This window comes from Stegostoma tigrinum, chromosome 19, assembly GCF_030684315.1.
Source record: "Stegostoma tigrinum isolate sSteTig4 chromosome 19, sSteTig4.hap1, whole genome shotgun sequence".
NCBI classification, from domain to species: Eukaryota; Metazoa; Chordata; class Chondrichthyes; order Orectolobiformes; family Stegostomatidae; genus Stegostoma; species Stegostoma tigrinum.
Window position 1 is genome coordinate 4,936,733 of NC_081372.1, and position 61,953 is coordinate 4,998,685.

General features: G+C 46.0%; 1 protein-coding gene across 1 annotated transcript; it reads left to right on the plus strand.

Moving 5' to 3' along the window:
- Positions 1 to 25,526: 25,526 nt before the first annotated feature.
- On the plus strand, positions 25,527 to 59,726 carry LOC125461454 (neurocalcin-delta-like). The gene is made up of 4 exons (XM_048550255.2): positions 25,527 to 25,698; positions 47,671 to 48,075; positions 49,462 to 49,567; positions 52,894 to 59,726. The coding sequence occupies exons 2-4, from the start codon at positions 47,698 to 47,700 to the stop codon at positions 52,989 to 52,991; spliced, it is 582 nt and encodes a 193-aa protein (XP_048406212.1). The 5' UTR covers positions 25,527 to 25,698; positions 47,671 to 47,697; the 3' UTR covers positions 52,992 to 59,726.
- Positions 59,727 to 61,953: the final 2,227 nt, after the last annotated feature.

Below are 61,953 nucleotides of genomic sequence, written 5' to 3' on the forward strand. Positions count from 1 at the left end.
CTTCAAATTTTGCCTGGTAACACTGTTAAAGGATCTTGGAAGGATTTACTGTATCGAAGATATTGCGTAAAGAATTTAGACTTTAAGATCTGGGCATTTTTCTTCACTTTTGGCTTTTTATTTTTTTTTCTGACTTTTTTTATTCTGGTTTTGTAACCAATTGGCACTGGAGAATGCTGATTTTGTACACTTTTCACTGTGCCCATGTATTCCTACACTTGAGTACATGTGACGCTAAAATCTACTTCTTAATTCTAATATTGTTACGTGTGCCCAATATTTTTCAGTTTTACGATGTGGAGGTGCCATTATTGGACCGGGCTGGACAAAGTCAGAAGTCACACAACACCAGGCTATAGTCCAGTGCTGTAGGTGAGCGACTTCTCCTGACAAAGGGCCTGCACTCTGAAAGCTTATGTTTTCAAATAAACCTATCGGACTATATCTGGTGTCGTATGACTTCTGCCTTTTTCAGTTTTATGACAGGACTTTTCTCCCCTTCTTTATCTCTTTCTGCCTTCAATTCTGATCCTTTGCCCACACACTCAAACAAATCGATAAGCTGTTAAGTGTTTTAATCAGCTATTGGTTAAAGATATGAAGTTTTCGAAGCTAACACTTTAAAGACCACCCCAACAGTGTCTGCCTCTCAGCAATGAGCCTGGTACTGGAAGTGAGCAGTCTGAGAGGCACATGCAAGGCTAAGGGTCAAGTGCTGGAAAATGGGACTGTAGTAGTTAGGTAGTTGTTTTTGACTGGTGAGTGCATGGTGGGCTGAATGGCCTTTTTCTATACTGTAGACCTCTATGACAGACTTACACAGCAGTGCAAGTGAAAAATTTAAGCTAGTGCTCATTCCAATTAGTCACCTGGGTCCTATTTACTCCAGCAAATTTCTGCGAGAATTCTTCCATTCCCATTGGGCCCCACCAATCTGTTTTAATCGGATTGCGGCCGATCGATACGCACCTTGGTGCTAGAACTCTTAAAACTCCCACATACCTAATAAAAATCCATCCACCTCGTTTTGTCATTTGCAATCAACTCCAGCAGTTCACCAATCTTTTGGAAAAGAGAGCTCCATTTTGTGAGGAAGTTCTGAATGATCTCTCTGCAAAGTATCTGTCAGTTCTGTACCCTACCCACTGGAGGAAACATTTATTTCATATCCACTAATTAACTCCAATAACCATTTTCAACACCTCAATGAGTTCATCCCTTCATCTGCTACTTTCAAGGGAATAGCAGGAGGAGACTGTAATGTTACTGGGGAAAGAGAGGAGGGAGGAAGTCTAGGTTTTGTAGTGACAAGTGAGGTTTAAGTTGATACAATTACTGAAGCATTTTGGAATGTGACATTGCTGTCCTCCTCTGGATGGTTCCAAAATTGCAGCAGACATTCTAGTCAGGAGATTTCTAATGCCATTTGTCAGTCACCATATTCTGTTCTAGGTCATTTATAGTTAAATTGTATTACATTTTCTAAATTGTGTTCTTTTGGGATGTGAGTGTCACCGCCCAGGCAGTGTTCATTACTTTTCCTAAACTTTCCTTGGGAAGGTGGTGGTGAACTGCCTTTTTGAAACCTATTAGTCTGTAAGATATGTTCTCGGTTAGTTCCATTCACTGGACCTGTAAGACCGTCAGAACTAAGAGCAGAAGCAGGCCATTTGCTCTGATATTGATTAGGCTTATGGCTGACCTGATATTCCTCGCGTCCATTCCCTGCTCTTTCCACAAAACCCTCTTATAAAACAGTCGCTTCATACCAAGGATCATCCTTCTATGAACTGCCTCCAATGAAACATCTTACCTTAAATAAAACTGCTCACAGTCCTCCATATCTGGTCTCAGATCTCGCACATTGCAAAATTGCAGTGAGATTCCCTACTCTTATACTCCAAACTCCTTGAATTAAGGGCCAAGCACGGAAACAGACCCTTCGGCCCAACTCACCCATGTTGACATTAGTTTCCCAAACTAAGTTAGTCGCACTAGCATGCATTTGGCCCATATCCCTCCAAATCTTTCCTATTCATGTATATGTCCAAATGCCTTTTGAATGTTATAATTGTACCAGCATTTACCACTTCCTCAGGCCAATTCCACACACAGACCGCTTTTTGTATGAAAAATTACCCTTCGGGTCATTTTTTATTTTCTTTGATCTCTCACCTTAAAAATATGCCCCCTAGTTTTAAACTCCCTTACCCCAGGGGAAAACACATTTGCTATTCAGCTTATGTGTACGCCTCATGATTTTATGAACCTCTACAAGATCACTTACAATCCAACTGAAAACATCCCAGCCTATCCCTATAACTCAAAGTCTCCAGTCCCAGCAAAATCCTTGTATATCTTTTCTGCACCTTCTCCAATTTAATAATATGCCTCCGTTAGCAGGACGACCAGAACTGGAAATAGTACTCCAAAAGTGGCCTCACCAACATCCTGTACAACTGTAGCATGACATCCCAACTCCTGTACTCAATAGTCTCAGCGATGAAGGCAAGCATGCTTCACCACACTGTCTACCTGAGACGCAACTTTTAAAGAACTATGTACCTGAACCTGGGGCGGCACAGTGACTCAGTGGTTAGCACTGCAGCCTCACAGCGCCAGGGACCAGGGGTTGATCCCAGCCTCGGGTGACTGTCTGTGTGGACATTCTCCCAGTGTCTTCATGGGTTTCCTCCCACTGTCCAAAAATGTGCAGGTTAGGGTAGATTGGCCATGCTTAATTTCTAGGCTGCAAAAAGCAGAGATAGGGTAGGGGGTGGGTGGGATGCTCTTTGGAAGGTCAAAGTGAACATGATGGGCTGAATGGCCTGTTTCCATACTTTAGGGATTCGATGATGAGCCCCTAGGCTTCTCTGTTCAAGCATACTCCCTGGGGCTCTACTATTCACTGTATAAGTCCTGCCCCATTTCACTTACCCTTCTGCTACTAATCAAGAATCTATCTATCTATAGATATAAATATACTCATGGACTCTTCCCCCAACAGCTGTCTGTGGCAAGGAGTTCCAAAGTCTCATGGTCCTCTGAGAGGAGAAATTTCCCCTCGTCTCAGTTTTAGATTGGCACCCTTTTATTGTGAAACTGCGCCCTCTAGTCCTAAACCCTCACATGAGGGGAAATATCCTGTCTGATTTACCCTGCCAAACCTCTTCAGAATCCTCTCTGTGTCAGTGAGATAAACTCTCATTCTTCTAAGCTCCAGTGAGTAGAGTCCCAAACTGTTCAACCTTCACTTATAAAACAGTCGCTTCATACCAAGGACCATCCTTCTATGAACTGCCTCCAATGAAACATCTTACCTTAAATAAAACTGCTCACAGTCCTCCATATCTGGTCTCAGATCTCGTACATTGCAAAATTGCAGTGAGATTCCCTACTCTCATACTCCAAACTCCTTGAATTAAGGGCCAACATTCCATTACCCTTCCTGATTACCTGCTGTACCTGTGTGCTAGCTTTCAGTGTTTTTTGCACAAGTTCCCCCCAAGTCCCTTTGTGTTACAGCTTTCTGCTGGTTCTCTCCATTTATATAATATTCTGTACTTTACTTGTCCGTCCAACATGAAGAACTTTGCATTTTTGCACATTATATGCCATTTACTAACATTATGCCAATTTACTGAATCTATTGATATGTCTCTGTTAACGAATTGTATCCCTCTCAATATCTGCCTTTCCACTTATTTTTGTGTCATCTGCAAATTTGACTCCACTACATTCACTTCCTTCCTGCAAGTCATTAATATATATATATATAAATAATATAATATATATAATAATATATATTGTAAACAGTTGTAGCCCCAGAATGGATCCCTGTGGAACCCACTGGTCACAGGTCACCAACCTGAGAAAGACCCCCTTATCTCCACTCGCTGTTTCCTGCCCATGAGCCTATTCCCAATCTGTGCCAATACACTGCCTCCAACAATGCTGTCTCCTATTTTATGATTTAACCTTTTGTGAGATACTCTGTTGAATGCCTTCTGTAATTCCAAATACAACATATAATACCTTCTGGATGGCTGGTTTGTCATGCTGTGTAACACCAGTAACATGGGTTCAATTCCTGCATTGACTGACAAAGGGCTCTCCTTCTCAACCTCTTCCTCTCACCTGAGGTGTGAAGACCTCAGGTCAAACCGCCAGCAGTTGGCTCTCTCCAATGAGAGAGTGGCCCTGTTGTTTGGTAGGGCTTTGGTAGCTTTACCTTGTATGTGCACAGTGGTGTTCTAAAGGGAATGTCACATAATCCACATCCTCAGTTGTCTGTGACAACTTTTAGAACAACTCCATGGAGCACAGGTAAACACACAGTGGTGTTAGGGAGGGAATTCCAGGACTTTGACCAAGGGGCAGTGAAGGAACTATATATTTTTTTGTCCCAAGTCAACAGGGTGCGTGATTTGGACAGGATGTGTGGGTGGTATTTTCCACGCAATTACCAAGGCCCATTTTGAACTCATGTCCCCAGAAAATCAACCTGGCTGTCTGGAATAGTAACCTAGTGACAGTACCCAATGGAGCAGTCAACTCTAGTCCCCGCACCCCACCAACGGTGCAGTAATACATAAATAATTCAGTCTCTGACTATGGACCTCATACGAAGCAGGTTTTATATTGATGCAGGTTTGGCTGCCATCCCATGTTACTGCACCACAGGATGCACCACAGGTGGTGGTTTGGCCTGTCGTCCCTGTACTGGCTCTTTGAAAGAATTGTTTTCAGTTAGTATGACCCATTTGGCCTTTCCCAATAGCACTGAAACATTTTACAGTTAAATATTAATCCAGCTCCCAGACAGTATGTTCCAGATCGCAACACTCGGGTGAAGTGGAAAATAAAGTGCTCACTGTGTAATATGTTAATGAGAATATGCCATCACAAGAAGTGATGTGATCTCCTGTGGAAAGGTCAGTTGGCTGGACAGTTGGTATGTGATGCAGAGAGACACCAACAATATGGGTTCAATTCTCACTCTGTTTGAGGTTGCCATGAAAAAAATCTCCTTCCACAATTTCTCCCTTATCTGAGGGACAGTTACCCTCAGGTTGAACCATTACTGTCTAATGACAGATTGAGACCACGGCAACTTTACCTTTCACTTTAATTACTGACAATTACTAGGTCTCTACCCCCGGAAACAGTTTCTCTACATTAGTCAGCCCCTTCATATCGAACAGTTCAATTAAATTGTCTCTTAACCTGCTCTGCCCTAAGGTGAACTATCCCAGCCACCTACACCAGGCTGTCCACTCTAACTGGAGTATTTCACCCCTAGCACATTTCTAGTTAACAGACACAGGAACCGTTGGAGAAACTCAGCAGGTCAGCATCTGTGGAGAGAGAAGCAGGGTTAACATTTCGAGTGCAGTATGACTCTTCTTCTGATCCTCTCTAGTCAAACTTCTCTGCACCGTCTCCAAAGCCCTGACATCCTTCCTGAAGAGAGGTGTCTGGATTCGGACACAATGTTCCAGCTGGGGCCTGCCCAGGACGTTATAACATTTTATCAGAACTTATATTCTATGAATAAGGCCAGGTATCCCATAGGCTCTTTCCTCAGCTTATCCTGTCATCTTCAAAGACTAGGACATGTATAGCGCCATGTCTGTGTTGCTCCATTTAGTTTATATTGCCTCTCCCCATTCATCCTAACAAAATGAATCATTTCTCAGTTTTCTACTTTAAAATTCATGTCCAGTTCCCCGGCCATCTGTCTCCTCCTGACATCTGTGAGAGACCTCATTACAGTTAATGACATAGCTGTTTCGTGTCTTCAGCAGGTGTTGAAATGATGCACTCCATCCTCACGTCCAGGTTATTAAAATTCAACAAAAGGAACATGGAAACTAGAAGTAAGAGTGGGCCAATTGGCCCCTCGAGCCTGCTTCACCATTCAATATAACCGCGGCTTATCTCATCGCCTCAATCCACATTATTCTTCAATCTGTTACTAATTAAAAATCTGTGTATTGCATCCTCAAATCTGTTCAGTGTCCCAATGCCCACCTCACTTTGGGCTAGTGAATTCCACACCATCACAACCCTCTGAGAGAATTAATTTCTTCCTATCTCTGTTGCCAATCTGCGTCCGCTTATCCTAAAACTATTGCAATGACCCCGATACTAACCACTACAATTACAGTAGTGATGAGGTGGGATAGATATTCCATTTTGGCTCATTTTGAATTATCCAGAAATTTTAAGTCTTTTCAAATTGACAAACGTCTCCATATTGTTATTGTAATTATTCATCTTTAGTGTGTATACAATAACATTAACATTTCTTTAGGGAATAAAGTCCTTTATCGCCGCCCAGTCCAGCTCGATGTGTGACACCTACCCCATCACCAAAGCACCTGATACTTAACTACTCTCTGAGGTCAAAAATCATGCAACATCAGGTTGTAGCCCAACAGGTTTATTTGAAGATACGAGCTTTCGGAGTGTCAGTCCTTCTTCGGGTGTTCTGAGCAACACACGATAGAGAACTTGTGAATGTATTGGAGAGTACAGAAGAGGTTAGAATCAACAGATACACAGCCAGTTTCTAAACAAAGGTTCACACCTAAAGTGCATTATGTTACCTGAGATATCAACTCTGCTATACTGAGGGAATTGATAGCTATCTCTGTACAGTGACTTGAAAGAAATTCAGGAATTTGCATGTTAATCGTTCCTAACTTTTTTAAGATTTAACAGCCATTTTAGGTTTGTTCAACACATTTGCATCAGTTCTATGACCCTTTGATCTTTTGCTTATAAATTCTGTGTTCGGCGTCACCTCTCCCACTGACACGGGAAGAAGGACTGAGACTCCGAACCTGGTGTCATATGATTTTTGACCTCATCCGGCCCAGTGCACCGCCACATCATGACTCTCTGAAGTGACCAAGCACGCCAGGTTCTCAGGGACGCTAAGCCAGGCAATGATTCACCGGAAACCATTCAGCCCATTGTGCCCAGTGGGCCTCAGAGAAGCTTACCTTTGTGCCTTAGCCTCCTGCTTTCTCATATTCCTACACAGTTTCTGTTTAAATAATCATCCAATGCCTCTATTGAACCTGCCTCCACCACTAAAACGATTTTTCACTTTGTGCTCCCTTGTTTTACAAAACACTTTAAACACTGCACCCTGAATCTAGTTACAAGTGGCAACCCTTTCTCACTTCCTACTCTGTCCAGATGTGAAAACATTTATTAAATCTCCCCTCAACCTATTCATCTCCAAGGAAACACTTGTAACCTCCCCAGTCTTTTCTCAAAACCAAAGTGTCTCATCCATAAAATATTGTTGTCAATCTCTTCTGTACTCTCTCCAATTCATTCACAAGCTCTCTATTGTGTGTTGGCCAGAACTGTATACAGTACTCCTGCTGAAGTCTAACCAGCGTCTTATTTAAGTTCATCATAAGTTCCTGGCTTTTGTACTCTGTGCCCCTATTTTGAATGCTAAAATACTGAATCCTTTGTCAACCTCTCCCTCTACCTGCCCTGCCATATTTAATGACTTGGGTAGTTAGACACCCTGGACTGTTTGCTCCTGTGACCCTTGCATTTTATTCTGCATCTCCATGGTTCATGTATCAAAGTGTATCATCTCACTCTTCTCTGCATTGAACTTCACCTGTTCCCTCTCTGCCCATTCTATTAGTGTCCTTTTAAAGTTTTACACTACCTTCCTCACTGTTAACAATTCTACCAAGTTTGGAGTCATCAGCAAACCTCGAAATTGTGCCTTGTACGCCAAGATGAAGATAATTTAGGTATGTACAGACCTATCCGTAAAAGCAAACAAGGGTCCTTGAAAACAGCCCCTGAGGAACTCTGCTAGAAACTTCATCCAGCCAAATAACATACACAGACTATAGGAGACAACATGGTGTGAAGCTGGATGAACACAGCAGACCAGGCAGCATCAGAGGAGCAGGAAAGTTTGACGTTTCGGGTCGAGATCCTTCTTCTGAAATGTACTCCTGAAGAAGGGTCTCAACCCAAAATGTCAAGCTTTCCTGCTCCTCTGATGCTGCTTGGCCTGCTGTGTTCATCCAGCCTCACACCACGTTATTCTCAGACTCTCCAGCATCGGCAGTTCCTACTATCTCTGTGACAATTTTAACCCCACTGTGAAATCTCTTCTAAGGATGCCCACCTTAAAGAGGTTATCCTGCTCCCTCCGAAAAAACCTCAGTTAGTCCCTCTCCCACTGCAACCCCCTTGTACTTTCTTCAGGCCTAAAACTGCTCGACCACATCCTAAAGCAAACCAGGTACTACAGCCACATTTCCTTTCTGAGTACCTACCTATGGAACCGGATAATCCCCAACGGACTAAAGTCTACATCTAAACCTTCCAAATTTGTGCCCAAGCACAACGACCACTAGAATTTGTCTTCCTACAGAAGCGTTTCTCACTGCGACTCCTGAAACACACACTCGCTGCAACGCGCCGGCATCTCCAAGTACTGCAATCAAGCCTACCCCAACTTAGAGCCTCCCTCTCCCAGAAATTTTCTTTAGCATTTCTGAAGAAGGGTCTCGGCCCAAAGCATCAAACTTTCCTGCTCCTCTGATGCCTCTTGACCTGCTGTGTTCATCCAGCTTCACAGCGTGTTATCTCAGATTCTCCAGCATCGGCAGTTCCCACTATCTCTCTCGCAGATTGTAGGTCTGTGTTTCCTATCACAGCCAATTTTGTATCCACATAGCTGCAGCCCCTCTTATAAGTAGCTGCAACTAAGCTATAGCATTCCTCATAAGCCTGTTGTGTGACTTCCTTTTGGAAATCCATCAATAGCCTTTCTCTCATCAGCCTGCTCAGTCACCTCTTGAAGAAACTCCAGCAAGTTAGACATGATTTTCCCTAAATGCATCCATGCTAATTCTTCTGAACCAATCACATTTTTCCATGTGTGTAATAATTCTATCCTGAATAATTGTTTGCAGATGTTTCCCACCATTGAGTTATATTGTAATTGCCAGGAGATCTTTACAATCATTTTTTCCGAACAAGAGCAGAATGTTTGTACATTTCCAACCTTCCAGCATCATCCTGAGTCCAGGGAAGACCGAAAGCTTATTACCAGTGCCTCTGTAATTTCCACTCTCTCTTCCTTCAATATACTTGAATGCATCTCATCCAGTCCCAAAGTCATGTCAACAGCATATCCAATAGGTCCACCTCATCAATTTTAAACCCTTCTAGTGACTGGGTTTCTGCTCCCTATCACCATGGCCTGGGAAAGACAGATGCAAAGTTTGCATTTGGAGCGTCGGTCTCTTGTCTCCACACATTAACAATTCGGGGTCACCTGACCGCAAACCTCCAGGGCCAATCAGCCCAGTGCTGAGCATGCTCTATTCAGCCCAGTTGTGGATCCAAGGACTCCACTCAGTTGTGGTGGGGGGGAGAGAGAGAGAGAGGAAGCAGGAAACCTACTGAGGGCTCTTTGGCAGCACGGGTGACAGTGCACTGTGTGTGAAGCTTCCTGTTTGTATAAATGTGATTGTTTTCAGCTGTACGTCTGTTTGTTTGAGTCTCTGCGTGGCCCCCGAATGTAACAGGGCCAGCATGATGCTTCACCACCTGTCCACACAGGAAGTAACAGGAATGAGAGTGTGCAATTGGAAGCAAACGTGCAGTATGGTAGCTCAGTGGTTAGCATTGCTGCCTTATGATGCCAGGGATCCAGGTTCAATTCTGCTCCCAGGCAACTGTCTCTGTGGAGCTTGCACACCCTCCCTGTGACTGCATAGCTTTCCTCTGATAATAAAATGTGAGGCTGGATGAACACAGCAGGCCAAGCAGCATCTCAGAAGCACAAAAGCTGACGTTTCGGGCCTAGACCCTTCATCAGAGAGGGGGATGGGGGGAGGGAACTGGAATAAATAGGGAGAGAGGGGGAGGCGGACCGAAGATGGAGAGTAAAGAAGATAGGTGGAGAGAGTGTAGGTGGGGAGGTAGGGAGGGGATAGGTCAGTCCAGGGAAGACGGACAGGTCAAGGAGGTGGGATGAGGTTAGTAGGTAGCTGGGGGTGCGGCTTGGGGTGGGAGGAAGGGATGGGTGAGAGGAAGAACCGGTTAGGGAGGCAGAGACAGGTTGGACTGGTTTTGGGATGCAGTGGGTGGGGGGGAAGAGCTGGGCTGGTTGTGTGGTGCAGTGGGGGGAGGGGATGAACTGGGCTGGTTTAGGGATGCAGTAGGGGAAGGGGAGATTTTGAAACTGGTGAAGTCCACATTGATACCATATGGCTGCAGGCTTCCCAGGCGGAATATGAGTTGCTGTTCCTGCAACCTTCGGGTGGCATCATTGTGGCAGTGCAGGAGGCCCATGATGGACATGTCATCAAGAGAATGGGAGGGGGAGTGGAAATGGTTTGCGACTGGGAGGTGCAGTTGTTTGTTGCGAACTGAGCGGAGGTGTTCTGCAAAGCGGTCCCCAAGCCTCCGCTTGGTTTCCCCAATGTAGAGGAAGCCGCACCGGGTACAGTGGATGCAGTATACCACATTGGCAGATGTGCAGGTGAACCTCTACTTAATGTGGAATGTCATCTTGGGGCCTGGGATGGGGGTGAGGGAGGAGGATAAGACATTCCACTCCCGCACATCCCAGATGTCCAAGTTCTTTAAGGACCGCAACTTTCCCCCCACGGTGATCGAGAACGCTCTTAACCGCGTCTCCCGCATTTCCCGCGACACATCCCTCACACCCCGCCCCCGCCACAACCGCCCCAAGAGGATCCCCCTCGTTCTCACACACCACCCTACCAACCTCCGGATACAACGCATTATCCTCCGACACTTCCGCCATTTACAATCCGACCCCACCACCCAAGACATTTTTCCATCCCCTCCCCTGTCTGCTTTCCGGAGAGACCACTCTCTCCGTGACTCTCTTGTTCGCTCCACACTGCCCTCCAACCCCACCACACCCAGCACCTTCCCCTGCAACCGCAGGAAATGCTACACTTGTCCCCACACCTCCTCCCTCACCCCCATCCCAGGCCCCAAGATGACATTCCACATTAAGCAGAGGTTCACCTGCACTTCTGCCAATGTGGTATACTGCATCCACTGTACCCGGTGCGGCTTCCTCTACATTGGGGAAACCAAGCGGAGGCTTGGGGACCGCTTTGCAGAACACCTCCGCTCAGTTCGCAACAAACAACTGCACCTCCCAGTCGCAAACCATTTCCACTCCCCCTCCCATTCTCTTGATGACATGTCCATCATGGGCCTCCTGCACTGCCACAATGATGCCACCCGAAGGTTGCAAGAACAGCAACTCATATTCCGCCTGGGAAGCCTGCAGCCCAATGGTATCAATGTGGACTTCACCAGTTTCAAAATCTCCCCTTCCCCCACTGCATCCCTAAACCAGCCCAGTTCATCCCCTCCCCCCACTGCACCACACAACCAGCCCAGCTCTTCCCCCCCACCCACTGCATCCCAAAACCAGTCCAACCTGTCTCTGCCTCCCTAACCGGTTCTTCCTCTCACCCATCCCTTCCTCCCACCCCAAGCCGCACCCCCAGCTACCTACTAACCTCATCCCACCTCCTTGACCTGTCCGTCTTCCCTGGACTGACCTATCCCCTCCCTACCTCCCCACCTACACTCTCTCCACCTATCTTCTTTACTCTCCATCTTCGGTCCGCCTCCCCCTCTCTCCCTATTTATTCCAGTTCCCTCCCCCCATCCCCCTCTCTGATGAAGGGTCTAGGCCCGAAACGTCAGCTTTTGTGCTCCTGAGATGCTGCTTGGCCTGCTGTGTTCATCCAGCCTCACATTTTATTATCTTGGAATCTCCAGCATCTGCAGTTCCCATTATCTCTGATACTAGCTTTCCTCTGAGTTGTCTATTTTCATTACAAAGGCCCAAAGATGTGTCGGGTAGTGGGTGGGATGCTCTTTGGAGGGTCAATGGGAACTTGCTGCTCCACAGTGTAGGGATTCTATGATTAAAAAGGCAGACAGAGGATGATAATGGAATCGCACACTGACACCATTATCCCTTGCAGTCAAACCTCCTGGTTTTTTTTTCTGACCTCCATGTCAAGGAGTGTTGGTGTGGTTGAGGTATTCAGTGATATCTGGGAATCAGCAGGAGGTTTCTTTGCCAGTGTTTGAACTGATATCATGGAATGTAATGAGATCTGGAGTTAATGGCGAGGACTCCCCAAACAACACCCACCTGACTGCATACCTCATTGCCCCCACCTCTGGTGGAGTTGTCCTGCCAACGGGATGGAGATAGTGGAGTCAGGAATATTATCTCAAAGACATGATTCCACAAGACGTCAGGCTATTGCGTGCTGTGGCCTTTGGGATACCTCTCCCAGCATGAGCGTGGATCACCAGATGTTAGTGAAGAGGACTTCACGGCTTTGTTTGGTTTTGACGTGCTGCTATCACTTCTGGTGGCGCAGCTGTTGGTTCCAGTTTCATTCTTTAGGCTTTGCAAACATTTGGTACAATTGAGTGGGTTGTTGGACCATTTGAGAGGACAGTCAGGCACATTGCTGCGGGACTCGAGACACACATAGACCAGACCAAGTGAAGGTGGCAGATTTCCTTCCCTAAAGGACACTGATGATCCAGATGGATTTTTACAACAATGCAGTTGTTCCCATGGTCACCTTTACCTTGATATTCCACATTCATCAAATTTAAATTTGTGGTGAGATTTGAACTCATGTCTCCAAACCATGACTTCCAGCCGCTAGACAACCAAGTAAAATAGATAGACTATGGGAGGGATGTGATAGCATTTTAGTGGGAGGCAATGGCCAAGTGATATTATTGCTGGATTGTTAATCCAGAGACTCAGATAACATTCTGAGGACTTGGGTTTGAATCCTGTCACAGCAAATGGTGGAAATTGAATTCAATAAAATATGTGGAATTAAGAGTGTAATGATGACTGTGAATCCATTGCTGATTGTCAGGGGAAAACCCATCTGGTTCACGAATGTCATTTAGGGAAGGAAACTGCCATCCGTACCTGGTCTGACCTACGTGTGATTCCTGACCCACAGCAATGTGGTTGACTCTTAACTGCCCTCTGGACAATTAGGAATGGGCAATAAATGCTGCCTAAAAGAGATGCCCTCATCCCGTTAATGAATAAAGACTGAAGAGGGTATAGAAGGGATTTACCAGGATGTTGCCTGGGGTAGACAGTTTCAGCTAAGAAGAGAGACTGGATAGACTGGGTTGTTCTCCTTGGAGACTAAGGGGAAATGATTGAGATATATAAAACTATGAGGGGCACAGGCAGGAAGGAACAGTTCTCCTTGGTGGAGGGATCAATGATCAAGGGCATAGATTAGTCCCTATCGCAAGAGATCTGGAGGGAATGTGAGGATTTTTACTCAGAGGATGGTAGAAATCTGGAACTCACTACCTGTAACGGTGGTAGAGACAGAAACATTCCAAACATTGAAGATGTCCTGTTGCAATGCCAAGGCATACAAGTTTATGGGCCAAGTGCTGGGAAATGCGATTTGAATAGTGGAGCGAGAATTTTTTCAGAGATAGTAGGAACTGCAGATACTGGAGAATCTGGGATAACAAGGTATAGGGCTGGACGAACACAGCAGGCCAAGCAGCATCTCGGGTGCACAAAAGCTGACATTTCGGGCCTGGACCCTTCATCAGAGAAGGGGATGGGGACAGGGTTCTGAAATAAATAGGGAGAGACGGGGAGGCGGACCGAAGATGGAGAGAAAAGAAGATAGGTGGAGAGGAGAGTATAGGTGGGTAGGTAGGGAGGGGATAGGTTAGTCCAGGGAAGACGGACAGGTCAAGGAGGCAGGATGAGGTTGGTACGCAGGAAATGGAGGTGCGACTTGAGGTGGGAGGAGGGGATGGGTGAGAGGAAGAACAGGTTAGGGAGGCGGGGACAAGCTGGGCTGGTTTTGGGATACAGTGAGCGGAGGGGAGATTTTGAAGCTTGTGAAGTCCACATTGATACCATTGGGCTGCAGGGTTCCCAAGCAGAATATGAGCTGCTGTTCCTGCAACCTTCAGGTGGCATCATTTTGGCTGTTGGCTCAGTGGTTAGCACTTGCCTCGCGGGGAGCTGGGTTCGATTCCAGCCTCGAGTGACTGTGTGAAATTTGCACATTCTCACCGTGCCTGCATGAGTTTCCTCCCACAGTCCAAAAATATGCAGGGTAGGTGGACTGGCCATGCTAAATTGTCCATAGTATCCAGTTTTGGATGGGTGGATTTGAAATGGGGAAATGGGCCTGGGGTCTGGGTGGGATGCTCTTTAGAGAGGCAGTGTGGACTTGTTGGGCCGAATGGCCTGTTACTCCGCTGTTGGGATTCTATGATTCTTAAACAACTTGAATTAGAACCAGAGATAATGAGAACTGCAGATGCTGGAGAATTCAAAATGACAAAGTGTGGAGCTGGATGAACTCAGCAGGCCAAGCAGCATCTCAGGAGCACGAAAGCTGACATTTCGGGCCTAGACCCTTCATCAGAAAAGCCTTTTCTGATGAAGGGTCTAGGCCCAAAACATCAGCTTTTGTGCTCCTGAGATGCTGCTTGGCCTGCTGCGTATATGCAGCTCCACACTTTGTTATCTTGAATTAGAACCATTCAACTTTTCTGATATATCGGTGTGTTCCTGAAGTTTTCCTCTCTCTGCCTGCTGTCTGCAACAGGTGAACCCAGAATGGATATTCAGCCAATCCAACTCTCTACTCAGCCACTTCAGGGCTCAATCTATTCCATATCCATCTCTACTTCCAGTGGAGTCAGGAACCCTTTCTCCCCTGCTGCACAAAAGAGTATGATCAATAGCTTTTGAGTCAGAGACATTGAAAGTTTGCCCAGCCTCCAGCTCCTGGCATCCTCAACGGAAGAAGGAAATAAGTGCAGTCACATTTTCATTAGGGTCCCCTGGAAATTCATGTGATGCCAGCACATTGCACGTGTGTGGTGAAATGTGCTTGAGAGCAGACGTTTGTTCAAGATCACGAAGCACTCTCTCATGGTGGTTTGAAATCTGGAACTCCACCCCACCTCCCCCACATCCTGCCCCTCTATACCCTCAACAAAAAATTCATGGCTCCCAGGGGCTGAGTGAAACTGTAAAGGTTGAGATTACAGGGCATTCTTGTCTCTGCGGTGGATTGGGAATGAAGCTGGCAAAGTGCAGCTGTGGTATAGAACAGCCATGATGCCACCGAATAGCACAGTAGGTTTGAGACTTTGAATGGCCTCCTCCTGCTCCTATCTCAAATCAGTTTCCATTATTTCTTCATGGGATGTGGGCATTGACAGCAAGGCTGGCATTTATTAACCATCCCTTGTTACCTTGAGAAGATGGTGGTGAGCTGCTTGCTTGGACAACTGCAGTTCTTAGACTGTAAGAATACCCACAATAATGTTAGGGAGGGAGTTCCAAGTTCTTGAACCAGTAAGATAGGGTTTGACCTCTCCAAGAAGCAGCAGGATTGGCTAGGCTGGTATATTAAATGATTCTTGTTGGAAATGGGGCTCCCCTTGTGGAGGAATTAAGGCACGGTCCATGCAGGGAAGAAGATAGGTTAGATATGCTAAAAATAGTTTACCTTAGAGGAAGTAATTCAGTAGTAGTTCCCAGCCAGAAATGTTTAGGTATAGATCTGAAGGGGATATATGAAGCTGAAAACGTTTAAACTCAGGTGTACGAAAACTCCAGGAAGATGCTATCAGATTCTCTAAATTGAAGAGTTAGGATAAATGTATGGGCAGGATAGAGGAGGAGATTCTGGAGTGAGTATTGTCAGCAGATGCCTCTGGGATCCGTAAAGGATTGTTTAATAGCACATAGGGAGATTTTGCAGATTAATTCTGCATTTTTTTCAATGGTTATGTGAAAGAGAAATTATGTCTGACCAAGTTATTAGTGTTTTTTGAGGATGTCTCAACCAGACTAGATAAAGGGGAACCAGTAGGTGTGTTGTATTTGAACTTTGAGAAGGTATTCAACAAGATACCTCACAAAAAATAATCATAATGTAAGAGGCCACAGTGTTGGAGGTAGTTTTTTGGCATGGATTTTGGGAATTGACTAAATGGCAGGAAATAACCAGTGCAGATGTGGGGTTCGTTTTCAGTGTGGGGACCCATGACCAATGGGCTCAGTGTTGCGTTCACAGCAGTTTGCAATATATATATAAATTACTTGGAAAAAGGAAGTTAATGTCTTCTAGCCAAATTTACAGATGACACAAAAATGGTTGGACAGGCAGATTACGAGAGGGGTACAAACAATTTACAAAGCGACACTGAAAGGTTAAATAAGGGGGCAAAATGTTAGTAAACAGAGTGCAATGTGATAAAATGCGAAGTTTTCATTTTGGAAGTGAGAGCAAAAGAACAGAATATTATATAAACAGAGAGGGACTTCAGAAAGCTGCACCACCAAGGGACTTGGGGGGAACTTGTGCATGAAACACAGAAAGGTAGCACACAGGTGCAGCAGGGAATCAGGAAGGCTAATGGAATGTTGGCCCTTATTTCAAGGGATACAAATACAGGGAAGTCTTACTGCAACAGTGTAAGGCGTTGGTGAGACCACGTCTAGAGAACTGTGAGCAGTTTTGGTTCCCTAATTTAAGGAAAGATATAATTTCATTGGAGGCAGTTTTGAAAAGATTGATGAGTATGATCCCTTATAGAGAGATTGTTATAAGAGCAAATGTTAGACAGATTGGAACTCGACTCCCTGAACTTTAGAAGAATGAGAGATGATGTTATTGAAACGTTTAGGAGTCTTAAGGGGCTTTACAGAGTGAATGCTGAGAGGATGTTTCCCCTCATGGGAGGGTCTCGAACAAAAGGGTATCGTTTCAGAATTAAGGGACACCAATTTAAGACTGAGATGAGGAACAATTTCTTCTGCCAGTGGGTTGTAAGTCTTTGGAATACCTTGGCACAGAGACTTGGGAGGGAGTATGGGACTTTGTGCATATTTAAGGCTAAGATAGATTATTGGTCTGTCGGGAAATGAAGGGTCATGCCAAAAGGGCAGGCAAGTGGGTGCGAGGCATATCGGATCAGCCATCATCCATTAAACAGCAAGAGCCGAATGGCCTCTTTCTGTTCCTATTCCTTGAGGCCTTAAATCTTCAAATTTTTGCAATATGTAAATAGTTGCGGTTATTCTGTTTAAGCTTCATTTCTTTTGCATAATACACTAAAAAACGCAAGTCTCCAGCATAGCAGGAACTGCCGATATTGGAGAATCTGAGATAACAAGGTGTAGGCATCCCTTTTTGAAGAACTTGGACATCTGGGATGTGCAGGAGTGGAATGCCTCATCTTGGGAGCAGATGTGGCGGCGGCAGAGGAATTGGGAATAGGGGATGGAATTTTTGCAGGAGGGTGGGTGGGAGGAGATGTATTCTAGGTAGCTGTGGGAGTCGGTGGGCTTAAAATGGACATCAGTTACAAGCTGGTTACCTGAGATGGAGACTGAGAGGTCCAGGAAGGTGAGGGATGTGTTGGAGATGGCCCAGGTGAACTTGAGGCTGGGGTGGAAGGTGTTGGTGAAGTGGATGAACTGTTCGAGCTCCTCTGGGGAGCAAGAGGCGGCGTTGATACCGTCATCAATGTAATGAAGGAAGAGGTGGGGTTTGGGGCCTGTGTAGGTGCAGAAGAGGGACTGTTCCACGTAACCTTGACCGCTTCTCCCGCAACACATCCCTCACTCCCCGCCCCCGCCACAACCGCCCAAAGAGGATCCCCCTCGTTCTCACACACCACCCCACCAACCTCCGGATACAACGCATCATCCTCTGACACTTCCGCCATCTACAATCCGACCCCACCACCCAAGTCATTTTTCCATCCCCATCCTTGTCTGCCTTCCGGAGAGACCACTCTCTCCGTGACTCCCTTGTTCGCTCCACACTGCCCTCCAACCCCACCACACCCGGCACCTTCCCCTGCAACCGCAGCAAGTGCTACACTTGCCCCCACACCTCCTCCCTCACCCCTATCCCAGGCTCCAAGATGACTTTCCATATTAAGCACATGTTCACCTGCACATCTGCCAATGTGGTATACTGCATCCATTGTACCCGGTGTGGCTTCCTCTACATTGGGGAAACCAAGCGGAGGCTAGGGGACTGCTTTGCAGAACACCTCCGCTCGGTTCACAATAAACAACTGCACCTCCCAGTCGTGAACCATTTTAACTCCCCCTCCCATTCTTCAGACGACATGTCCATCCTGGGCCTCCTGCAGTGCCACAATGATGCCACCCGTAGGTTTCAGGAACAGCAACTCATATTCCACTTGGGAACCCTGCAGCCAAATGGTATCAATGTGGACTTCACAAGCTTCAAAATCTCCCCTTCCCCAACCGCATCCCAAAACTAACCCAGTTTGTCCCCTCGCCCAACTGCAACTCTAAACCAGCCCAGTTCTTCCCCTCCCCCACTGCATCCCAAAACCAGCCCAGCCTGTCTCTGCCTCCCTAACCTGTTCTTCCTCTCACCCATCCCTTCCTCCCACCTCAAGCCGCACCTCCATTTCCTACCTACTAACTTCATCCCACCTCCTTGACCTGTCCATCTTCCCTGGACTGACCTATCCCCTCCCTACCTCCCCACCTATACTCTCCTCTCCACCTATCTTCTTTTCTCTCCATCTTTGGTCCGCCTCCCCCTCTCTTCCTATTTATTCCAGAACCCTCTCCCCATCCCCCCTCTGTGATGTAGGGTCTAGTCCTGAAACGTCTGTTTTTGTGCTCCTGAGATGCTGTTGGGCCTGCTGTGTTCATCCAGCTTCACACTTTGTTATCATATAACAAGGTGTAGAGCTGGATGAACCTGAAACATCAGCCTTCCTGCTCCTCTGTTGTTGCTTGGCCTGCTGTGTTCATCCAGTTCTACACCTTGTTATCTCAGATTCTCCAGCATTGTGTGTTGTGCTCCAGTAGGAAACCACCTCATTAAAAACTAAAAAAAGGGAAAGTTATCATGCCAAGCGAGATTTCAGTCTGAGGTCTGATCTGTCCATCAACAGGAATTAAAACAGGCGGTGAATTTTGGGAAAGTACAGTCAATGCATCCTCTCGCCCTACAGCTATCTCTTATAGAACATTAAGATATAGGCGATCAGATCCTGGGGATTTGTCAGATTTTAGTTCATTACATTTCTTGAATATTAATCTCTCTGCTGATATAAACTATTGGATCTTCACTCATATTAACCCCATAATTCTCTACCATGTAATTTGTGTTTTCTGCTGCCACTTCCTCAGCCCCTTGATCAGTTCTTTAGTTTCTACGCCTAAGAGGCCAATGTTTATTTAATTGCTCTCCTTTTTACTTTCTTGCAAAAGTTCTTACAATTGTTTTATATCCCTACCTATCTTACACTGATATTCTCTTTTTTACCTTTTTTATCAACATTTTGGTTATCCTTTGCTGTTATTACTGTGTGTGAGGGTGTTTGCACGTGATTGCATGTGCGATTGTATGCCAATCTTGGGCATGCATTACTGACTGTGCCTGTGTGTGACAGTGTTTGAGTCACTGTATATATTTGTCCATACATGTTTGCAAGAGGAAGGTGTACTCTATCTTTGTGTCTATTGATGAACGTACATGAGACTATGTGAAGGTGTGCATGAAACTGCATGTCTCTATGCCTCAGAGTGTGTTTTATTCCGTGTACTTCTGTACATATCATTCAATTTCTTTTTCATGTAGGTTTGTAACTTCTGGTGTTGCAATGAGTGCGTCTGTGTTTGTCTCTATGTGTTTGTATCACAGTGTGTTGGGGGGGTGTCAATCTGTAGCAACTGCAGATTGACACCCCCCCCCCATCACTCTGTGTGCATATGTGGCTGTGAGTACATGTGCCACTGTGTGTGTGTGTGTGTGTGTGTGTGTGTGTGTGTGTGTGTGTGTGTGTGTGTGTGTGTAAAACTGTCCATGTGTGGGGCACACTGTGTGCAGTTGGCTGTATATGCGTAGGGTTCGGTCATTATGAGGGTGACTGAGTGTCTGAGTCACTCTGTGTGGAAGTGGATCATTCTGTGCGGATGTCACTGTGTGAGCATTTGTGTCAATCTGTCCATGTAAGGGTGTGGGGGTCACTGTATGAGGGAGTGTGTCACTGTGTCTGTGTAGGGGTTGCTGTGTGAGGGTGTGTATCACCCTGTCTATCTGGGTCACTGTATGTGGGTGTGTGTGGGTCACCCTGTGTGCCTGGGTCAGTGTGTGTGGGGGTATGTGTGGGTCACCCTGTGTGTCTGGGTTACTGCGTGTGAGGGTGTGTGTGTCACCCTGTGTGTCTGAGTCTCTGTGTGTGAGGGTGTATGCGGGTGATCCTATTTGTCTGGGTCACTGTGTGTGTGTGAGGGTGTGTGTGTATCACCCTGGGAGTCTGGGCCAGTGTTTGTGAGGGTATGTGTGCCACCCTGAGCCTGGGTCACTGTGTGTCAGGGTGTGTGTCACACTGGGTGTCTGGGACACTGTGTGTGTGTGAAGGTGTGTGTGTATCACCCTGTGTGTCTGGGCCAGTGTTTGTGAGGGTATGTGTGCCACCCTGAGCCTGGATCACTGTGTGTCAAGGTGTGTGTCACACTGGGTGTCTGGGTCACTGTGTGTGAGGGTGCTTGTGCCACGCTGTGCTTGGGTCACTGTGTGTGAGGGCGTGTGTCACCCTGTGTGTCTGGGTCACTGTATATGAGGGTGCGTGTTTCACCCTGTGCCTGGGGCACTGTGTGTCAGGGTGTGTTGGTCACACTGTGTGTCACCCTGTGTGTCTGGGTCACTGGGTGTGTGTGTGTCACCCTGGGTGTCTGGGCCAGTGTTTGTGAGGGTATGTGTGCCACCCTGAGCCTGGGTCACTCTGTGTCAGGGTGTGTGTCACACTGGGTGCCTGGGTCACTGTGTGTGAGGGTGCGTGTGTCACCCTGTGCCTGGGTCACTGTGTGTGAGGGCATGTGTCACCCTGTGTGTCTGGGTCTCTGTGTGTGAGAGTGCGTGTGTCACCCTGTGCCTGGGTCACTGTGTGTGAGGGCGTGTGTCACCCTGTGTGTCTGGGTCACTGTGTGTGAGGGTGCGTGTGTCACCTGTGCCTGGGTCACTGTGTTTGAGGGTGTGTGTCACCCTGTGTGTTTGGGTCAGTGTGTGTGAGGGTATGTGTGTCACCCTGTGCCTGGGTTACTGTGTGTGAGGGTGTGGGTCACCCTGTGTGTCTGGGCCACTGCATATGAGGGTGTTTATTACCCTGTGTGCCTGGGTCAGTTTGTTGGTGTGTGTGTGTGCCACCCTGTGTGTCTGGGTCACTGTGGGTGAGGGTGTGTGAGTGTCACCCTGTGTGTCTGGATCAGTGTGTGTGTGTGTCACCCTGTATGTCTGGGTCAGTGTGTATGAAGGTGTGTGTCACCCTGTGTGTCTGGGTCTCTGTGTGTGAGAGTGTGTGTCACCCTGTGTGTCTGGGTCTCTGTGTGTGAGGGTGTGTTGGTCACCCTGTGTGTCACCCTGTGTGTCTGGGTCACTGTGTGTGTGTGAGGGTGTGTGTGTGTCACCCTGGCTGTCTGGGCCAGTGTTTGTGAGGGTATGTGTGCCACCCTGAGCCTGAGTCACTCTGTGTCAGGGTGTGTGTCACACTGGGTGTCTGGGTCACTGTGTGTGAGGGTGCGTGTGTCACCCTGTGCCTGGGTCACTGTGTGTGAGGGCGTGTGTCACCCTGTGTGTCTGGGACTCTGTGTGTGAGGGTGCGTGTGTCACCCTGTGCCTGGGTCACTGTGTGTGAGGGCGTGTGTCACCTGTGTGTCTGGGTCTCTGTGTGTGAGGGTGCCTGTGTCACCTGTGCCTGGGTCACTGTGTGTGAGGGTGTGTGTGTCACCCTGTGTCTGGGTCACTGTGTGTGAGGCTGTGGGTCACCCTGTGTGTCTGGGCCACTGCATATGAGGGTGTTTATTACCCTGTGTGCCTGGGTCAGTTTGTTGGTGTGTGTGTGTGCCACCCTGTGTGTCTGGGTCACTGTGGGTGAGGGTGTGTGAGTGTCACCCTGTGTGTCTGAATCAGTGTGTGTGTGTCACCCTGTATGTCTGGGTCAGTGTGTGTGAAGGTGTGTGTCACCCTGTGTGTCTGGGTCTCTGTGTGTGAGAGTGTGTGTCACCCTGTGTGTCTGGGTCAGTGTGTGTGAGGGTGTATGCGGGTGACCCTGTTTGTCTGGGTCAGTGTGTGTGAGGGTGTGTTGGTCACCCTGTGTGTCACCCTGTGTGTCTGGGTCACTGTGTGTGTGTGAGGGTTTGTGTGTGTCACCCTGGGTGTCTGGGCCAGTGTTTGTGAAGGTAGGTGTGCCACCCTGAGCCTGGGTCACTGTGTGTCACACTGGGTGTCTGGGTCACTGTGTGTGAGGGTGCGTGTGTCATCCTGTGCCTGGGTCAAAGTGTGTGAGGGTGTGTGTCACCCTGTGTGTCTGGGTCACTGTGTGTGAGGGTATGTGCCAACCTGAGCCTGGGTCACTGTGTGTCAGGGTGTGTGTCACCCTGGGTGTCTCGGTCACTGTATGTGAGGGTGCGTGTGTCACCCTGTGCCTAGGTCAGTGTGTGTGAGGATGTGTGTCACACTGGGTGTCTGGGTCGCTGTGTGTGAGGGTGCGTGTGTCACCCTGTGCCTGGGTCACTGTGTGTGAGGGTGTGTGTCAACCTGTGTGTTTGGGTCAGTGTGTGTGGGCATGTATGTGTGTCACCCTGGGTGTCTGGGTCACTGTGTGTGAGGGCGTGTGTCATCCTGTGTGTCTGGGCCACTGTGTGTGAGGGTATGTGTGTCACCCTGAGCCTGAGTCACTGTGTGTGAGGGTGTGTGTCACCCTGTGAGTCTGGGTCAGTGTGTGTGAGGGTATGTGTGCCTCCCTGTGCCTGGGTCACTGTGTGTGAGGGTGTGTGTCACCCTGGGTGTGTTTCACTGTGTGTGTGTGTGAGGGTTTGTGTGTATCACCCTGTGTGTCTGGGTCAGTGTGTGTGAGGGTATGTGTGCCATACTGAGCCTGGGTCACTGTGTGTGAGGGTGTGTGTCACCCTGTGTGTCTGGGTCAGTGAGTGTGAGGGTGTGGGTCACCCTGTGTATGAGGGTATGTGTGCCACCCTGTGCCTGGGTCACTGTGGGTGAGGGTGTGTGTCACGCTGTGAGTCTGGGTCAGTGTGTGTGAGGGTATGTGTGCCACACTGTGTGTCTGGGTCACTGTGTGTGAGGGTATGTGTGCCACCCTGAGCCTGGGTCACTGTGTGTGTGGGTGTGTGTCACACTGTGTGTCTGGGTCACTGTGTGTGAAGGTGTGTGTTACCCTGTGTGTCTGGGTCACTGTGTGTGTGTGAGGGTGTGTGTGTATCACCCTGTGTGTCTGGGCCAGTGTTTGTGAGGGTATGTGTGCCACCCTGAGCCTGGGTCACTGTGTGCCAGGTTGTGTGTCACCCTGGGTGTCTGGGTTACTGTGTGTGAGGGTGCGTGTGTCACCCTGTGCCTGGGTCACTGTGTGTCAGGTTGTGTGTCACCCTGTGAGTCTGGGTCAGTGTGTGTGAGGGTATGTGTGCCACCCTGTGCCTGGGTCACTGTGTGTGAGGGTGTGTGTCACCCTGGGTGTCTGGGTCTCTGTGTGTGTGTGAGGGTGTGTGTGTATCACCCTGTGTGTCTGGGTCAGTGTGTGTGAGGGTGTGTGTGTGTCACCCTGTGTGTCTGGGACACTGTGTGTGAGGGTGTGTGTCACCCTGGGTGTGTTTCACTGTGTGTGTGTGTGAGGGTTTGTGTGTATCACCCTGTGTGTCTGGGTCAGTGTGTGTGAGGGTATGTGTGCCACCCTGTGTGTCTGGGTCAGTGTGTGTGAGGGTATGTCTGCCACCCTGAGCCTGGGTCACTGTGTGTGAAGGTGTGTGTCACCCTGGGTGTCTGGGTCACTGTTGTGTGTGAGGGTGTGTGTGTATCACCCTGTGTGTCTAGGCCAGTGTTTGTGAGGGTATGTGTGCCACCCTGAGCCTGGGTCACTGTGTGTCAGGTTGTGTGTCACCCTGGGTTGTCTGGGTCAATGTGTGTGAGGGTGCGTGTGTCAACCTGTGCCTGGGTCACTGTGTGTGAGGATGTGTGTCACCCTGTGTGTCTGGGTCACTGTGTGTGAGGGTACGTGTGCCAACCTGAGCCTGGGTCACTGTGTGTCAGGGTGTGTGTCACCCTGGGTGTCTAGGTCACTGTGTGTGATGGTATGTGTGTCACCCTGTGCCTGGGTCACTGTGTGTCTGGGTCACTGTGTATGAGGGTATGTGTGCCACCCTGTGCCTGGGTCACTGTGTGTATGGGTGTGTGTCATCCTGTGTGTCTGGGTCCCTGTGTGTGAGGGTGTATGCGGGTAACCCTGTGTGTCTGGGTCAGTATGTGTGAGGGGGTGTGGGTCACCCTGTGTGTCTGGGTCACTGCGTATGAGGGTGCTTATCACCCTGTGTTTCTGGGTCAGTTTGTTGGTGTGTGTGTGTGTGTGTCACCCTGCGTGTCTGGGTCTGTGTGTGTGGGGGTGTATGTGGGTCACCCTGTGTGTCTGGGCCACTGCATATGAGGGTGTTTATCACCCTGTGTGTCTGGGTCAGTTTGTTTGTGTGTGTGTGTGTTACTCTGTGTGTCTGGGTCACTGTGGGTGAGGGTGTGTGTGTATCACCCTGTGTGTCTGGGTCAGTGTGTGTTGGGGTGTGTGTGGGTCACCCTGTGTGTCTGGGCCACTGCATATGAGGGTGTTTATCACCCTGTGTGTCTGGGTCAGTTTGTTTGTGTGTGTGTGTGTGTTACTCTGTGTGTCTGGGTCACTGTGGGTGAGGGTGTGTGTGTGTCACCCTGTGTGTCTGGGTCAGTGTGTGTGAGGGTGTGTGTGTGTCACCCTGTGTGTCTGGGTCACTGTGTGAGGGAGTGTGTCACCCTGTGTGTCTAGGTCACTATGTGTGTGAGGGTGTGTGTGTCACACTGCGTGTCTGGGTCAGTTTGCGGGGGTGTGTGTCATCCTGTGTGTCTGGGTCAGTGTGTGTGAGGGTGTGTGTGTGTGTGTGTGACCCCATGTGTCTGGGTCAGTTTGTGGGGGCGTGTGTCTGGGTCACCCTGTGTGTCTGGGTCAGTGTGTGTGTAGGGTGTGTAATTCACCCTGTGTGACTGGGTCACTGTTTGTGTGAGGGGGTGTGTGTGTCACCCTGTGTGTCTGGGTCAGTGTGTGTGAGGGTGTGTGTGTATCACCCTGTGTGTCTGGGTCAGTGTGTGAGGGTGTTACCCTGTGTGTCTGGGTCAGTGTGTGTGTGTCACCCTGTGTGTCTGCGTCAGTGTGTCTGGGTCAGTGTGTGTGAGGGTGTGTGTGTATCACCCTGTGTGTCTGGGTCAGTGTGTGAGGGTGTTACCCTGTGTGTCTGGGTCAGTGTGTGAGGGTGTTACCCTGTGTGTCTGGGTCAGTGTGTGTGCTGACAGCGCCCTCCCTCCCACTCCCGTATTGCAGCTTGAATCGCCGTGACTTCCTCTTCCTCCCTTTCTCCATGTAAGGTCCCCGCTCTGATCTCACTCAGTTCCCCGGGGTTCCGAGGCTGTTTGCTGCGAAACAGGTTTCAGTGAGAGCGGGGACGGAGAGGCTGCAGAGCCAGGTACTGAGCCCCGAGCCCCCCTCGGGAGGAAGAGCCTGAACACGGTGAGTATGTGTGTGTGTGTGTGTGTGTATGTGTGCCTGAGCGAACCAGAGCCAGTGTGAGTCCATTGTAGATGTTTAAATTCCGGTCAGAACCGACACTGCACACAGGAGACAAAAGGGAACATGCAGTGAGAAGTACTGGGCTGGGGAAGCGAAGTGTGTAAAAAGTGTCAGAAATATACAGCGAGCCTGAGTGTGTATCAGCAATGACCAGCAATCAGCTCGAGGGTTTTATTTGAAAAAAACCCTTGTATACGTGCGTGTGAGCAAAGCAGCGAGACAGAGACAGACAGACAGAATTAGCATGTGCAAGAGAGAGTGTGGCGGGGTGGGTGATGAATGAATATTGGGTCCACACGAGTATGAAAAGAAAGCAGCAAAATGAGAGTCGGACAGAGGCAAAAACAAAATGTATCTGTCAGTGTCGTGGGATATCCCAGAATGAATGTGCGAGTGAGTGTGACAATGTGCACCAGGGGTGATCCGAATTGAGTGAGTGTAAATGGATGCCCCAGGGTTAATCCGAATTGAGTGTGAATGTATACATAAGGGTTAATCCAAATTGAGCGTGTAAGAATGTGCGCCCCAGGGTTAATCCAGACTGAGTGATTGGATTAGGGTGCCAGAATGAGTGTAAATGTCACTGTCCGTGATAGGAAAGAGCAGTCTGTCAGCTGAGAGAACATCAGTATGCGAAAGCCATTGAGAAAGACGGAAAAATCTGTACATGTCCGGCGACCTGAGCGTGAGAGAATCAGAAAGACGTTGAACAGGCAAATTCCAGACAGCAATCCATAGATTACTGCAGACTAATGACCATCGAGGGATACAGACAGAGTATTAAAAAGAAGCTTTAATATAGCTGATCAGGTCCGATCTAATTGAAATTCAGTGCGGCTTTAATGGGCTGAATAGCCTGCTGTGCTGCTGTTCCTCCGTTGTCAAACTGAGCGAGTTTTACAGAATCGGTGAGCAAAGACGATGAATGGATGGATGTGAGAGGCTGGCACTGAGTGTGTAAAAATGGTCTGAGTGTGGGTAAAGGGGTGTGCAGGCTGTGGAGGGGCTACAGAAATGCCCCATGAATTTGCTGTGATAATCTGATATTGGTGAAATTTGAAATAAATGTGGCAATTTTGATGATTAGGATCTGTGCAGGGCTTTGCAGGGCTGATATTAGGGGCAGCAATCAGGGTATCTGGGGTCATTAATATTGTTTAGTGTTGTGTAGCGTAACTGCAGGTTAACCACATTGAAATATTAATCCCACTGATGCAGCTGCTTAGACAGTACTTAATAAATCCTGTAAATTGGAGCAATGGGGTCAGTGATGGGTTTGAGAGATTAATATTAAGGATCAGTGTTTAGACTAATGATGGACTTTAAAGTCTAGATTCAGTAACTGAGGTCAGTTGTAGGGTTCAGGGCTTTTGGGGGTCAGTGATGGGGTTTAGAGTTTAGTTTTAGAGTCAATGATGGAGAGGGATAAAGTTTAGTTGTGGGGTCAGCCATTGGAATTAATGTTTAGATTTAGGATAAGTGGCGGGGTTTAGGGATTAGTTTTGGGGCCAGGATTGGGGTTTCAGGTTTAGTTTTAGAGTCAACGACAGGCATAGGATTTAGTTTTGGGGTCAGGATTGGGGTTTAAGACAGGGAATATATGCTATGAGTTGAAAATTTTTCAGGGACTTGGATGGTTACCCTCAGTGACCCTTACCCATATTCCAGTGCAATTCACAGGCAAACCCAGGGCAATGGCCACAGCTTCGGGTCTAATTCCCAAGCTGTGCCCCCTGCAAGAATTTCAGAGCTTACAGTGTGTATCATGCAGCTAATGGTCCCAGCAACAACACTGACAGAGAAACAATTTGCATTTATGTAGCTCCTTTCACAGCCTCGGAGGACTTCAAAGCTGTTCATAACCATTAAAATATTTCTGAAGTATTGTCAGTGGAGGAAACAGACTGTGTGCAGCAAGCTCCTGCAAACAGCAAAAAGATAATGGCAAGATAATCTGATTTTATTGATGCTGGCTGAGAGATAAATCTTGAGTTCGGTGACCTTGTTCTTTAAATAGTCCTGTGGAATCCTTCACCAGAGAGGGTAGACAGAAGGCAGTATCTCCTGGTACTGCACTGGGATCACATGCATTAACGAGTGAGGCTCAAACCCACAAACTTGAGACTTTACTCGCCAAACTAGTGCTACCTGAAAGGAAAGTAAACAGAAAAACATTCTAAGAATGCTTGTAGTGATGCATGATTTCCCATGTGAAAAGGTCTGTGGGACTGTAAAACCGGTAACACGCTGGTGCAATTAACTGGTTCAAAAAGGAGCTGCACTAATTTCTGCCTGATAACAGGGAGGTCCTTTGCAACCACAGGTGAAGTGTACAGCGTGAAATGTAAGAGTTGTACGGTGGGATTGTAAAGCTGGGGTGCGAGAACGGAGGCTGGGGCGAAATTGGGATTAAATACAGGCAATTTGAGGAGTCTAAAGAGGTGGCTGTAGACTCAACGAGAATAGAAAGAGAGCAGCATTTAATTTTTAAAACTGCACAAGAGTTGTGCCAGCTTTAGACATCAGCATTCCAGCAAACCAGGTTGCACACTTCAACACACACTCCCCCCTCCCTGGTACCCCAAAGTCAGCCAGCTCTTGTCGTGCTTCCCATCCTCTCAATGGGCAAAGTACAGGCCACCCCAAAGCGGTCTGTCTGTCCCACTCACGTATTGACTCTACTTCAGGGGTAAATTAAAACTGTTCATTTTCCCTTTGCCCGGTTTAACGAGGATTTTTCACAACTTAGTCTAGCATTGTTTGCAATAATTAAAGATGAAAATACTGGAACACTGGAGAAAATAATTATAAATGTAAGATTTGTGGTGACGATACCCGAACTGAACCACAGCCGTATCTCTCAGGTGCTGCTGGATTGTATCCATTCAGTTCATGTTATCAGCACTGTATTAAAAATTGCACATCTAACCAAATCTGTTTTGTTAAAATCTGAATGTTTCCCTGCTCCAAGCCCACTGTTGGGAAGTAGTTTGACTGACACACTCAAATCATCATAGATCACTTTGCCAATGTGAATCAGATCAAGACAGCAGCATAAATAAGATGAACACAGTGTCTTTAGCTCTCTCCTTTCACCTTGAACATTACAATTCCACCACCTCCTGATCTGAGGCACCATCGTGCAGTTTGAAGTCGATGAGGACTTGCTGTTGCTGCTGTCAATTCAACAACTGGCAAATAATTGAATGCCTAGCAGGTTCTGACATCAATTGACCCTTTCTTTACTCAACTTTGCTGGTCACCAAACTTTTACAGCCCAGGTACAGGCCATTCAGTCCATCATTTCTGATGAGTAATTCACTTAGTGCCATTCTCCCACCTTCTTTTGATAAACCTACACATTCTTAGTTTTCATATAACAATCTAATTACCTTTTGAATGTTCCAGTTGAATCTACCTCTTTCCCAAGCTCTCGGATAGTGCTTTCTGCAATACTCTCTGCTAATTGCTTCAAATCTTTTCCATCTCTGCCCTGATCCTTTCACAAGAGGGAACAGTTTCTCTCTACCTACTCTGGCTAATCCCCTGCTGATTGTGAACATTTCCATCAAATATCCTCTCAATATCCTTTTGTCCAAGAAGACAGTCCTAAAACCTCCAATCTATCCATGTTACTGAAGTTCCTCATCACTGGAGTTATTCACATGAATCCCTTCTGCATTCTGTCCAATGCCTTCACATCCTTCTTAAATGTGCTGCCTAGAACCATATACAGTCCTCTAGCTGAGGCCGAACTGAATGTCTGACAAGTTCAACATCACCTCCTTGCTGTTGAACTCTTAAGACCCTATTGATAAAGCCGAGGATATTGCATACTTTACTGGCTGCTCTCTCCACCTGTTCTGCCACCAACCACCCAAACCCCTCCCCACTATAGCATAAATGCTGCCCCCTCCACACTTCACTTTACCTCTGATGAAGAGTCATCTAGGCTCAAAACATTAGCTTGCTCTCTCTCTGTAATGCTACCTGACCACTGATCTCCAGCATTTGTTTGCTTTCAGTTCAGCTTCCAGCATCTGCAGCAATTTGCTCCTGCCACCTTCAATGATCTGTGTACATATGCACCTGGGTTTCTCTGCTTCTAACATCTTTAAGACTTATGCTCTTTCTTTCTTGTTGTATCTGCTCACTGAAATGAACCACCTCATACATCTCTGCATTCAACTTTATCTGCTACCTATCCATCTTGTGTCTTTTGGAGTACTGAACTGCCCCTCTCATAGTTTACAATGTTTTCAAGTGTCATATCATCTGAAAACTTGATTGGTTTGGAATGGCCCACTCGTACACTATAGCCTAGGTCATTAGTACATAGAGTTATAGATTCACACAGTATGGAAACAGACCCTTCAGTCCGCTTAGTCCCACTTCCTTGTGTTTGGCTAATATCCCTGTAAACCTTTCCCATTCATATACCTATCCAAATGTCTTTTTAATGTTGTAACTGCACCTGCATCCACCACTTCCTCTGGCAGTTCATTCCACACACTCTGTGTAAGAAAAGGTGCCCCGCGTGTCCTTTTTAAAACTTCTCCTCTCTGCTTAAAAATATGCCCCCTAGTTTTGAACTCCCCCATCCTAGGGAAAAGACCCTTATCATTCACCTGTTCTATGCCACTCATGATTTTGTAAACTTCTATAAGGTTACCCCTCAACCTCCCACGCTCCAGTGCAAAAGGTCCCAGCCTCGTCTAATAACTACCCACCCAGTGGAACTCCTACATAAATCTTCCACCAGCTTAAAAGACACTCCATTATAACCATAGCTTCTATTTTTCTGGTCTATTAACCAGACTTGTATTCAACTTGCCACTGTTCCTTTTTATATTCTGTTCTGTACAACTTCTTTTGAATTTCTGTATTCATCATATCATCTGCACTGCTCAGCTCTGCACTATATTTGCTTCTTGTCAACTTATATCCTAATGAAACAAGATTTGCATTTCCACAGTGCCTTCATAACATCATGACATTGCAAAGTGCTTGCCAGGCAATGCATTCCAACTGAAATGTAGTCACTGTTGTAACGTAGGAAACACAGTAACCGGCCAAGCAGCATCTTAGGACCACAAAAGCTGACATTTCAAGCCTAGACCCTTCATCAGAAAAAGCAGGATCTAGGCCCAAAACGTCTGCTTTTGTGCTCCTTAGATGCTGCTAGGCCTGCTGTGTTCATCCAGCTCCAAACCTTGTTATCTCAGGTTCTCCAGCATCGGCAGTTCCCATTATCTCTAAACACAGTAACTAACTCATCTCGAACCCTCCCACAGTACAGCACTCCATCAGTACTCACCCTCTCCCAGTGCAATACTTCCTCAGCAAAAGAATACACCTTTTAGGAATGTTGACTGAGAGATAAATATTGTCCAAGACAGCATGGATAATTCCCATCCCGTTCCTAGAAATGGTGCCATGTGATGTTTCATACCTTATACAGGATAATGTCACATCAAAAAATACCATTTCAATAATTCCTCAGAATTCACCCAATCACAATGCAGCACTCCCTCAGCACTGACCCTCCGAGAGTGCCCACTCCCTCAGCACTGACCCTCCGACAGTGCGGCGCTCCCTCAGCACTGACCCTCTGACAGTGCGGCAATCTCTCAGCACTGAGCCCCCCCCCAAAACAGCGCCCCCTCCCTCAGCACTGACCCTCCGACAGTGCGGCACTACATCAGCGCTGACCCTCCGACAGTGCCCACTCCCTCAGCATTGACCCTCTGACAGTGCGGCAATCTCTCAGCACTGAACCCCCCCCCAAAACAGCGCCCCCTCCCTCAGCACTGACCCTCCGACAGTGCGGTGCTTCAATAGACAATAGACAATAGGTGCAGGAGTAGGCCATTCGGCCCTTCGAGCCAGCACCACCATTCAGTATGATCATGGCTGATCATCCACAGTCAGTATCCTGTTCCTGCCTTATCCCCATAACCCTTGATTCCACTATCTTTAAGAGCTCTATCTATGTCTTTCTTCAAAATATTCAGAGACTTGGCCTCCAGTGGCTTCTGGGGCAGAGCATTCCATATATCCACCACTCTCTGGGTGAAGAGGTTTCTCCTCAACTCTGTTCTAAATGGCCTACCCCTTATTTTTAAACTGTGTCCTCTGGTTCTGGACTCCCCCATCAATGGAAACATGCTTCCTGCCGCCAGAGCGTCCAATCCCTTAATAATCTCATACATCTCAATCAGATCCCCTCTCATCCTTCTAAACTCAAGTGTATACAAGCCCAGTCGCTCCAATCTTTCAACATATGATAGTCCCGCCATTCCAGGAATTGACCTCGTGAACCTACGCTGCACTCCTCAATAGCCAGAATGTCCTTCCTCAAATTTGGAGACCAAAACTGCACACAATACTCCAGGTGTGGTCTCACCAGGGCCCTGTACAGCTGCACAAGGACCTCTTTGCTCCTATACTCAATTCCTCAGCACTGACTTTCTGACAATGCAATCCTCACTGACTCTTGCATTGGGAGTGGAAGGGCTGACGTTTCAGACCTCGACCCTTCATCAAAAATGGGGGAGGGGAAGGGGGTTCTGAAAGAAACATGGAGAGAGGGGGAGGCGGATAGAAGATGGATAGAGCAAAAGATAGATGGAGAGGAGACAGATAAGTCAAAGAGGCGGGGATGGAGCCAGTAAAGGTGAGTGTGGGGTGGTAGGGAGGAGATAGGTCAGTCCAGGGAGGATGGACAGGTCAAGGGGGCAGGATGAGGTTAGTAGGTAGGAAATGGGGGTGCGGCTTGAGGTGGGAGGAGGGGATAGGTGAGAGGAAGAACAGGTTAGGGAGGCGGGGACAAGCTGGGCTGGTTTTGGGATGCGGTACTGGGAGGGGAGATTTTGAAACTTGTGAAATCCACATTGATACCATTGGGCTGCAGGGTTCCCAAGCAGAATATGAGTTGCTGCTCCTGTAACCTTCAGGTGGCATCATTATGGCACTGCAGGAGGCCCAGGATTGACATGTCCTCTGAGGAATGGGAGGGGGAGTTAAAATGGTTCGTGACTGGGAGGTGCAGTTCTTTATTATGAACCGAGCAGAGATGTTCTGCAAAGCGGTCCCCAAGCCTCCGCTTGGTTTTCTCGGTGTAGCGGAGGCCACACTGGGTACAATGGATGTAGTATACCACATTGGCAGATGTGCAGGTGAACATCTGCTTGATGTGGAAAGTCTTCCTGGGGCCTGGAATGGGGGTGAGGGAGGAGGTATGGGGCAAGTGTACAACTTCCTGCAGTTGCAGGGGAAGGTGCCGGGTGTGCTGGGGTTGGAGGGGAGTGTGGAGCGGACAAGGGAGTCACGGAGAGAGTGGTCCCTCCGCAAAGCAGACAAGGGTGGGGATGGAAAAATGTCTTTGGTGGCGGAAGTGTCAGAGACAGATACCTTGTTATCTCCGATTCTCCAGCATCTGCAGTTCCTATTGTCTCTTGCCTTGGGGGTGTTTGAATTATATGTTCAGGTCTTTGGTGTGGCTCCACAATCTCTAACCTGGAGGCAAGGGTTCTGAAACTGTGCCCTCGTGTAACAAATAGTGAACAATCATCTCACTGAATCTCCTGCACCCCAACAACAATTCAAACCATTGAAACAATATAAAACTCTGGAGGCTTTTTAAATTCATTAACAGGATTTTAACATCACATCAGCACTTATTGCCCAGAATAAAAACCAAAAGAACTGCGGATGCTGTAAATCATAAACAAAAACAGAAGTTGCTGGAAAATCTCAGCAGGTCTGGCAGCATCTGTGAAGAAAAAACAGAGTTAATGTTTCTGGTCTGGTGACCCTTTCTCAGAGGGATCTGTTCTGGGGAAGGGTCGCTGGACCCAAAACATTAACTCTTTGTTTTCCATCACAGATGCTGCCAGACCTAATGAACTTATTGCCCAGAGATCAGTTATGAACCAGCCACATTGCTGTGCGCCTGGAGTCACATGTAGGCCAGACCAGGCGAGGATGGCAAATTTATTTCCCTAAAGGACATTAGTGAACTAGATGGGGCTTCTGACAGAGGACAATGGTTTCATGGTCATGACTAGATTCTTAATTTCAGATTTCTTGCCATGTTGGGATTTGAGCCCAGATTCCCAGAACTGGTGTAATCTGTAACCACAGGTGAGGTGCCGGAGGACTGGCAGTGGCTAAATTTGTGCCTTTATTTAAGAAAGGCTGCAAGGAGAAGCCTGGGAACAATAGACATGAGAGTCTGACATTGCTAGTGGGTAAGTTGGAGGTGATTCTGAAAGCATTTGGAGAGGCAAAGACTGATGAGGACAGTCACCTTGCTTTTGTGAGGGAAATTTTGTCTTTCTCAAACTTGATTGAGTTTTTTGAGGAAGTAACCAAAATGGTTGATGAGAGCAGAGCAACAGATGTTATTTAGATGGACTTTAGTAAAGTAGGTAGTAACTGTGAAGAACTAAGTTGGATTCATTTCAAGAAATGGGTCTTACAGGTAAATCTGATGAACTCGGGGCATGTTTAAGATCATGGGATTGATATGTCATAGCTATTACAGACACTTGGCCGAGAGATTGGCAGCTCAACATGCTCGGTTTTGGATGTGATAGGAAGGATAGAAAAGGAGGCAAGAAAAGAGGGAGTTGGCATTTTTGACTAAGGAATACATTACTGCTGTAACTAGGGAAGATACTTCTGAAAAAAATTACAAATAAGAAAGGAAAGATCACTTTGATGGGTTTGTATAATAGCGACCCCCCCCCCGAATAGTAAGAGAGAAATTGACTAACGAGTATGTAGGGAGATCTCAGATATATGTAAGCACAATATGTTTGTAATAATGGGGTTTAAATTTTCCAAACTTTGACTGTAACTACAATATTATTAAAGGTTTGGATGGTGTAGAATTTGTCAAATGTGCTCAAGAAAATTTTCTTTGTCAATACGTGGATGCTCCTTCTCGAAAAAGAGAAAAACTAGACCTTCTAAGATAACAAAGTGTGGAGCTGGATGAACACAGCAGGCCAAGCAGCATCTCAGGAGCACAAAAGCTGACGTTTCGGGCCTAGACCCTTCATCAGAGAGGGGGTTGGGGAGAGGGTTCTGGAATAAATAGGGAGAGAGGGAGAGGCGGACCGAAGATGGAGAGAAAAGAAGATAGGTGGAGAGGAGAGTATAGGTGGGGAGGGGATAGGTCAGTCCAGGGAAGACGGACAGGTCAAGGAGGTGGGATGAGGTTAGTAGGTAGGAAATGGAGGTGCGGCTTGGGGTGGGAGGAAGGGATGGGTGAGAGGAAGAACAGGTTAGGGAAGCAGAGACAGGCTGGGCTGGTTTTGGCATGCAGTGAGTGGAGGTGAAGAGCTGGGCTGGTTGTGTGATGCAGTGGGGGAAGGGGAGATTTTGAAGCTGGTGAAGTCCACATTGATATCATTGGGCTGCAGGGTTCCCAAGCGGAAAATGAGTTGCTGTTCCTGCAACCTTCGGGTGGCATCATTGTGGCACTGCAGGAGGCCCATGATGGACATGTCATCTAAAGAATGGGAGGGGGAGTTGAAATGGTTCGCGACTGGGAGGTGCAGTTGTTTATTGCGAACCGAGCGGAGGTGTTCTGCAAAGCGGTCCCCAAGTCTCCGCTTGGTTTCCCCAATGTAGAGGAAGCCACACCGGGTCCAATGGATACAGTATACCACATTGGCAGATGTGCAGGTGAACCTCTGCTTAATATGGAAAGTCATCTTGGGGCCTGGGATGAGGGTGAGGGAGGAGGTGTGGGGGCAAGTGTAGCATTTCCTGCGGGTACGGGGTGTGGTGGGGTTGGAGGGCAGTGTGGAGCGAACAAGGGAGTCACGGAGAGAGTGGTCTCTCCGGAAAGCAGACAAGGGTGGGGATGGAAAAATGTCTGGGTAGGGCAGGTGACTGAAGTAAAAGTGGGGTAACACTTTGGCTCTGGCGATCATAGTTCTATTAGTTTCAAAATGGTTATGGTAAAAGATTAGCCATCCATAAAAGTTAAAGGTTTTGATTGGAGTAAGGCAAATTTTAATGGTGTGATCGAGAACTTTCAAAAGTTGATTGGAGTAGTCAAGTCTGACAAGTGGAAGACATTCAAGAGTGTGATGACAAGAGCTCAGAGGCATTTTGTTCCTGTTAGAGTGAACATAAAGCTGATAAGATTAAGGAACAGTGGATGTATAAAGATTTTGAGGTTCTAGTCAAGAATAAAAGAAAATCTTTTTTTAGATGTAGACAACTTGGTTCAATTGAACCTCTTAATTAATATAAAGAGTGGAGGGGCATTCTTAAGAGAGCAATCAGGAAGGCAAAGAAGGGATATGAGATAGCATTGACAGATAAGGTTAAGGATAATCCAAAGATTCTGCAAATACATTAAGAGCAAGAGGGTAACTAGAGAGAGGGTTGGGCCTCATAAAGATCAAGGAGGTTGTCTTTGTGTTGAACCCCAGGAAAAGGGAGAGAGATTAAGTGAATATTTCACGTCAATTTTTACTGTGGAGAAAGAAATGGAGTCTAGAGAACGCAGAGAAATAAACTTTGATGTCTTAAAAACAGTTCACATTTCAGAACAGGAAGTTTGGGGGGTGTGAGAAAATATAAAGGTAGATAAATCTTCGGGACCTGATCTAATGTGTCCCAGAATGTTGTGGCAAGGAAGAGATGAAACTATGAGACCCCTTGCAAAAATATTTGTGTGATCCATAACTACGGGTGAGGTACCTAATGACTGGAGGTTTGCTAATGATGTACTACATCATAAAGAGAAACCAGGGAAATATAGACCTGTGAATCTGATTTCGGTAATGGGTAAATTGGTGGAGGTGATTATAAAAGATAGGATTTGTGATCATTTTAGAGAGGCAAAAGTTGATTAGGGATGGGTAGCATGGTTTTGTCTGGGGAAAATTGCATCTCTCAAACTTGATTGAGTTTTTTGAGGAAGTTTGGCAGAGCAGTAGATGTTTATTTGAATTTTGGTAAAACCTTTGACAAAATTCTGCACTGTAGACTAATTAGTAAAGTTAGGTCACATGCGATTCAGGGTGAGCTTGCCAATTGGATACATGACTGGCTTAGCGGCAGGAGGCAGAGAGTAATGGTAGAGGGCTGCTCTTTGGACTGGAGGTCTGTGACCAGCTGGGTTGGACAGGGATTGATTCTGGGTCATCTTTTATTTGTTATTTATAGAACATTACAGCACAGTACAGGCCCTTCGGCCCTCGATGTTATGCCGACATGTCATACCAATCTGAAGCCCATCTAACCTACACTATTCCATGCACGTCCGTATAAATTATTTGGATGAGAATATTGAAGACATGGTTTGTGAGTTTGCAGATGACATCAAAATTCATGGCAGAATAGACAGTAAGAGTTTCCTAAGATTACAAAGGGATCTTGATGAAATGGGTCAGTGGGCAGAAAAATGGCAGATGGAGTTCAATCTGGATAAACACGAGACGTAACATTTTGGATAGGGCTTATACAATTATTGGTAGGGCCTTGAGTAGTGTTGTAGAACAGAGGGACCTAGGGGTCCCTCTCTCCCTTTTCCTGGGGTTCAACACAAAGACAACCTCCTTGATCTTTATGAGGCCCAACCCTCTCTCTAGTTACCCTCTTGCTCTTAATGTATTTGCAGAATCTTTGGATTATCCTTAACCTTATCTGTCAATGCTATCTCATATCCCTTCTTTGCCTTCCTGATTGCTCTCTTAAGAATGCCCCTCCACTCTTTATATTAATTAAGAGGTTCAATTGAACCAAGTTGTCTACATCTAGGGGACCTAGGGGTACAGGTATGTAATTCTTGAAAGTTTTCATCACATTTAGACAGGCTGGTTCAACACTCTTGCCTTCATTGCTCAGTCCAGGACATTGTACAGGACATTGGTGAGGCCTCTTCTGGAATACTGTTCCGGTTGCCCTGTTATAGGAAGGATGTTATCAAGTTGGAGAGCGTTCAGAAGAGATTTACCAGGATGTTGCCACGTGTAGAAGATCTGAGTTATAAGGAAAGGCTGGATAGGCCAGGACTTCTTTCACTGGAGCATAGGAGGTTGAGAGGTGACCTGATAGAAGTTTATAAAATAATGAGAGGTCTGGATAGAGGTGGTGGTAATTGTCTTTTCCCTAAGATGGGGAATTTCAAAACTAGTGAGCACGTTTTTAAGGTGAAAGGAGAGAGATTTAAGAAAGACATTTAAGATGCAAATTTTTTACACAGAGGGTGGCTCGTGCATGGAATGAACTTCCTGAGGAAGTGGTTGATGCGAGTACAGCTACAACGTTTAAAAGACAATTGGATGGATATATAAGTAGGAACGGTTTGGAAGGATATGGGCCAGGAGCAGGCAGGTGGGACTAGTTGTGTTTGGGATTATGTTCAGCATGAGTTGGTTGGACCGAAGGCTCTGTTTCTGTGCTGTGTGACTGTATGAATCTTTGACATGGTTGACCACTTAGTAAAGTTAGATTACATGGGATTCAAGGTGAGCTTGCCAATTTGATTCAATATTGGTTTAACAGCAGGAGACAGAGAGTAATGGTGGAAAATTATTTTTTGGACAGAGGTCTGTTACCAGCTGTATTCCACAGGGATCTGTACTGGGTCTATGTTTTTTTTTGCCATATATGTAAATGGGTTGGAGGAGAATTTATCGGAGGTATGTTAGTAAGTTTGCAAATGACATCTAAATTGTTGGTATGGTAGATATTGAGGTGGGAGTGACCACTGTCTAAATAGAAAGGCAACATTTGACCAAGTGTAGCATTAAGAATCCTGAGCCAAGGTGATGCTAAGGGGAATTGGGGGAGTACTCTCTGCCAGTTGGAACCATCTGGCACATACAAAGCTCGGGGTATATGTTGGAGGTCAGCCCTCTCAGCTCCAAGTTAGCTCTGCAGAAGTTCCTCAGAGTAGCCGCTTGATTCCAAAGAGATCTTGATCAATTAATGGGTTGAGGAGTGGCGAATGGAGTTTAATTTGGCACAACAAACAAGGGCAGGACTTATACAATTAATAGTAGGTTTTGGAGTAGATCACTTAATAGTAGGGTCTGTGTCGTGTTGTCAAACAGAGAGACCTAGGGATTCAGGTATATAATTCTTTGAAATTTGTGTCAAAGGTAGACAGGGTGATTAAGAAAGTGTTGAGCATGCTTGCCTTCATTGATCAGAGCTTTGAGTGTGGGAGTTTGGACATCATGTTGAGTTGTACAGAACATTGGTGAGGCCTCTTCTGGAGTATTATATATAGCTCTGGCAACCCAGGAAGGATATAGGAAGGATATCATTATACTGGAGAGGTTTCCGAAAAGATTTCCCAGGACGTTGCCAGGAATGGAAGGTTTGAGTTATAAGGAGAGGCTAGGCTGGGGCTTCTTTCACTGGAGTTTTGGAGATTGGGGGCTGATCTTACAAGAAGTTTATAAAATCATGAGAGGCCCAGATAAGGAGAATAGCAGTGGTCTTTTTCCCTCAATTGGGGGAGTTCAAAACTACCGGTCATATTTTTAAAGTGAGAGGAGAAAGTTTTAAAAAGGACATGAGGGACAGCTCTGTGTGTGTGAAATGAGCTGCCAGTGGAATGTTGGATGTGAGTACACTTACAATTTCTTTTTAAAGATTGGATAAACACATGAACAGAAAAGGTTTGGAGAGATATGGGCCAGGAGCAGGCAGATGGGACTGGTTTAGTTTGGGAACATGGTCGGAGTGGACTGGTTGGAGCAGAGGGTCTATAACATTACTTGGGTCTCTGGATTAATGGTCGACTGATAACACTACTAGGCCTTGAAGACTGTTTTATCAGAGATAATAGGAATTGCAGATGCTGGAGAATCCAAGATGACAAAGTGTGGAGCTGGATGATCACAGCAGGCCAAGCAGCTCCTTAAGAGCAGGAAGGCTGACGTTTTGGGCCTAGACCCTTTCTGATGAAGGGTCTAGGCCCAAAACGTCAGCCTTCCTGCTCTTAAGGTGCTGCTTGGCCTGCTATGTTCATCCAGCACCTCACCTTGTTACCTTGAAGAATGTTGTTTGTGTCATTGTAGCTCAGTAACTCTGGCTGTGCGTCAGTGTGATGCAAGATGCTTCAGCAAGTCCACCTCTGTCAGGGTCTGTCTCTGTATCTCCACCTTTCATGCCGTGTCTCAATGCACCTCTGCGAGTCACACCGTCTCTCTGTGCATTTCGCACTGCACCACATGGCAGAAAAACCTGTTTCAGTCCATTTTTCTGGTCATTCCTGGAACATGGGTGTTTTTGGCAACACCACTATCTGTTGCATGTCCTTAACTGCCCACAAGGATGATGCTGAATCTGTCTAACCCATGTAAATGTAAATGCAGCAGGAGCTTGACCCAATAACAATGAATCAAAAGTCACAACATTCCAAATCGGGATAGTGTGTGGTTCGGGAAGAAGCTTCCAGGTGTTGGCGGTGTTCCCATGTGTCTGCTGGATGATATTCCATAACACTCCAGGTTTTGGGGAATCAGGAAGTGAATTATTCCCTGCAGATTTCCTAGCCTAAGACCTGCTGTTGCAGCTGCAGTATTTACGTGGCAAGTTCGGTTCAGTTTATGGTCCATGATAACTCAAGGATGTCGATAATGGGGAATTCAATGATGGTAACACCATTGAATGTCAAGGAGCCATAGTTAGATTCTGTCTTGTTGGAGTTGATATCTGCCTGGAACCTATACAAACAGCACTTGCTCCCTCACAGCCCAATGTTCCCTAACTTTTGCAGCTTAAGGACATGGACTACTTCACTCTGTAGGGTCATGATTAGTAATGAAAACTTTGCAATCGTAGCAAATGTCTCAACTTCTGACCTTATAATGGAGGGAAGGTCATTGAAGAAGCAGCTGAAGATAGTTGGGCCTGGGACCATACCCTAAGGAACTTCTGCAGACCTAACTTGGAGCTGAATGGCTGACCTCCAACACACACCCCCAGCTTCTTATGTGTCAGATGGCTCCAACTGGCAGAGAATATTCCCCCAACTCCCGTTAGCATCAACTTGGCTCAGGCTTCTTGATGCTACACTTGATCAAATGTACTGTCACCTCACCCCACCCCAGTTCTTCTATTTTTGTTTGGCCAAAGGCAGTAATGATATCCTGAGCTGCATAGTCCAGGTAAGTGCGCAGAGAGATGGTGTGACTTGTGGAGATCTATTGAGACAAGGCATGAAGAGACGGACCCTGACAGAGGTGGGCTTGCTGAAGCATCCTGCATTATGCTGACACACAGCCAGAGTTCTGAGCTACATGACACAAACAACATTCTTCGGGGAGCTGATGGCCTAGTGGTATTATCAGTTGACTATTAATCCAAATTGAGTATCAGTGAAAAGGGTGCTGCTGAGCAGATGCTGTTTGTTAGCACTGTCAATAACCTCTTCCTTCAGTTTGCTGATGGGACAGAGATTGGCTGAATTAGATACATTCTGCTTTAACCTTGTTTGTGTTGGAAGTTATTTGAGGTGATGTGAATTAGCAGAGGGTGAGCTACACTGTAACACTAGATTTCCCTATTGCGGTCACAAGACCTTTGAGTAGAGCTATCACTTCCCTCAGGAAACAGGAACTATTGAGTGCTGTTTGCACATTTTGTTTTACAGTGATTGAGAGTGTGCTGTGCACACATTGACAGCCATGTATCCTGCAACACCACACATCAGAAATATTTCATTGGCTGTAACAGATATCTTTGGGACATGTGAGGTTGTGAAAGCAGTAAATAAATGCAAATACTTCTTGTCTTTTTTCAATTAGCTATATATAGATATACTTCCTTAGTATCTTTGTTTGCAAAAAGATATCTTAAGCTACACCCCGCACCCCAATTATGCCAATGATAATGCTGTTGAAAATTTAACACTGTTGTGGACTGAGTGAATTCTTGATCCACCTCAGACCCTCAGCTTACAATCTCATCTCTGACAGTGAAGGACCCTCCCAACACTGCCTGGCTAATACTACTGCGCTCACTCACTACTACTGCAACAGTGTACACTCTATCGAAACCACCCTTCCGACAGTGCGGCGCTCCTTCAGCACTGACCCTCTGACAGTGTGGCATTCCCTCAGCACTGACCCTCTGACAGTGTGGCACTCCCTCAGCACTGACCCTCCAACAGTGTGGCACTCCTTCGGCACAGTGTGGCACTCCCTCAGCATTGACCCTCTGATAGTGCAGCACTGAACCTCCGACAGTGCGACGGTCCCTCAGCACTGACCCTCTGACAGTGTGGCCCTCCCTCAGCACTGACCCTCTGACAGTGTGGCACTCCCTCAGCACTGACCCTCTGACAGTGTGGCCCTCCCTCAGCACTGACCCTCTGACAGTGTGGCACTCCCTCAGCACTGACCCTCTGACAGTGTGGCACTTCCTCAGCACTGACCCTCCAACAGTGCGGTGCTCCCTCAGCACTGACCCTCTGACGGTGCGGCACTCCCTCAGCACTGACCCTCTGACAGTGCGGCGCTCCCTCAGTCCTGACCATTGAAGAACGAAGCATTCATGTGTTACTGGCCTTCCCTCTAACAGTTCTGGTTTCTATCAGTACTTGCAGCAGGAACCTCAACTTGAAATTCAAGCCTTATATCTCTGGCATGAAGTCAAACCCACAAACTGTTCAGTCAGAAGGGAGAATGCCATGCACTGAGGCAAGCCCAGGGTCAACCCTTCATGGCACTGTTACTAAAGGTGCAGCTTCTGCTGCTCCCAGTGAACAATGGACCAAACTTAATAAAGCCTCAAACTAGAATGTAAATGATGCAAGGATGAAAATGATAATTAAACTAAATAAACGTATCTTGCCTTGTTTTATAATATGCAACTCTTTCACTTTGTCTAGACTTTCCTTGTAAATTACACCATTGTCACCATATTTCAAATCTTGTCATTTCTGTGGCATGATTGGTATCTCAAACAGGTTGCAGTTTTAGGTATAATTATTAAAGCGAGGTTATGATATTTATCCAGTAATGAGGAACTGTATTCTCTTGCTATATTCCCGGGAGGTGGGAGCCTACATCACTTCCTGCCTGGACCATTTCACGCTCATGTAAATTTGGTTGGAATCGGTGTCCATTTCTCACACCTTCCTACTATTGATAGCCCTGTTTTCAGCTTCCAGACCCAGACATTCTGGAATTCTGACCTTAGGCCTTTGTACCTCTCTGTCTCCTTTCAAACTCTCAACATCTTTTGATCACATAAAGTGATAGAATTGTACAGCACTGGAACAGACCCTTCAGTCCAACTCGTCCATGCTGACCAGATATATTAATCAAGTCCTATTTGCCAGCATTTGGCCCATATTCTTCTCAACTCTTACTTTGTCCCAATGTCTCCTTCCTTTGGCTTAATGTTTGTTCGATGGCCATGAAATGCTGGGGAACATTTCATTTGGATAAAGGTACCACACAAATGCAATGTGCATCAGTTGTTCTAGTATATTTTGGGCTGCTGTTGGCAGGCGAGTGCGTAATGAGAATCGCAGGGGGTAGTTACCTATGAGATCTCCAGCAACAAGTCTCACCAGAGTTGGTAACTGGAGGGCAAAACTACTGGCTAATCTGTACTTAAATACCTGCTGATGACAGCAGGCTTTGCTCAGAAAGCAAAACCATTTTATCAGTCCATCGTGAACGTAGTGGAGGAGCTTTTTATTTATTTTATTCATTTGTGGGATGTGGGCGTGCATGGCTGGGCCCAGCATTTCTTGCCCATCCCTAGTTGCCCCTTGAGAAGGTGGAGGGTGAGCTGCCTTCTTAAACCACTGCAGTCCAGCTGCTGTGGGTTGACCCACAATGCCCTTAGGGAGGGAAGTCCAGGATTTTGACCCAGCGACAGTGAAGGACAGTGGCTTGGAGGGGAATTTGAAGATGGTGGTGTTCCCACGTATCTGCCACCCTTGTTGTTCTAGATGGAAGTGGTCGCGGGTTTGGAAGGTGCAGTCTGAGGATCTTTGGTGAATTTCTGCAGGAGATAGCAACCAGCTGCTGATATCAGAGAAAATAGTCATGATATAGTTTGCAATAGTTTATCAACCTGTGTTAATGTGAACAGCTCCATGTAACAATTATTAGCTGATATTTCAAGTTGCTTCCATCTTACTCGAGGCCATTGCTTTGTAAGTAAAGTTTTGCCCATCCTGGGAAGGCAACAGCATACAGTCATCAGTAATCTAGACAGCCAGGCTACTGCTCAGGCAACATTGGTCTGAATCCTACCACAGCAGATGATGGAACGTGAATCAATGAAAATCAGGAATTAGAAGCAGGTCTAATAATGACCAAGTAAACGCTGTCAATTATCACAAAAAAAACCTGCGTGTTCACTAAGATTGTCTAGGAAATGAAATCTGCTGTCTTTACATGGTCTGGCCTACATGTGACTGCAGATCCACCACAACATGGTTCATTCTTAACTTCTAAAATGACCCAAGAAGGCCATTCAGCTCAGGAGCAATTAGGGATGGGCAACAAATATTGGCTCAGCCAGGGATGCCCACATTCCATGAACACATGGAAGAAAACTAATAGACTATGCTTGTTACTTTCGCCATTTTTCCTGGAATCTCAGACTCTTGCCTCTAGTTATTGGTAAGTCATGAGCAAAAGTCAGGCATTCACTCCCTTCCTGAAATACAGCAACTCCCAGTCACATTGACTTTCAGAAAAAGTTCATGTACAAGGCCCTATGTCCCAATATTACTTCAGCAGAGTGAAGAGGGGGAGTTTTAAAGCCCAGTCGCCCTCCTGCCTGGTGAACATTGTCTGAGAGGGACAATGCAATAGGATGCTTGACCTGTGAGTCCCCACATACACCCGCTCAAAAAGACTTCAGACTGCAACTGAAGCCTGCATATAGTTAAAGACAACAAGGTGTGGAGCTGGATGAACACAACAGGCCAAGCAGCATTAGAGCAGCAGGAAGGCTGACGTTCCAGATCCTGCTCCTCTGATGCTGCTTGGCCTGCTGTGTTCATCCAGCTCTATACCTTGTTATCTCAGATTCTCCAGCATCTGCAGTTCCTACTATTTCTATAGTTAAAGGCACTTGTTCACTAACCTGAGCATCACTCCCAAAAAGTGCTTTCCAGCCAAAGAAGTGCCTTAGAAGTGAAGCCTTTGTTGTAGTGCAGAAAACGCAGCAGCCAATTTGTGCACAGCAAAATCCCAAACTTGGCAGTGTGATAATGACCTAGATAGAAGAAGAGAGGGGTAGATTTTTAGTTAGTGCTATGGTTATGGGGAACAGACAAGAAAGTGAAGTTGAGCATCATCAGATGAGCCATGAATTGGTCAGGCTGAATGGCTCACTTCTGCTCCTGTGTATTATGACCTCATGACATGTTGTTCATGACATGATTTTGAGGGATCAGGGTTGTCCAGGCATGGGAGAAAGCTCCTGTTCTCCTTCTAATGGTACCAGTGGTATCTTTTAGTCTTGCCTGTGCAGCATTCCCTCAGCACTGCACTGGGAGTATCAGTCCAGATTGTGCACTCAGGCTTCCAGAGTGAGATTTGTATCCATACACAGTACTTTCTGGTTTTGAGCATAACAGGGATACTGAGTCATAAGTGACAAGCTGGGTGACTGCAATGAAGGAAGGCATGCAGATGGAAGTAACTATGGTTCTGTGTCAGGTGCATTTTAGTTCTGCGGACGCAGTAAACATGTTGTTGATGGTGTGTAAACAAGCTTCTGAAACTTCACCTTGTGCATTTGTGGATGTTTTAGATTCCTCCATGCAGCTGTACCTAGCTTCCTGTCTACAGATTATAGAGCTCCACAAATACTCGGCTCGGATGTGGTTACAGAAACAGCACTGAGAATGGTGCCTCACATTCACTGCTGTGCGCTCTGCACAGAAACCCAATTAGAAAATACATCAAAACTGTGAAGAGGCAAGCGGTGCTGGCAATCAGCAGAGCTCGCAACCTCTAAAGTCAACAGTAGAGTTAATGTAATCAGGCAGAGACAGTGAAGGTGGAAAACAAAACCAGAATGAAAGAAGTAATAATAATATATTTGTCTTGTGGCCTGTGTCTACCGATTGTTTCCAATGACAGGAGGATCAGTCATCACAGTCACAGATATGAAATAATTAGCCGAGGAACCAGACAGGAGATGAGATTTTGATTGTTACTGATCAAGTTGTTGTGATCTGGGATACACAGTCTGACATGGCAGTGGAAGCAGATTTAATCGTATTTTCAAAATTTGTGAAGGATAGAGATTAAGGACAAATAGAACAAGTCATGCAGCGGTGAGAGAGCAGGGAGTGAAACCAAATCGGTGGCTCATTCAAGATATTAGCACTGGCACAATGGCTACTAATCAGTTTGAGCTGAGCATCCCTCAAGGACATTACTGCACTTGCACAGTATGATCACAGGATTGTATGAATCACCTCCATCCATTCCCTGTTAATCCAACAGTTATGACTCCGTGACCACCGAGTAGATATATGGCCAAGGCTGTATTTCCCACTCTCCCTTAACTAGGGTGGGAAAGGATTAACTAGAATGGCAAGCAGGGAGCACTGACGGTCACCAGTCATTCCAGCTTGAATTTCTGATGGTGGTTAAATGATTTTTCTCTTGTGAATTTCTGAACCAGGCTGCTCCTCTCAACTTTAAATGTAACTTTTAGTCTGCTACTTTATTTGCAATGAAGATGTGAGCAATATAAAATTCCCAGTAATTGGTGACTGACTGGTGAGAGACTAGTGATTCTGGGATATTCTGGGTATTAGTTAACATGCAGACATGTTGGGATCTCATCTGGATTCAGGTAAAGCACGCAGGAGCGGATGTAGAGCGAGAGGGACTGGGGAGCACTCAGAATTGGGAAGCAGACCCAGAGTGGGACGGAACGAGATGCAGAGCCAGAGTGGAAGAGATCAAGTTGCAGACCTGGAGTAGGAGGGATTGGGCTGCAGTCATAAAAAGGGAGGAATTGGGTTGCAGAGCCAGGATGAGAGGGATTGGGAAGCAGTGCTTGTTCTCATCCAATACGGTCCGACAGAGGGCCTGAAGTCAAATGGAACTAGTCAGCAGGCGACAGTGCTGCGTTGACTAAGGGGAGAACTGGGTGTGTTTCAATTTATTATATATCTGTAGAGAACAAGTAATCAGTGTGTTGGAGATCTGTGGTGTGTAAATTGGAATAAAACTCTGACCAGAAAAGTACGTGCCCCTGCTGTTTATTGAGTGCCCTTTTCTCAAACAGGTCCTGGTCAGCAGGAAGTTGACACTGAACTGGGCAAGCAGATAGATTTGGTTAACCAAGTGTATATTTTCATCTTTAGCAATGGGCCATTAACATAGTAACACCAATATCACATTCCCATCCTATTTTCAATTTCATTTTCATTGTCCCATCTCTGCCTACAACCTAAAACATTGTTTGTAACTCGTTATGCTAACTGAAAAGCCAAGTGGCTCCATGGAATCTGCACTATTATTGATTCCCAAATCTATATCAGTACAGTCTCTTTGAAAGAGGAAGTGAAGAGTTACTGAATTTGTCCACTTTGGTTTTACTGTCTCCTGTAAGCAGGACTTTCCTGAATCCTGCACTTTAAGAGGAATAAGGCATTGGAAAGCTGTCAGGAAAGAATTCTGATGGACATTCATCGATTCATAATGTTTGATCCTCAATGGAGATATTGCTGAAAGGGATTATTTGGTGGTCACATTTGTGAGATCTTGCTGCGTTCCTTTTGGCAGCTGCCTTCTCTACATCACATCAGTGACAATGTTTCATCCAGGGTCATGAATGGAGACTTTCTGTCAAGAATGTCAGTAAGACCAACCCAGGAGGAGTTCATTCTTATGAGTCATTGACGGGATAATCTTGCTCCTCTCTCTTTTCCAGCTGAGGTTACACTGTGGGGTGGTGAGGATGGGGAAACAGAACAGCAAGCTACGTCCTGAGGTTTTGCAGGATTTACGGGAAAACACAGAGTTCACGGAGAATGAGATCCAGGAATGGTACAAGGGATTTTTGAAGGACTGCCCCAGCGGATACCTGACGATAGAAGAGTTCAAAAAACTCTACGGTAACTTTTTCCCTTACGGCGACGCCTCAAAGTTTGCGGAGCACGTGTTTCGTACTTTCGACACCAATGGAGATGGCACGATAGATTTCCGCGAGTTCATCATCGCACTGAGTGTGACTTCCAGGGGAGGTCTGGAGCAGAAGCTGAAGTGGGCTTTCAACATGTACGATGTTGATGGGAATGGTTACATCAGCAAATCTGAGATGCTGGAGATAGTCCAGGTATGAGATTCTCTGTCATAATAAGGGGAGATTTCCACCTAAACTTCTGCTGTCTTTGCTGCAACCTTATTTTGTTTTGGCCTGTCTTGCCTCCCATTTGCAATTGCTCAAACTCAAATTCCTCCCTTTTTCCTAAACCAATATGACGCTGAAGCCAGGCAGGGCTGGGATCACTGCCTGGAATCACAATATCAATACAAAACCTTTTGCAGTCTTGAATGGTCAGAAGAAACTAGTTTAAGATAATGGGCAAAAAAGTGGAGACAAATGAAAATTACACAGTTATTGTTGTCTACCACTGTTAAAAGGAAATTGAATAAATACATCGAGCCATACAGCACAGAAACAGACCCTTTCATCCAACCTGCCCATGCCAAACATAATCCTAAACTAGTCTCACCTGCCTGCTCCTGGCCCATGTCCCTGAAGGGTAAAAAATTGTCGGACCATCAGTAAGAACAGGAGGTGAGGACTAACTGGATAGCTTTTCCAAACAGCCAGCACAAGCACAGTGGGCCAAATGGCCGCTTCCTCAATTATAGCACTCTGTGGATGATTTAAGAAAAATCAATAACCTAAATCACTTATTGTTGCACATCACGTGAGTCAAAAGTAAATGAACTTTCACTTTCTGGGCAATCTGTGGGGTTACTGAAATCACCTCCCTCCCATTCTCCATTAGACTTTCTTACCTCAATTGTTCCATCTGATTTCAGATTGATTTACCTTGGCACTGGCACTGGTTTTTTAAAAGTGACATTTATTTCAGTGTTACTGTTGTCAGAGCCAAGCAAGTGTCAGCTAACTGTAAATAATGCTCTCCAAACACTGCCTTATCTCCTGCTGCCTCATGTATTGGCTGCAGTGGGGAGGCACCTTGTCCCATGGAGCTGGTTTAAGAATTTTCATGATGCTGAGTAAGACCCTGCGGTGGGTGATGCGGGCTGGACAAATTTGTGCCCACTGACGAGCTGAGCATACCCTCTCTCTGGGTACAGGAAAAGATTGGCACACCACACATTGGAGCGTGGAGCCAGTGATGCTAAAATTGTCTGTCTTTGATTCAATTTCAGGCTATGTTTTTAAGAAAAGATTATAGAGACGTTATGGGCCAGGCTGCCTTTCAGCCCATTGAGCTGCATGCTAGCTCTCGGTTGGGCAGTTCAATTACTCTTCTTCTCCCCACTCCATTCCTGCCACTCTTTTTCACCCAAGTGCTCATCCAAATTCCTGTTGAAATAACTTACCTTCACTTCCATAACCCCCATAGGCCACAAGTTCTAGGAGTTACAAAATAAAAGTTACACAACCCTGGCAATGGATTGAGCGGTCAACCCGAGGGGCCCTTAAGTACTGACACACCTGGTTTTATTCTCCCTCGGACAGGCTATCTACAAGATGGTTTCATCAGTAATGAAGTTGTCTGAGGATGAAGCTACCCCGGAGAAAAGAACAGAAAAAATCTTCCGTCAGATGGACACCAATGCAGATGGTAAGTGACGGCATGGTCAATGAGCTGTTCTTTACCTTTGTGAGCCACGGTGGAGTAACTGTTATGCAGGTGGCATAATGGTAATGTTATTGGACTAGTATTCCAGAGGTCCAGCCTCATGTTCTGGAGATATGGATTCAAATGCCACCACGGCAGCTGAAGCTATTTGAATTCAGTTAAGAAATGTGGAATGCAGACCTACTCTCAGTAACTACCGTCAACTATCACTAAAACCTATTTGGTTCACTAATACCCTTTAAGAAAGTGAATCTGACGTCCTTACCCAGTCTGTATGACACCCCAGGCTCACAGCAGTGCAGTTGATTCTTAACTCCCTCGAAAATGGACTCGCAAGCCATTCAGTTCAACAGCAGTTAGGGATGGGTAAAAAGAATCTTGGCCTTACTAATGATACAACTGCAATGAAAGAATAAAGATAGAGATGGACTTAGACAAGTGCAGATTAATTAGTGAAACAAGTATGGATTTGCCATTTTTAACTAATTTTCCTTTTGATGATTTAAGGGTGAGGGTTGATGGGGGTAATGCTGCTGGCGGGATGCACAAGGACTTCCAAAAGGTTTTGATACAGTGAAACACAACAAGCTTGAGGAACCTGAGAGCTCCTGGAATAAAAGAGACAGTAGCAACATGGACACAACATTGACAGGAAACGGAGCAGAGGTGAAAGTTGTGTTTCATACAGGAGACAGGCTTGCAGTGTAGATTGCCAGGGCAGGGTGTTGGGACCCTTGCTGTTCCTGTTATATTAAATGACCTCAATACTTTGTTTTGCAGGGTCCAATTTCAAAATCTGAAAGTAAACACAAAATGTGAAGGTTTTTTTAAACCCTGAGGAAGTTAATGTAGAACAGGTTGATGGAACGGTTGGTCAAGAAGCAAATGAAGTGTGAAGTGGTATCAGAGATAATGGGAACTGCAGATGCTGGAGAATTCCAAGATAATAAAATGAGAGGCTGGATGAACACAGCAGGCCAAGCAGCATCTCAGGAGCACAAAAGCTGACGTTTCGGGCCTAGACCCTTCATCAGAGAGGGTCTGATGAAGGGTCTAGGCCCGAAACGTCAGCTTTTGTGCTCCTGAGATGCTGCTTGGCCTGCTGTGTTCATCCAGCCTCTCATTTTATTATCTTGAAGTGTGAAGTGGTTTGTTTTTATTGGAAGAATACAGAAAGACAAAATTAAATAAAGGATGCTATTCTGAAGTGGGTGCAGGAGCAGAGGAACCTGGGTTTATGTGTACAGACATCATTGAAGTTGGCAAAACAATTGATAGCACGATTAACAATGGATACCAGATCTATATTCTTCAATCAGGGAATAGACTACAAGAGCAAGACATTTATGTTAAACCTTTGAAAACACTGTTTCAGCTTCAACTGACGTATTGTGGGAAAGATTGAAATGTATTAGCGTACAGAATAGATTCATAAGAATGGCTCCAGAGGTGAAGAACCTTAACTATGTAGAAAGATAGCAGAGGTCTGTACACTTGTTCTTGAAGTAGAAAAGGTTGGGAAGAGATTTGATTGAGATGTTCAAAAAATTTTGGGCCTGGACAGAGTCGATGGGGAGAAACTCTTCCCAGTGTTGAAAGGATGAAGAGCCAGAGAAAACTGATTTAAAATAGTTAGCATAAGAAGTAAAGGGGACATCAGAAAAGCATTTCCTCTCAGTGAGTGGTTCAAGTCTGGAATGTGCTGTCAGAGAGTGTGGTGGAGGAAAGATCAATTGAGGCTTTCAAAGTGAAATTGGATCGTCCCAAAACGTCAGCTTTTGTGCTCCTAAGATGCTGCTTGGGCTGCTGTGTTCATCCAGCTCCACACTTTGTTATCTCGGATTCTCCAGCATCTGCAGTTCCCATTATCTCTGATCTTGAAGTTTAAATTTGTTTTATTTTATTCCACCTCAGAGACAAAGGTGACAGTGTCTATTTTATGAAGTGTTTGTTAGGATTCCAGTCGGCAAATGGGTGACTGCTGCAGCTAATTGACTCTAAACCGGATGCGATATTGCAGATGACTGAGTTTTGGATGTGATGCTGGCTCAGAAAGTTTTCTCCTTGTGTTTCCTCTCTACCTCGAATATCTGTTTTCATTCAAAGGAGGCTAACTGTATTTATCTGGTTGCATATTGTGCAATGATCCTGGGCCAGCTTCTCCCAAAAATAGGGACTGATACTAAAACTGAAGTCTTCAAAGTGTACTTACAGCCCCTTTTGACTGCCACGGGAGTGTACCCAGCCTCCGAGTTCTTCCCAAGTGTCAGGCATTCGGTCTACATGGCCAGGCCAACCCAGTCATGGTTGTCTCAAAGTGATTTAAACAGAACATAGAACATAGAATGTGGATGTTTGGTACGCTGGCTCAGGTGAGCACCTCAAAGTTGGGTATTTTGTTCTCTTCGGAAACTCCTGAAGGCATCAGGAGAGAGTTTTTGAGATTTCTGGCTTGATCCTAGTATCCAGTGCAAGTCTTACCTGAATGGTCAGGACTGTTGATCTACTGACTTTAGGCAGGCTTACTCCGTTTAGCTTTCAGACTGAGCAAGAGGTTGTTCTTGCATTGGAAATTCCTGCAGGGGTCTTGTCACACAGTCTTACAACATGGAAAGAGTTGTCTTGGCCTGTCAAGTCTGCTGTATTCATCAAGCACCTACTCCAATCCCATCGGCTATCATTTGGCCTGCAGCCTTGCATTCTACAGTTTCAAATTCTATGTTTCAAATATTCATCTAAATACTTTTTGAATGAACTGGTGGTTCCTGCTTCTACTACGCATTTAGGCAGTGTTTTCCAAATAGTCTCCATGCACTGGATGAAAATATTCTTCCTTCAACCCCTTTAATCTTCTTGCCCCTTACCTTAAATCTATGCCACTTGGTTATTGAGCCCCATAGGAAGGGGAGAGAGTTATTTCTATCTAATCTATCTGTGCCCCTCAGAACTCTGTGCACCTCAGTCAGATCATCCCTGTACTGAGGCAATGTAGACAGCTTGAGTTAGCAATGTAAGTGAAATCTCCATTACTGAGAGGTTCTGGGTGGCAGACTGAAACCTTGGTCTCGAGGTAGGGCTTTCCTAAGCAAGTTGCTACATGACTTTGGCTTTCTAAAATTCCTGTAAAATACTAGGGACATTTTGTTACTTGAACCATACAATATAAATATATGTTGTGTTGAGTAAGTTTTTGAGGCTCAAGGTGTGTTGTGGAAAGATACATAGGTGAGGCTAATCTATCAAAAATGGTTAAGCTTATTCAGCCATTAAGTGCTCATTTTGAACCTTCTCTCATTTTTGGATTTTAGGCAGACTTTCTCTAGAAGAGTTCATCAATGGAGCAAAAAAGGACCCATCTATTGTCCGCCTCTTGCAATGCGACCCCAGCACCGCTGGCCAGTTCTGAGACACTGTCCAGGACATGGGTTCAGTTTCTCCGCCCGTTCCCAACACTGGCGAACCAGCAAGGACACTGGCGGAAAGTACATTCATGCTCAGACAAGTGGAACACTGGTGTCTGCCAAAAAAAACTGAGCGTCCTTTCACATGATGAAGAAACTGCATGAAGAAAGAGATTCCTGACCTACAGTACAGTACATAAGTTCTAGATGTATAAATGTGCCAAAAATAAGGGGAGCTGAGCTGGTCAACCAACGGTTAACACCATCTCATTTTCATTTGCGCCATGTGCTGTTGTCATTACAGTCTAACTGGATAACAGGGCAGAAGGGGAGTATGTTTTATTAGATTTGTCTTGTCTATTGTTCGCTTTTCACAAGTGAAATGTGTCTTATTGTTTTATTTCAACAGTACTGAGTTCTTAATGAAGTTTTGGAGAGTGAGAACCAAACTGTGGTGGGTTAATGTCTACGTTTATACATCAGAGCATAGAAGAGCCATTAGGTCCACATATGCTTCTTCCATCCTTGGTTCATCCCATATCTATGTAGCAACATACCTTCATTCTGATACCTCCAAGGATCATCCCGTGAATAAATGCCTGTGGTGCACCTATAAAACATTTCCCTTTGTCCCCCTTTAGGGAACACAATCCCTTAATTATCCCTCCAATGATTCATTTTTACCCATCCACATAAACTATTTCTGTCTGTCACCTTCCTGAAACACTGTAAATACTTCCTGTTTGCTCTGGAAAGCTCCTCCACGTATCAATACTCTTTGGAATAAGTAAAACTTCAAATCTCAAGCCTCACTTCCTTTATTGTGTTGGTTACAAACACGTCCCCTAAATCCATTGTTCCCTATCACCTTAAACACGTCATTGACTGTAATGTTCCATCTTTAACATATTGATCAGGTCCATTCCAGGTGTCTCTTTGTTACACAATTCTGAGGATATCTTCACAGTTCACCAGTCTCAGGCTGTCACCCTAGGTTGTCTGCACTTTATTCAGGTAATAATGTTTATCCGCATGTTGCCCAAGAAATGTTGAAAGGCATCTTATCTTCAGTAGCCTAATTACTGTCTTCCAGGCTTTGTGATATAGCCAGCATCCAGCCTCTACTGACCTTGGCATCCTGAAACTAACATTGCAGTGCATCACCTTGTCCACTACAAAGGATAACATTCACTGGGAACTAATTCCTTAGAATTGAACAAAGGCACTGCATAGCTGTTCCTGCAGCACTGCACACTATCCCACTTCTCAGTAAGCTTTCCAAAAATATCTCACATAGTACTACACAAAATCCCTGTCATTTATTTCAACATTAAGGCTGTGTTCAACAGACCCAGAAAGTGCTGGGGAAACTCAGCAGGTCTGATAATATCTGTGAAGTAAAAAACAGAGTTAATGTTTCACATCCAATATGACTTCCTCAGGTTGTGCTCACCTCCAGTTTCCTACCTCTTGACTCCCATGTTGCCCTCTCTGAGAAAAGCAAGGAATTTCACCATGTCTTTTTCATTGGGTGTTAGTCTGAGCTGCTGGATGTGGGCATTTTCAGCTGATCACATACGTAGTGGTTTCTCATCTGATTTATAACAGTCCCCAAGTCACCCAACAAGATGCTGTTAGTTTTTTGATTGATCTTTGGAGTTCTAATATTGGTTTGAATTTCGGGGGGGGGGTTTGGCAGTGGGAGGGGGAACAAAGAGGGTCTCCCACTCATTCTTTGAAGAATCTCAGAAACTCTTCCAAAACATGTGTTCACCCCTGTATTGGTTTTCCATTTTCCTGTTGTCTTTGTTTAAATCATTCCAGGCCACATGTCGAAGAGTGAACATTTTGTACTTACTAATTAAAAATTGCAATTAGCTGCATCAGGGTCACTAGTTAGCTGCACGTGGCTAGTGGCTAATGGATTGGACAACTCTGCCTGAGGTCAGTGTTATAATTTATGTTATCTGTATAACTATTAATGCATTTATAACTTACAATATGCCTGGCGTTTGGGACCAGTTGCCAAAGTTAGTTCCCCATTTAACCATCGTGCCTTTCTTCTATTATACACACCCTTCCTTCTCGACATTTCAGGACTTTTTTTAAAGTAGTGGATTGAGTGAGGCCAAGGATAAAAGAAACTTGGCTCTGCTGTACTTACACGAAATAAATATAGCACTGTGATATTACAGAAAACAAAGATATTTACCCCCCCCGTTTAAAATGTCACCACACTTTGCTCTGTGCGGGAGCTGGCAGAAGGGTGAATAGCCCATATTTGTGATGTAAATGACTATGACAATTGAGATATACTGTGTTGTGATTGATTATGGTTATCTTTCCAAAGCATCAGCCTCAGCACGCAGTGTTGCTGACAGCTTCCCTGCTTTTTAACCCCAATTGTGTCTGAACAAACACTCCAGTGGGTCCAGTGAATGCTGATGACTTTTATTGACACACCCCCGAGAACAGTGGTTCTCAACCTCCCGCATCTTGTGTGCTACCAACCATCTTATCAAAAAAGCCATGAGAGAAACAAAATCCCACTTTTCCAAGGAATGGTCTTTTTATGTTTCCGTGCTTTTTAGTACTATTAACCATGAATGAAATTTAAGGAAATTAAAAATTGCAACGATTTTGCTGAGCATAAGTTTTATTGCTAAACTGTAAAGAAAGACATAATGGATGAGTCATTGCTGACAAACCTGTGATTGCCTTTTCATTGGAAGGAATGTCAATTCCTGAGGGTCCTACCTGGACAATCCCATTTCTCACCATTTGAGAAACACTGTGTGAGAATGTTTCATTAGAATTTGGAGTCCAATTGCTGCGACATATTTCTTCATTCAGAGAGCCACCTGGTGTTCAACTCACAAAGTGCAACTGCCACAGAAAATCAACCCTGACTCCCTTGCCCGCTCCACACTGCCCTCCAGCCCCACCACACCCGGCACCTTCCCCTGCAACCGCAGGAAGTGCTACACTTGCCCCTACACCTCCTCCCTCACCCCCATCCCAGGCCCCGAGATGACCTTCCATCTTAAGCAGATGTTCACCTGCACGTCTGCCAATGTGGTATACTGTATCCACTGTACCCGGTGTGGCTACCTCTACATTGGGGAAACCAAGCAGAGGCTTGGGGACCGCTTTGCAGAACACCTCCGCTCAGTTCGCAATAAACAACTGCACCTCCCAGTCGCAAACCATTTCAACTCCCCCTCCCATTCCTTAGACGACATGTCCATCATGGGCCTCCTGCAGTGCCACAATGATGCCACCCGAAGGTTGCAGGAACAGCAACTCATATTTTGCTTCGGAACCCTGCAGCCCAATGGTATCAATGTGGACTTCACAAGCTTCAAAATCTCCCCTTTCCCCACTGCATCCCAAAACCAGCCCAGCTCGTCCCCGCCTGCCTAACCTGTTCTTCCTCTCACCTATTCCTCCCTCCCACCTCAAGCTGCACCTCCATTTCCTACCTACTAACCTCATGCTGCCTCCTTGGCCTGTCCGTCTTCCCTGGACTGACCTTTCCCCTCCCCGCCTATACTCTCCTCTCCATCTTCTTTTCTCTCCATTTTCGGTCCGCCTCCCCCTCTCTCCCTATTTATTCCAGAACCCTCTCCCCATCCCCCTCTCTGATGAAGGTCGAGGCCTGAAACATCAGCTTTTGTGCTCCTGAGATGCTGCTTGGCCTGCTGTGTTCATCCAGCCCCACACTTTGTTATCTTGGATTCTCCAGCATCTGCAGTTCCCATTATCTCTAGCACTTATCCTGGATCATTCCATCAGCTTGCTGGTCTCAGTTTGTCCTGTGCTGCTTTCTCTTTGTCCCAAAGTCAGTCATTGAGACCCGGCTCAATGCAACAAAAGAATTATTGAACGGAAAATTTGTTTCAGCTCCCACACTATTGCAACAAAGAAGAGGACCCACTCTCGTTGGACGTAGTATTAGAGGCGTCATAATGTGACGTTTCCCAATTCCCCATTATCCCCCACCCCTATCCTTCCCCAATCCCCACCACCTTTCCCAACCCCCACCATTTCTACTCCACTCCCACACCTGCCCCTCCTTTCATCCCCATTGCAACCCTTCCACCGATTCCCATTCCATCCCACCCCGATCCCCATCATATCCGCCATGATGACCACTCCCACACCCGCTCCCCAATCCCTACTTGCACCTCCTCCCCCAATTCCCAATCCCACTACCTCCCCGATGCCCACCCCAATACCCTCCTCCCCAGTCTCACCTACTGCCCCAAGCACTACCCCCACCTTCTCCCCTGATTCACACCCCAATCCCCACTCCAACACCCTCCCCGATCCCCAATCCAATGCTCTACCGCACCTCCACCAAAGGCCACTCCCATGTCCTGACCCACAGTCCCATCACCACCCCTGACCAACTCTTCCAACACCTTCCCTCCCTGACCCACACAGTCCCACCATTGGTCACTCAACCTGTTCATCATGACAGAACCACGGCCAATCACAAAGTGAATATATTCTCAATACTGACTGGATAATTCTTGATTGCCTTTCAACCAGCATTTTTATCACAATTTCTATTCTTTTTCCAACTAGTTCCATGAAAAAAATTTAAGAAACAACATTTTAATGCCCTACTGATTTTTCGCCTTCTTTTCTCTGCTCACAGCATTGCCCCAGAGGTTAATATTTAATTGCTGGAGACTCCAGGCTAATTCTGGACCCCCTGCCTCAGAACCCATTGATTTAAACATTTATTCTGTGTTCCAAATTGAGCAACACTGTTTATTTACCTGATCCTCCATTACAATACAATTGGAAACTGCATTCTGCGATGTATTTACGTGTTCGTGATGAGGAGTAAAACTTGAAATTGGATGTGGGTATTCAGAAGCAATTTTCACCCAAAACAAATAGTAAATGCTGCAAAGCTGAAATATACAAATGATGCTGGAAATGTTCAGCTTCTGAGACAGCGTTAGTGGGAAGAGGATGATGATATTAACCCATCAGGTTGCTAACCATTCATCAGAATCTCAAATGTTTATTCTTTTACAACATGAGAGCATCACTGGCCAGGCAGCATTTATTGCCCATCCCTAATTGCCCAGAAGGCAGATAAGAGTCAACCACATTGTTGTTGGTCTGGAGTCACATGTAGGCCAGACCAGGTAAGGGTGGCAGTTTCCTTCCCTAAAGAACATTAGTGAACCAGATGGGTTTTTCCAACAATGGACAATAGATTCATGTTCATGATCAGACTCTTAATTCCAGACATTTATTGAATTCAAACTCCACCGTCTGCCATGCCAGGATTTGAAACTGGATCCTCAGAATGTTATCTAGATTTTCAGATTAACAGTCCAACGATAATACTACTAGGCCATCCATCACCTCCCCAGGAGACGTGTCAGGCAGTGTCTGCAGCAACGCTATTGCTATGTTGCATAAGTGCACCAGAGACCTGGCCCTGAGTCACATACTGCGAATGTGCAGTTTTGAAAACAGATTTATAGAGGAACCATGCAATGTAAAAACTGGCAATCCACAACCAAATTTTACAGTGCCCACTCTGACCCAATAATGTTATTTAAGAATACAGTAGTTTGCAAAGCAAGGAGAAATCCAATTCTTGATAGCACATAATCACATGGACTTTGAATCTTGTCCCAATTCCATGGGAATGGAACAATGTCCAGGGAGGAAAGAGGGAAGTTGAGTGGGGTGGAGGTGCTGATTAAATTAGAATCTGAAACAATTGCTGAGTTTCCAGTGCATTCTGAGCTGCCTGAGGGTTCCGTTATGATCATTCAAAGTAGTGAGAGGCAGGCCTAACCTGTAAGCAGAGCAAATCCCAACAGATGAAGGCTCTGTAATGTTGTACCTGCGCAGTTTCCATGCAACAAACCGCACCTAATTAATTAACCGCACCATTCCTAGCCATAGCCCACCAGGGTGGATGGACAGATCTTCTAAGGGTCCCAAAAGCGTGCATTAGAAATGTAACAAAATAGTTAAAGGAAAAAGCAATTTTAGTTAACTGGTGAAGCTAGGGTTGTTCTAGCAAAGAGAGAGATTTGATAGTGTCACGCAAGACTAGGATAGATGAAGTAGCTGAAAACAAGCTTTTCCATTTCCTGGTACACGAGGGTGTTATTTTTGAGATCCTGGGGAAATGTGAGAAAGGACATCATTTTACATGGTCGGTGGTAATAACCTAGAACACTCTGCCTAACGAAGTATGGCAGTAGAGGGAAGTAAACTTTCTATGGCCACCGTAATGGAGGGGAATGGGACTGATAGGATTGCACTACAGAGAGTCAGTATAGATGCATCAACCGGCCTCCTTCCATGCCACAATGACTCTACATCTGTGCAGGCAGGTGGCACAGTCCAGAAAATAAGACAGTCCTACATAAAGGCAGTGATGCTGCTTTGTTCAACCACGTCCCCTGAGAATCAAGCGTTTCTCCTGTTGTAGACCTTTCAGTCTGTCTGTTTTATCATCAGGTTAAAACTTCAGGTGTATGAAGGGAAAAGAACCAATCAGCTTTTTCAAAGTTTAACAGTAGTAATTAATATTTAATTTGCATTTTTTTTAATATTTGTGTTCGTTGTTTGTTAGATTTGTGTTCAGGGCTGCATTGTAACTTGCAGCCTATATTTTGCTTAAATGTCAAAAAGTGATAATGATGTTCACTTTCCTTCATCAGTATAAAAATTAAAACTGTACACATCACCTGCAACTCATTTTTCATGTTTTTTTTTGGAATTCATTCTTGGGATGTGGCTATTACTGGAAAGACCAGCATTTGCCCCATGAATATGCTAAAATACAGGCATGTTTCTGCAACTCTGGGTTCTCCCAGATTGTTTTAAAAGAAAAGGTCATTTTCTTAATCTGGGATGAGTGAAAATCCAAAAGGCTCAACATGCACAGGTATGAATCTTCTCACAAGTGTCAGCCATGATGCGTATGCCTCGCCTCCTAGTTAGCAGGATCTGTGTTCAAGCCCTGCTCTTGAGATCTGAGCGCACAATCTGGGCTGACACTGCAATGCGATTTTGCGGGAACATACACTGTCAGAAGAGTCTGCAGCCTCACCTGCAATCTCTGAGATTCTTCTACAAAACTAGCTCATCCCAGGCACCAGAAATGAGAAATACAAACAAAAAATGCTGGAAATATATAGCAGCACCCATCAACAGGAAAACAGAATTAACATTCCAGGGGTTAAAAATCATTTCATGGGACATTGGTGTCATTGGCTAGCATCTGTTATTGCCCCTGAACTGTGTGGCTCCCGAGACCATTCTATGGGTTTGGAGTCATACGTAGGCCAGACAGGGTAAGGATGGCATATTTCTTTCCCTAAAGATCTGTAGTGAGTCAGCTGATGTTTCTTATACAACAATTGACAACATTAGACCAGCTTTTAATAATACATTTTTCACCATCTGCCACAGTGGGAATTTTCACCGCCGTCCCCAGAACACTAGCCTGTATTTCTTGATTACTTGTCTAGTCATATTACCACCTCACCAGTACCACCGCCACCGCCCCCCCGCCAAGTCAGATTGGTGATCACGGATGATGTGGATGTGAGGCTAGTTCATTCACAGGTAACAGAGATGGATGGATGGAGGAAAATAGAGAGTGGAGTTATCCAAGGAGTCAGTACAAAAGCATAATACCTTCCTCATCAGTATTCGTATCACAGACATGGGTGTGCAAGGCAGAATTTCAAAACTCTTAGGTGAAAATTCTTGGAAGTATTTTGAACTCTGAGATAGATGGTGATCAACTTCAAGATGACAGAGTCTAATGGCATCGTTGTACAAGTGGCAGATGAAATTTCATGCAGAGAACTAATGAAGTGATACATTTTGATGGGAAAAACGATGAGTGGCTGTTTTAAAGGGGACAATTCTAAAGAATGTGCAGGAACAGAGAGTTCTGAGGGAACATGTGCACATACTATCAAAGATGGCTTGGGCAGATTGAGAAAGTGGTTCAAAAGACAAACAAGATCATGGGTTTTATAAATTGAGGCATAGAGATCCAAAAATAAGGAATGTATGGTGAATCCTTGAAAAGGCACTGCTTTGGCCTATTCTGGGCGCAACACTTCAGGATGACTGTGAAGGCATTGGGGTCTGAGCAGAGCAGATACTGTTCCCATTTGACAGAAGAGTCAAGAGGCTGATACAAATTCAATGGTAAATTAAGAGAAACATTTGCAGAGAGGGGCAGGGATCTGGGACAAACTATTTTGCTTTTGCAAACAGCCAGCACACTGGAGCAATGCTGTAAACCACTTTACAATCTCTGACCAGAATACATTGGAACTGGAAACAAAATTGAGAAATAACACGCTTAGGCCACTTTAAAGGCAGGGAAGTGGGAGGTATGGAACAAGTTGCCAGAGGAAGTGATAGTGGCTGGTACAAGGCATCTGAATGGGTACATGAACAGGAAGGGTTTGGGGGAACATGGGCCAAATGCTGGCAAATGGGACTAGATCAGTTTAGAATATCTGGTTGATAACAAAGTGTGGAGCTGGATGAACACAGCAGGCCAAGCAGCATCTCAGGAGCACAAAAGCCGACATTTTGGGCCTAGACCCTTCATCAGAGAGGGGGATGGGGAGAGGGTTCTGGAATAAAAAGGGAGAGAGGGGGAGGCGGACCGAAGATGGATAGAGGAGAAGATAGGAGAAGATAGGTGGAGAGGAGAGTATAGGTGGGGAGGTAGGGAGGGGATAGGTCAGTCCAGGGAAGATGGACAGGTCAAGGAGGCGAGATGAGGTAGTAGGTAGGAAATGGAGGTGTGGCTTGAGGTGGGAGGAAGGGACAGGTGAGCGGAAGAACAGGTTAGGGAGGCAGAGACAGGCTGGGCTGGTTTTGTGATGCAGTGGGGGGAGGGGAAGAACTGGGCTGGTTTTGGGATGCAGCAGGGGAAGGGGAGATTTT

Bases quoted from the DNA above. Each gene is read 5' to 3' on its own strand.
- LOC125461454 (XM_048550255.2), top strand. From the start codon at position 47,698: ATGGGGAAACAGAACAGCAAGCTACGTCCTGAGGTTTTGCAGGATTTA. The intron at 48,076-49,461 runs GTATGAGATTCT...TCCCTCGGACAG, and splicing joins AGATGCTGGAGATAGTCCAG to GCTATCTACAAGATGGTTTC. The intron at 49,568-52,893 runs GTAAGTGACGGC...TTTGGATTTTAG, and splicing joins GATGGACACCAATGCAGATG to GCAGACTTTCTCTAGAAGAG.